Below are 72,089 nucleotides of genomic sequence, written 5' to 3'. Positions count from 1 at the left end.
TTAATTGTTTGAAATGGTTTTTAGTTAATTGTCTAGTGTTCTCTAAGTACACTATCATATCATCTGCAAAGAGCGATAGTTTTGCTTCCTTATTGTCATTTCTAATTTCTTCAATTTCTTTTTTCTCTTATTGCTAAAGCTAACATTTCTAATACTATATTTAATAGTATTGGATGCAATGGGAAACCTTGTTTCACCCCTAATCTTATGGGAAATGCTCCTAGTTTATCGCCTTTACATATAATGTTTGTTTATGATTTTATAAAGATACCACTCATAATGTTAAGAAAAACTCCATTCATTCCTATACTCTTTTTAATAGGAATGAGTGTTGCATTTTGTCAAAGGCTTTTTCTGCATCTTTGGAGATAATCATATGATTTTGGTTCATTTTGTTATTGATATGTTCAATTATGTTGTGTATTTCCCTAATATTGAACCATCTCTATCTTCCTGGTATTAATCCTGCCTTATCATGGTGTATTATCCTAGTAATAAATAGCTTTAATCTCTTTGCTAAAATTTTTTTTAAGATTTTTGAATCAATGTTCATCAGGGAGATTGGTTTATAATTTCCTTTATCTGTCTGGCTCTTCTTGGTTTAGGTATCAGCACCATATTGGTGTCATAAAAGGAATTTGGCAGAACTCCAATTTTTTTTAAAGTTTATATAGAACTGGGATAAATTGTTCCATAAATCTTTGGTAGAATTCACATGTAAATCCATGTGATTCTAAAACTTTTAATTCTTGGAGTTGATTGGTAGTTTCTCCAATTTTTTTTTCTGAAATAGATTTTTTTTTTGTAAATATTCATCCATTTCACTCAGGAAGGCAAATTTATTGGAACATAATTGGGAAAAATTGATCTGAATTATCTATTTATTTTTGTTTTTTCATGATTTATTTATTTTCACATTACTACAGTAATCTTGTTGTAAAAGTAAACATATTACCTCTTCCCCCAAAATGATAGAGAAACCTCAAGAAAAATAAAATAAGAGAAAAAAGTGTACTTCAGTTTGTGTTCAGTCACCATAAACTCTATCTCTGGGATGGGTTGCATTCTTTATCATAAGTCCATCAGAAAAGTTGCTTCAATATTTTTTTCCCACAGTAGTTATTGGCAACTGTATTTCCCTCCATTCTGTTCCTTCCCACTCCCATTTATTCTATTCTCTCTTTTCACTCTGGCCCTCTTTTAAAAGTGTGTTGTATCTCTTAACCCTCTCCCACAATCTTCCCTCTCTTCTTTCATCTACATGCCCACCCTGTGTCCCCTTTCTCCTATCCCTTTCCTCTCCTTTTACTCCATGGTAGGATAGATTTCTATACCCTATTGCATGTTATTTCCTTTCTGAACCACTTCCAATAAGAATGAAGGCTCAATCATTCCCTTCCTCCTTCTGCTCCATTACAGACACTTTTTCTTGCCTCTTTTATTTCAAATGTCTTAGTCTATTCTACTTTTCCTTTCCCTTTCTCCCAGTACATTCCTTTTTTCACTCATTGACTCCCTCTTTATAATATACATATTATATAAATATATTATTATATATTCAATTCCTTCCTGTGCCTTGTCTATAAAAGTCCCTTCAAATGCTCTAATAAATCCGAAGGTGCATATGTGACATTGGTATCTTCTTCATATGCAGGACTATACATAGTTCAACATCATCAAATCCCTCATAATTTGCCTTTCCTGTCCACCCTCTCTAAAATTCATCTGAGTCCTGTATTTGAAGATCAAACTTTCTATTCAGCTCTCCTCGTTTCAACAGGAAAGTTTGAAATTTCCCTATGTCACTGAATTTCAGTTTTAATTCTCAGTTGTAATCCAAGCTCTTTTGCCTTTCAGAAGAGCATGTTCCAAGCCCTATGATGCTTAATACCATATTCTGTGTAATTCTGATTGTAGCACCATGGTAATTGAATTGTTTATTTCTAGTTGCTTGTTATATTTTCTCTTTGACTTGGGAATTCTGGAATATGGCTATAATATTCCTGAGAATTTTTATTTTGGTATCTTTTTCAGGAGGTGATTGGTAGATCCCCTCAATTTCTTTTTTTTCCCTCTGCTTCTGTGATATCAGGGCAATTTTGCTGGGTTATTTCTTGGAAATGAAGTCTAGGCTCTTTTTGAGTAGCCCAATAATTTTTAAATTGTCTCTTTGGCTCTGTTTTCCAGGTGAGTTTTTTTTCCAATGAAATAGTTCACATTTTCTTCTAGTTTTTCACTCTTTTTGTTTTTTTTGTTTCTTTATTTCTCATAAAATCATCAGCTTCCCACAGCTCCATTCCATATCTAAAGGAGTTATTTTCTTCAGAGTTATTTTCTTCTTTCTTTTTTATCTCCTTTTTGATCTGGCCTATTCTGCTTTTTAAAGCATTCTTCTCCTCAGTGATCTTTCGGACTGCTTTTTCCATTTGACCCAAACTGTTTTTAACACATTATTTTCTTCTGTATTTTTTTGTATTTCCTTCACCAAGATGCTGACTTGGTTTTCATGATTTTTCTACACCACTCTCATTTATTTTCCCAATTTTTCCTCTGCCTCCCTTACTTGCTTTTCAGAGTTATCTTTGGAGATCCTTAGCCTGAGAGATCTGGAAACTGCTTTTGCTGACATGGACCCAGATGCCCCCAGAGAATCAGGCACCCTGTGGACTATTCCTAGAACACTGGAGCTAGTTTGCTCTAGTGCAGCATGGCTGCAGCTGGGCTACATTGTGGCTCTTTCCAACCCCTGGTGGAATCAACCTTTCCTGTGGATCTTCCAATTTGTCTTGGACTGGAGAATTGTTTCAGTTTTTCTTAGGTTCTGGCACTCTAGTATTTGGTTAGTCATAATTTTACAGTATTTGAAGTGATCTGAGGAAGAGCTTCTGGAAATTTCTGTCTCTAAAATGCCATCTTGGCTCCACCCCCTTGAATTATCTCTTTTATTTCTTCCTCATTGTTGATGAGTTCAACCTTTTCATTTTTGATACTGGTATTTTTGTATTCTTCTTTCTTTTGTTTAATCAGATTAACCAAAAGTTTATCTATTTTTTTTATAAAACAAAGTTTTTTTAGTTTTATTTTTTAGATCAATGCTTTTCTTACTATCAATTTTTTTAACCTCTCCTTTGATTTTCAGAATTTCTTATTTAGTATTTAATTGGGAATTTTTACTTTTTTCTTTTTCTAACTTTTTCAGTTGCATGCTCAATTCGTTGATCTCCTTGTTCTCTATTTTATTCACATAAGCATTTGGAGATATAAAATTCCCCCTAAAATTGCCTTGGCCACATCCCACAGATTTTGGTATGATGTCTCATTATTGTTGCTTTTTTGGATGACATTGTTGATTATTTCTATGATTTGTTGCTTGTTTCACTCATTTTTAAAAATTAGGTTATTTAATTACCAATTACTTTTGGTTTATTTTTTCATGGCCTATTTTTACATGTAATTTTTATTGCATCATGATACATAAAGCATGCATTTAGTATTTATACCTTTCTGCATTTGATTGTAAGGTTTTTATGTCCTAGTAGATGGTCAGTTTTGGTATAGGTGCCATGTACGGCTGATAAAAAGGTATATTCTTTTCTATTGCCTTTCAGTTTTCTCCAGAGGTCTATTAAATCTAAATTTTTTTACATTTTTATTTACCATCTAAACTATAGTTTTGTTGTCTATGTCTCTTTATAGTTTGTTTAGTTTCTCTTCTAACAATTTGAATTCTATACTACTTGGTGTATATATGTTTAATAATGATAATATTTCATTGCCTATAGTGTCTTTTATGAAGATATGGTATTCTTTCTTATCCTTTTAAATGAGATCTGTTTTTGCTTTTGCTTTGTCTGAGATGAGGATTGCTACCTCTGATTTTTTTTTAACTTCCATTGAAGCCTAATACATTTTGCTTCAGGCTTTTACCTTTACCCTGTCTCTGTCTCTCTGCTTCACATGTGTTACTTGTAAACAACATATTGTAGGAGTCTGGTTCTTAATCTATTCTTCTATCTGCTTCCATTTTACATTTCATTCACATTTACAATTAAGATGATTAATTCTGTATTTCCCTTCAAGCTATCTTTCCCCATTTATACTTTTGTCTTGTCTTTCATCTTATCCCTTCTCACCTGTATTTTGTTCTATTTTCCCCCTTAACTTTTCTTTTAATTTTAACTTAAACTTTACTTCTACTTTTACCTTTGCCTTCCCTTCTTCCCCTTTTCCTCCTCACCCCCCCTCAACTTCCCTGCAGAGTAAGATAGATTTTTAATCCCAATTGGGAATCTATGTTATTCCTTCTTTGGGCCAAATTGGTTGAGAGTAGGATTTACTCAGTGTTCACACTCTCCCTTCTTTCCGCTTTACTATAATAGGTCTTTGTGAAGAGGCACAATTAAGTCTTTGTTTTAATTCTGTCTTGTACCTACAACCCCTTTTACAAATATAGACCTTTCACAAATGTTGATTGATTGATAATTGTTTGCTCCATAAGCAGCATTGCCTTATAGTCACTAAATACATTCCCCTGTTCTGTTCCACTAATAATATACTTCTCAAGAGTCATAAATCATATCAAGTTATAATCTATTTATATTACCTTCTCTTTTCAAGTGTCTTCCAATTGTAGCCAAATCATCAAGCAAAACAAAATCACTTCATGATCTTTTCATGTACAGGTATTCTAAGTACACTATCATCCTCTCTCTCTATAATACTTCAGTCCTATCCCTACAACCCTCTCCAACCAAAGTATCATATACATACACACTCTCTCTCTGCATCCCTTTAGCACTCTAAGCATAACACTGCAATCTGCCTTAACTAAAATATTAGGCACACTCTCTTCCTCTCACCCCATAGTACTCCAACTATAGCACTATAACCCTTGGTAAGTAAAATATAGAATAAGGCAAGATCACTTTCTGATCTATTTATGTTTAAAGTATCCCACACTCTGTCCCTATTGTACTACAATACTCATCAACTAAATTATCTAGTAAAGTAATTATGTTTAGATACTCTAAGCATTCTTCCTCTGTTTATCTCAATAGGAAATATCACCCTCCTGTAATCAGCATCACATCATGTCTCATTTATGCCCATATCTTCTAAGTACAATTCCTTCAAGTATGTTCAACCCCTTATCTGTCCTAAGAGAAATACAATTCTTAAGAGCTACAAGTGTTACCTTCCCTTGTAGGGATATATATACAGTTCAATATTCTTGGCTAACCTCCCCCCCGCCTGCTTATTTTTACTTTTTTGGTTTACCTTATTTGCTTCTTTTTTACTTTTTTTCTCTGTCTCTTGAGTCTTGTACTTGAAGATTTTTTGTTCAGGTCTGTTTTTTTTTTATAAGAACATTTTGGAAGTCCTTTATTTCATTGAAAAATCCAACTTTTCCCTTGACAAAATATGCTGAATTTTGCAGAGTAGTTAATTTTTGGAATCCAAGGTCCTTTGCCCTCCAGAATATCAGATTGTGGAACTCTGATTCTTTAATCTTTGTTTTATAGTTTAATTGTTTTGATTTTTTTTTGCAAGGAAATGGGGTTAAGTGACTTGCTCAAGGTCACACAGCTAGGTAGTTCTTAAGTGTATGAAGCCTTATCAGTCCTCCTGCTTCCAGGGCCAATTACCTACTGCACCTAGCTGTCCCCAGATCCTTTAATGCTGAAGCTGATAAGTCCTATGCAATTCTGATTTTATTTAAATTTTGTATTTAAATTGCATCTTTTTGGCTGCTTGCCATATCTTTTCCTTTAGTTGAGAATTCTAGAATTTGACTAGAATACTCCTTGGAATTTTTATTATGGGGGGTCTTTTTCTGGAGGTGTTCTGTGAATTCTTCCAAGGACTATTTTGTCTTCTTGATCTAGTATAATAGTCCTGTTTTCCATGGTAATTTCCTGAAATATAGCTTCCAGGCTCTTTTTTTTTTATCTAGAATTTTGGGTAGACCAATAATATGCAAATTGTCTCTCCTGAATTTATTTTCTAGGCCATTTGTTTCTCCTAAAATGTACTTTACATTATCTTCATTTTCTTTTCAGTCTTTTGATTTTATATGATGGAATCTTGGTGCCTCATAGAGTCATTAGTTTGTATTTAGAGTAATATATAGAGAATTCTATTCAAAGTAGTATTCTATTTATATTCTAAAAATTCTATTTAGAGTAATAAAATAAATTCTAATTAGAGTTTCATTTTCTTCAGTTAGCTTTTGTGTTTCCTTTTCCACTTGGTTAATTTTATTTTTAAATGAGCTATTTTCCATTTTCAGTTCATTAATTTGATGAGTTGCAGTTGGTCATTTTTAAAAGGAATTGATTTCATCAATTTTTCTTAATTCTCCTGCATGGCTCTCATTTCTTTTTCCCAGTTTACTTCTTCCTCTCTTCTTTGTTTTTTAAAATCTTTTTAAAGCCCTTTCATGAGGTTTTACAAACTCCTTTGAGGCTTCCCTTGTAGGAAATTTATCAATGCTTCCTTCTTCTGGGTTGGCATTTTTATTATCTCTATAGGAATAGTAGATTTCTTTGGTTAGTGCTGTTTTGTTTTGGTTTGTTTGTTTGTTTGTTTGCTCATCTTGAGAGTTGAGCTCTGCTTCCGTGGTATAGGAAGTATAGTCCCAAACTTTTTGTGCTGGGACTGGGGTTTTAGTCCCTGGCTTATCACTTGCCAAGCTGTTGTCTTTGTAACCCAGGCATTACCTACACAGAAGTTTTTTTCCTCCTATATGCCCTGGCTCTGCCTATACAGTAGTTTCTTCCCAATTCAGTTCTGTCTGTTGCTACAGAGTTCTCAGTCCTTGGGCTTTTCCTGGGGTTGGGGACCCTAGGCTTGCTATCTAACTGCTGGGACATATGCTTTGTCAGGCTGCTGGGACCTGGGCTGCACTGTGGATAGAAACCTCCTGCCACTTTTCCCACTATCTTGCCAATTGGGCTATATTTCCTCTTTACTCTCAAAGAGAGACAGACCTCTGAAGATCCTCCATGATGTCCAGAGCTGAAAACTTGTTTTGTTCTTTTCTGTTTTTTGTGGGATCAATAACATTAATATCTGTGTAGAGGCTTCATTTAGAGTTGTGTTGGAACAAGCTTGGAGAGTGTGCCGCCATCTTGGTTCTGCCCCAGAAGTCCCATGTTTGCCTTTTTGAGACATTTTCACTTCTATTCTTTTTATTGACTTAAGCTGGACTTATGAGTTATGATCCATATTTAAGAAATACTAGAGATAGCTATGCTTTTCTATCTCCCACTCAATCCATTACTTTGTTCATTCCTATCTCAAATTCTAAGGTAATTGGGATAGATGTTATAGTTCCTCATAAACTATTAAAATTTTAAAGTCTGTCTTTAATTCATCATTTAGTAACAAATCCTTTCACCATTTATCGTAAAACATTTATTCTATAACCTAGAAAAAATCTCTTTCCTTCAAAAGCTTTCATTCATTTCCATCTCTATAAATATCAATCCCTCAATCTTCTTAACATACAAACACCAAGGTATCTGAATTTTAAACAAAAATACAAATAATTATTTGTAATGTATTGGCTGTGAAAATGCTCTCAGCATCACTTCTAACTATAATTGCTTCTGCTAACTTAATTTTGTAAACACAATCTAACAATCAACTCTCTCTGGAACAGCAAAATCCTCTCAAGAATTCTTTTTGTAATGGTTATTTGCATAACAAATTATAGTCAGGATCTCTGGAAAGAAGTTCTTTATGTCACTTTGTCTCTTTCCAGACTTGATAGGAAACTCCTGAATAATGATTAAACTCTTAAAATCTTAAGATTCCATTTCGTTTTAAAGCTACATTCACAGTATCCTTAGCTGCTCCTGGAGGAGTTGCTGGGAGTACCTTGACATCATTATTTAGGACAATATTATCTGGAGTTTGGTTTTTTGAATATCTATCTCATCCCTGGAGTTTATGCTGCTTTTAAAAATCTTGGGAAATGGAATTTTGCCTATTTTCTTCCCCTGCATTATTTGGATTCTGCTCTCAAGGCTTAAGACTATAATTTTAGATTCTGACATTTCCCTTCTTATCTATTAAAAATTCTTAAAAGACTTGGCTGATTTTACCCAAGGTTCTCATCAAAGTGTAATGGGTAGAGTATTACATTAGAACCTCTAAAATTCTAGATTTGAATTCAGTCTCAAATACTTACTAGGTATGTGACTCTTATAATTTCTACTTTACATGATTGTTGTGAGAAAATATAGGTTAAGGGGCAGCTAGGTGGCGCAGTGAATAGAGCACCAGCCTTGGAGTCAGGAGTACCCAAGTTCAAATCTGGGCTCAGACACTTAATAATTACCTAGCTGTGTGGCCTTGGGCAAGCCATTTAACCCCACTGCCTTGCAAAAAAAAAAAAAAAAGAAAACCTACAAAAAAAAAGAAAATACAGGTTAAAATGCATTGCAAACCTTCAAGCACTATATAAATGTAAGCTATTTATTATTTCATCTTCTGAATGAGAAAACTATCAGCAAATCAAATAAAGAACCAGCAATTTTACTTTAGCAGAGAGAGACTTTGTTGCATGGGAACATTATATAGAAGGGGTTGGCTGAGATCATATTATAAAGGACTTTAATTCCATAATAAGATATTTTGCACATCATCACATAAGTGCTAGGGAACCACTGAATGCTTGACAGAGAAATACTCTGATTAAAACGTAGTTTTTTAAATGACTAATAATATGGGATAAATTATAAGAGGAGAGAAACTGGAGGTAAGAGATAATGAGAACAGTTCAAAAATGAGGTTTCCAAATTTGTGTGTTTTTAATGAGGATGGAAAGAAAGGCATGTAGAGAATGAAGAATTGAGAGACACCATGGAATAGCAGTGAGACTGGGAGTCAAGAGGCATAATTTTGGGTACCAGTCTTGTCTATAGTTAAATGAATAATTTTAATCAAGTCACTCAAACACTGTGGGTTTCAATTTTCTAAACTATAAAATGAGAGCAGTGGATGTACCTTCTAGTTTTCAAATTGAATGATTTTAAGACTTATTCGAAGATTGAATATAGACTGTATAAAGATGAGGAAATGAAGGAATACATTATTATAGTTCTTTCCCCTCCTTGGTCATATTGTTGGAAGAGGAATCAAATGAGATAAAGGCCTGAATCTCAGCAAAGCTATCCTTATCTTCTCAAAAGATAAAAAAAAAAAGTGGTGGTCAAAAGAAATAATAACAATTAATCTTCTGCTATCAAAAATTAGAAATGTTAGGATAATAGGTTTTATAATCCAAGGAGAAGTTCCCATTCTGAGATTTGGGATTGCAAAAGTCTATACATAGACCTATTAGCAATTTCAGATGTTTTCAATTGCCACTCATCTCTCAACTATTTGCATTCAACAATAGAAGAACCAGGCCCATTAATTGGTTAAAAATTATAATTTTACTTTGAAATGAAATTTTTTCTTCCTGCAATCCTAATTCCCTTTGTCTTGTAGTTATTTGAAAGAGCTTAATCTATAAAATTAGTCCTAAATTCCAGTCCTTTTAGACAGCATCCTGTCAATAATATGTAATTCAACCAATGAAGTCCAGTGTAATCATATTAACAAAAGTTTAGCAATATATTAAAATGTGAAAAACACAACATGAATAATGTGGAAATACGCTTAAAATGATTGTACAGTTACAGCCTTTATAAGATTACTTTTTGGGAAGGGCAAAAGGAAGGGAGAGAAAGAGAAAGAGAGATAGAGAGAGAGAGAGAGAGAGAGAGAGAGAGAGAGAACGAGAGAGAGATGTATAACTCAAAATCATAGAAAAATGAATGTATCTTTACATGTATTGGGGAAAAATAAAATAAAAAATGAAAAAATGTGAAAAACACCTCATTGTGAAAAATGTTAGATTTACTATTGAGTTTCACAATAAATCTGTGAGATAGGTACTATTGGTATTTTTATTCCCATTTGGTGTGTCCTATTTTTCAAATGAGGAAGCTCATGTACTTGGTACCATAATCAGTCATTACTACCTAACTCCAAATTCAGGACTCTACTAAGTTTTTTTTTATTTGTTTTGGTTTTTTTAGGTTTTTTTTTCAAGGCAATGGGATTAAGTGGATTGCCCAAGGCCACACAGCTAGATAATTATTAAGTGTCTGAGACCAGATTTGAACTCAGGTAGTCCTGACTCCAGGCCCAGTGCTCTATCCATTTCACACCTAGCTGCCCTCCACTAAGTTTTTTGAGTTACATGTTTTTTGCATTACCACAGTATACCTTGGAGCTTGGGCAAAAGTCAGTTTGAGATCTCTCCTTCTCTCTCTGATCTTTATAAAGTAACAAATTATAAAAAAAGGAGTCTAAAATGACTTTTGAGACTGCAATTTGTTATCTGAGACAATGGTGGCATTAATGGTAGCAGTAGCAAAGTTCTATATGTGCAAATATTTACTTAGATTTTTTTTGGAAGAACTTAAACTGATAAGTGATAGACTCAAGTCACTGGAGCTAGGTGGAATCCATTTGGAAAGACTTCCTGAAAAAAATATTGAACTGAAAGGACATAGAATGGTAGTTATGGAGGTAGAAGGGACATTAACTGCCTAGTAAATTTTAATGTTTAATTCCAAATTACTTTCCAAAATAATTATACCCATTCACAGGTCCACCAGTAGAGCATTGATGTGCCGTTTTCTGTAGCTCTTCCAATATATATCATTTTCCTTTTTTATTTTTTACTATGGTTCTAGATTGTTTGGGTTTATTCTCTTGAGAACTAAATGTTCATATGCTTACTTCATTTATCAACTGCAGGATGGCTCTTATAAATGAATCAATCCCTTATGCATATTGGATATGAAACTTTTATGATTTTTTTTATTAAAAATAATACAATGGATTGTCCACTAGTTAATCTGATTAAAAAGCACAATGAATAAAACTAAATTGCCAGTATAACAAATAAAAACAGAATTTAGAACAAAGGAAGAAGAAATGTGTAAATTATTAGAAATTATTTTACTTATCTATATTTCAGTCAATATTTTATTAAAACTAACAACTTAAATGAAATAAATGAATATTTACAAAAATATAAAATGTTCAAATTAACATAAACAACATGGTTTAGGAAGTAGAAATTTAACAAACCACAAATGAACTCCTAAAGAAAAAAAACACAAAGCAAAAGAATTCATTTGTGAACGTTATCAAAGAAATAAAAATTAATTCTAATTTTATATATTTTCAAAAATAGTAAAAGCAGTATCCTACCAAGTTCCTTCTCTGACTAAATTATAATCTTGATACAAATCAGGAAGAGTCAAAACAGAAAAAAAAAACTATGAACACAGATGCAAAAATTTTGCATAAAATTTTAGCATAGAGGTTAAAACAAAATATCACTGTATACCACCAGTAATATAGAATTGTTTTAATTTTTAGGAAAACTATAAATAAAATTATCCTATAATTAACCCACCAAAACATATATGATTAAATCAAAAGATACAGAAAAAGCTTTTGGTAAAATAGAGTACTGACTTCTCTCATCAGAAATAGGTGGTGGTATAGTGGCTAGAGTATTGGGCCTGGAGTCAGGAAGATGAATTCAAATATAACCTCAGATGCTTACTAAGTTGTGAACTTGGGCAAGTCACTTTACTTCAGTTTGCTCCAATTTTCCCAACTGCAAAATGAATCTAATAATAACACCTACCTCCAGGTGGTTGTGAAGATCAAATAAAAAAATTTAAAAAAAGTATTTAGTATTGTACCTGGAAGAAATTAGGATCCATAAAAAAAGTTTATTGCTTTATTTTTCTGTTAAAAAAATTAGAGGGGAAGCTAGGTGATGTAGTGGATAGAGCACTGGCCCTGGATACAAGAGGACTTGAGTTCAAATCTAATCTCAGACACCAATAAATTGCCTGTGTGTTCTTGAGTAAGTCACTTAACCCCACTGCCTTGCAAAGAACCGTACTAGAAAACATATGAATAAATAGACTTTTCCAATGCTATTTCCATGATGCCACATGATACCATGATAGCATACAATGCTTTTGATATGTGATTGCAGGTATCTTGTACACCATAAGGCATTTAAAAAAGTTTTGAGTTGAATCAAATTGGTAAAAAAGAGACAGATTGTATTTCTAGGTAAGAGATGATTTTTGGTTTACTTGTTTGTTTTTCAGTTTTATTGATGTTTTTTCACAATTCCAGTTACTTATTCTGCCTTTTTCTTTTTAAAAAATCACTGCACTTTCATGATACAATCTCATATTTGTCATTTCTTAAACCCCAATAAAGTTCCATTACATTTTTTACCACATTTTTAAAAATTCATTCTTCTTTTAATAGACACTCACTTTGATGGAAATAAAATGGGAACTTATTTTTATCTCTTTATTTGTTATAACAAAAGAGTTACTATGAGTATTTTTTTATATGACACCATTTTATCTTTGAAGGAAAGAGAATATATATATAATACCAACTATGTGCCAGACACTACATTAAACTTTTTTGACAAATATAATTTTATTTAATCCTTATGAAAACTCCAAGACATAAGTGCTATCATTATTCTCATTTTACAGTTACAAAATTGAGGCAAACAGATTTTAAGTGACTTGCCCAGGGTCACACAGCTAGTAAGTTTGAGTTTGAATTCATGCTTTTCTGACTCCAGGCCTTGAACTCACTATTCCATATACCACATGTTTGATTCCTTTTTTTGCTATAAACAATAATATGGATTATTAATAAACACTAATATAAGTAATAATATAGATGAATCCCAGAGTTTGAATGGTATTGGAGCTTTTCTTATATAATCGCATATTATTTCCCAGAATAGATGGACAAATTTACAACACCAAACATTTTTCCACAGTTCCTCCAATGTTAACAACATTTTTTTGGTGATCTTTATTTCCTCATTTTTCTTTTTTTTTTGTTTTCTTTCTTTCTTTCTTTCTTTCTTTCTTTCTTTCTTTCTTTCTTTCTTTCTTTCTTTCTTTCTTTCTTTCCTAGTGGGAATTATTGAGAGGGGTATGGGCCTCAGAGGAGAAAACTAAGCATTTTTCCTGAGAATGTATTGGCTGTTAGATGATGAGGTTATGATGAGGTTAGTTTCTAGTTTGGGGATATGGCTATAGAAATTGAGAAAAAGCAGCAGATCTAAGAAACAAGAAACAAAAGCATTTATTTCTCCATCTGCTGCTATTAAATCTGGACCAGATTTGGAGCCTTTGTCCCACAAGCCCTAGTTCAGTACTCTGTGCACAGTGGGGATTCAATAAAAGTTGATGATGTTGGGAAGTCATAAAATTTTAGGCCCTTCATTTTCCTCTGTTGTGCAATTAGAGTAATAACTAATGCTATAAAAAATGCTTAGAGGCTGTAAGGATGATTTCTGTATAAATAATGGAGTGTCATCCATTTAAGTTTCACCCTACATAATGCATCTTATAAATGGTGATCTCACTAGGATTCCCTGGTCTCAGTGGACCCCATTCATAATTCATAGGATACTTGAAGGCTTGGGTTTCTTTTGCTTGGGACTTTTGCCCAGATCACCCTAACTAGTTCACTGTTTTTAGAAAAGAAAAGAAAAATGTCTGTTATTTGACTCTATGGGTGGGGTTGAGATAGATTATGAAATAGGCCTTTTGTTTTCACCTACATAAGTCCAGTGACCCCATGTAGCTTTCAAAGTACTCACTATGTGGTAAGCCTGAAATCCTAAAAAAAATGATCATTCAAATTTAAATTGTTCAAAGATCTGTAGGCACTTTACTCACATTAGCTAATTAATCTACCTTATAAACCAGAGAGAAATAGAGCAAGGCTATTGCAATCTTTCCTGGAGTGAAAAGTGCCAGTCATTTTGTGCTAGACTACAGCAAATTCCAAAACAGAAATAGGAGAAAGCTATAGGTATTTGAAATCATAGGTATGAAATAGCCAAAAAAGTCTTTATTTTAAAATATGACAAATCTAAAAGATGAGTTCTCTGTTTCTAAAAACAGAAAATAATAGAATCATAGAGTTAGAAAGTAGAAAAGATCATTGGGTTATCTATCAAAAGCATGACAAATGGACATTCATTATTTACTTGAAGACCTCTAGGATCAGGGTACTTGATAATTGCTGTGATTTAGAATTCCATTTCTGGATGACTCTAATTGTTAGGTTTATCGTACTGACTTAAAATCTGCCTTTGTGATTTCTACCAATTCACATTACTTCTGCTTTTTGGAGCAAAGTAGAACAAGTTTCATTCTGACAAACCCTTTAGACAGAGGGACTAAACCAAGAGAACCATGTACATGTCACAAACAACACTGTAAGATGAACAACCTTGATGGAAGCAGCTCTAGGTAGTTCAAAAAGCTAGGAGAACTGTATTAGATGACTACGGACCATATTATCCCCATCCAGAGGAAGAAAAACAAAACAAAATCAAACACAAAAAACACAAAAAAACAACCCTTCAGAATCTTATGGACACTTTACAAAAATTATCCCTTATAATATCTCTTTCTCTTAATCCCAGTCCCTCATGCCAAAAATTGCTAATCTGTAAACATGTTTAACAAAGTATGCATGTAGAATGCTAACCTGACTGTTCATCACTGAGGGGTGGGGTGTGGGAAAGGAAGGTGGAAGGAAATTTTGTAACTTAAAAATATACATGTGCATATGTATGAAAATATGGATGAAAATAAATGCATTAAAAAAGACAGTGGACTAGTTTATGTAGTTCACTCGGTCTGCATTCTGACTCATTTTCTTGAGTTCAAATTTGACTTCAGACACTTAAAAGTTGTGTGACTCTAAATAAGTCATTTAACTCTGTTTGTCTCAATTTCCTCATCTGTAAAATGAGCTGAAGGATGAAATGGCAAACCACTTTAGTATCTCTGCCAAGAAAGCCCCAAATGGGGTCATGACTAGTCAGACACAACTGAAATGTTGGTCAGCAATAACAACAGTAACAAAACTGGTCTTCTCTCTCTCTAGTCTAAGTAAGTCAACAGTTTCTTCAAATGATCCTTTTATGGCATGGACAAGCTTCTTATTATCTTGGTCATCCCTCTTCTACATCCATGTAAGCTTCTCAATATCTTTTTAAAAATGTGGTAGTTAGAACTGAACATACAACTCCATGTGTGGTCCAAACAGGGTATATAGTATACCTATCAATCACCTCACTATGGACACTATTTCTGTGAATGTAGTATGAGTTTACAATAGATTATTGTTTCCTTCTGCCATGAACATGAGCTTAAATTAAGCTTGTAGTCCATTAAAATCTTCTTATTTTTTTGACTTGAATTACTTTGAAAGAAATTTTATTTACTTAAGACAATGGGATAAAGTGACTTGCCCAAGTTCATAAGCTAGGCAATTATTAAGTGTCTGAGTTCAGATTTGAACTCAGGTCCTCTTGACTCCAGGACCTGTGCTCTATATACACTCTACCACCTAGCTGCCCCCATGAATTACTTTTTGTACATATCTAATTCATTTTGCTTTTATTTAGAATCTAAATTTAGAACCTTAAAGCCGCTTTATTAAATTTCATCTTATTTACCCTATTTCACTGTTTCATCTTCTCTAAATTCTTTTTCATTCATAAGTTGCTATCCAATTTAGTCCTACTGGTTTCATATCACTGACAAGCTTGATAAGCACGTCATCTAGACCTTTATTCATATTTTTTATTTCAAAGCAAAACAAGGTCCAAGGTCAGACAGTTGGGGAATTTCCTCTCTCCTGAAAGACTGAAAGACTTTAATCAGTATTCTTTGAATATGGTTCTTTAACCCATTTTAAACTCACTTAACTGTCTCATTTCATATTTATCTACCTTATCCACAAGGATATCAGGAAGATGCTGGCATAGTATGTCCATAGCATTCCAATGATCATGTTATTCTAGTAACCCTGTATAAAAGGAAGTATAAATAGTCTGGCATGATTTCTTGTTATTGAACCCATATTGGCTTACTAATTACTTCTCCCTTTTCTATGATTTTATAACTCATCTTCTCAATTATGTATTTTACAGTGATTATTTAAAACCACAAATGAAAACCTAGTTTTAAAAATCTGTTTATTTCCCCTGTATTGATAACTGGTTCAATATTTTCTCACCTATGATCTTGCAGCACATCTTTTGTTTTCTGCTATATCACCCTCAGTGGACAGCTAGGAGGTGCAATGGATAGCACACTAGATAAGGAATCAGGAAGACTCTTTATGAGTTCAAATTTTATCTGTCATTTACTATCTGTGTGACCTTGGCCTAGTTACTTGGCCCTAACTGCCTCAGTTCTTCATCTGTAGATTGAGTTTGAGAAGGAAAGGGGAAACTACTCCACCATTTTTGCCAAGTCCAATTGGGGTCACAAAGAGTCAGAGATGATTGAAATAACTCAACTATGAATCTCTTCTTCTCCAACCACAGATACTCGATTCCACTCATTTCACAAAGAATAGCATTTTCACCCCTTTATTCTCTTCCCAATTTAGTGATTCTGAATGTCTGTCTATTGATATCCAAATTCCAGTCCTCATTTCCCACTGCCAAATTCCTTACTTTCATTCACATCAATTTAATCCTACTAATGTCTCATTCCACATCTGTTTACTTCTTCTTTTGTGTCCTCAGGATGCCTGCTCCAAATTTAAGAAATTTACTTTAGTCTTAAACATCTTCCTTCTCACTTCTTCCATTTTGGTTAACTCCCTGAAACCTAATTCTCTACTGATCATTTCCAGTTTATCCCATATAAGGCATGGTTGCACGTAATTATTTACATATTTTCTCTCTCATTTAGATTGTGACCTCAAGGTCAGGAACTATCTTTTATCTTTCTTTGTATCCTTAATAATTAGAATAATGTCTGACACAGGAGGCACATACTTAATAAATGCATATTGCCTGACTGACCCCTGTAAAAGGAGAACTATATTGTTATCTTTCTACTTTGGGGATAAAAGTCACTATAATTGAATAGAATTTTTTTAGATTACATTGTAGTCCATGTATTTGAAATTCTGTTAATTTCCCTTTGCATCAGCTCATATGCATTTCCCAGTATTTCTCTGTATTCATCCTATTAATCAATTCTTATTGCCCAATAATATTTCATATTTTAGAATTTATTTCTTTGTTCTCCAATTGATGATCATCTACTTTGTATTCAATTTCTGGTGATTACTAAACTTGCTGCTGTTTATAAGGACTTTAAAAATCATTGACCTTTTTATTTTTTGCAATGGCATCTTTTTAGAATTTCAAGGGGTGGCTAGGTGGTACAGTGGATAGAGCACCGGCCCTGAAGTCAGAAGTACCTAAGGTCAAATCTGGCCTCAGACACTTACTAATTACCTACCTGTGTGGCCTTGGACAAGTCACTTAACCTCATTGCCTTGAAAAAAAAACCCTAAAAAAAGAATTTCATAGAATTCTAGCTCCTAGGAAATAAAGAGTATAGTTAAACATAGCACAGCAAAGATCCAAGTAATTCCTATGTACCTTAATTATGCAGGGACAATTTTAAAATACTGAGGGAAGAGGGGTTCATAAGGTTTACACCTTTCTCTTTCATTCAAAAGTCCTGTTTCAGTTTTCTTTTCTGGTAGATGTCCTTATTCTTTTTGTTTTCTGATGGGAACAGATTGTTGTTTGTCCTTCCTTCCTGAAGAAGACCATGATATTAGGGAGGTGATATCATGACATGCACATGAACTGGGTTTGAGTGAGGGGTGCTGTGTTAAGTCACCAGTTTCACTTTCTCCTCCAGAGTCATCTGGTTCAATGGTCAGATATGGACCAGAATGACTGGAGATGGAATTGGATGAGAAGCAATCAGGGTTAAGTGACTTGCCTGAGGTCACACAGCTAGTAAATGTCAAGTTTCTGAGGCCGGATTTGAACTCAGGTACTCCTGATTCCAGGGCTGGTGCTCCACTGCACCACCAAGATGGGGAACTGTGACAGATGCAGGAGTTCAAAATTCCAAATCGCTTTAATTTAACAATCTAACCCACTCACTTACTTATGTCTGGAGGAGCCCCAGTAAGAAAAGGAACTTTCAGATCATAGTATGCCTTTACCAAAAACAAATAAACAAAGAAAAGCTTCTGAATATTAAGATATATTGAAAACTGGAGGAATATCTTAGATCCAAGGAAACCATTTGTTCATACTCAATGGGTCTGTTTGCTCCAATTCAACTGACAACACCTTTGTGGAAAACAATCAATTAGATGTTTATATTCTACACATCTCTGTTTTTAATTTTTATTTTTTTTTAGGATTTTGCAAGGCAATGGGGTTAAGTGGCTTGCCCAAGACCACACAGCTAGGTAATTATTAAGTGTCTGAGGCCATATTTGAACTCAGGTACTCCTGACTCCAGGGCCAGTGTTCTATCCACTGTACCACCTAGCCGCCCCCCCCCATCTCTTAATTTTCTCCTAACTCAAATTTACACATGAAAATTTAGAAACAATAGGGTCAATTGGTTATCTACTCAACTTGTTTTCTATATTTACTTTATCACTTTTTATCATTGGCAGCAAAAAAAAAAAAGAGGCCGTAGCTAGCCATAATACAGCTCTTAAATTATACTATTAGGACTATTAGGACTTTTCTTTCCCAATTACTTAAAAATCCATTGCTGGTAAATACAGTTAAACTGGAAAAATGCTATATGCTTCTCTGTGAAAAAATCTTTTGTACCAAAACAAGTTAGTACCATGTGTCTCTGGAGACAATACAGTACAGACTGCCCTGTAAACAGAGTCTATATTTATTTTATGCACAGGTCGATACTTATATGATGCACAACCTAATATGGGCATCTCCTAGCTATAGGAGCAGCTGGAGGCCTTCTGTTTGAAATCCTTGTAAAGTGTTGCTGATGTCAGGTTGAATGATAGCACCTCTAACTGTTTCTAACAGGTGTTTGTAAGTCTGTGTTGATTCACAGTGAGACATGGTTCCTGGAGACTGTGCAGGAAAAATCACTATCTCAAAGCAAGGAATTGCTGCCTATTTTCTTGTTTCCACAAAGACAAATGTGACTCAGTGGAATTCTGGGACCCATTTATGTAAAGTGAGGGTATCTCTTTTATCTGTTATAGAAGGGAAGGTATATATATATATATATATATATATATATATATATGCACATGAATTGCTTTTGATGAGAAGACATGATCTCTGGGTCTCAGTTTACACATTTGTAAAGTGGAGGGGGATTAGAGTAGATGGCTTTATGGGGACCCTTCTAGATTTAAACTTATAATCCTAGAGTCTGAAGAATTGCGTTGTGGAGTATGAAGAACAAAAGATTTGGAATCAGCAGATTTGGTTTAGATTCTGAGTGAATTCTTTTACTTACTATCTATGTGATTTTTGGATTACCTATGTGATCTGGAGGACATTATTTCACTTTACAGAACCTCAGATTCCTGCTCTCTAAAATGAGCAGGTCTTATCCTTGATCCAGAGGTCTGCTTCAGACAGGATGCGCTTTTTTATCTTTCTAAATATTTCTCTTGCAAATTTGCTGAACCACCCCTTGAAAGTAGAGGTTTGCCAGCTGTAATACAAACTGGTGGCAGGAGAGCATGGCTTGATTTTGAGAGCAAAAGAGTTCAAACCTCTACTCTTTCAGCTTCTCATTGACAATTTTGCTGACTTTGACTCTATACCAGCTGTCTGTTGAATGATACAGGAACAGCTAAAGATGATTTACTTTATTATCTCTATTAGACATGAGATACTGACCAAAGATGTGTGACTTTCAATCCTGGAATATTTTCGGTGATCCATGATCAACAAGTACTAAGCCCTGTTGCAAGATCTCACCATCAGGCTTCTGCTCAGTTTTATGCAGGATTTCTAATTCTGTTTGTTGAGGGTTTGGTGCAAGGGACCTTTGCAAGTGAAAAGTCCGCAGACTTCCTGAGGATGTTTTGACAACTGAATTTCAAATCTCTTGAGAAGAAGATTCTTGCTAAGTTCTAGGCAGTTCTGATATCTGTATAAAGTGAAAGCCTCACTCTTCTCTACCAACAGCAAGTCACAGAGTAACTAACCTTCAATAAAATCAATCATATTTTAATAAACATTTATTAAGTGTGTATTACATGCCAGATAGTTTGTTAAGCACTGGAAATACAAAAAAAAAAAAAGCAAAATTTAGTCCTTGCCCTCAAGGAGCTTACAATCTAGTGATAAGTTTATGGGTCTCATAATTTCTCAGGTTTCTGCATCAGTACATCACATATCCCTGGTGTATTGCCATTTAAGAATTACTGAGGAATGGGATGCTGATGTTACAATTTCAGGCATCAGTGCAAATGATGTTATTGTCCAGAAGATTGTCCTGATATCAGTTGAATTGCATTAATAATACAACATACATGATAACTGACTCTGATCATACACAGGATTGGCTACACTTTTGGTGGCTTCAATTCTTTTTGTTGTTATTTTTCTCCTTCTTGTCCTTTGTTTATTCCTCCTCTTATTCCTCTTGTTCTTGTTCTTTTTCTTCTTCCTGTTCCTGTTCATTTTCTTATTTGTTCTGGTTCTTTTTCTTCTTGTTGTTCCTTTTCTTCTTCTTCTTGTTCTTTTTCTTATTATCTTTTTTCTTTTTCTTGTTCTTTTTCTTCTTATAGTTCTTTATTCTTCTTCTTGTTCTTGTTCCTCTTGTTCTTCTTGTTCTTGTTTTTTTCTTTATTCTCCTGTTCCTTCTCTACCTCCTCCTCCAATTGATATCCCTGTGATTCTTATCTTACTCCAAATGCCTAGATTGAGTCAGTCAATGAGTCATATAGACTAGGTTAAACATTAATCAGTTAGGGAAGAGTTAAATGCTTTGGTCACTGACCACACAGAGAATATCTTTGATTGACTCAAATCAAGAATTGCAGTAATAGATCAGTTGACACTTGGTATCATATCCAGTGGTGAAAGACTCCTGAGAAGGGCATAGGAGGAATACAGTTTCTCTGTTCTCTCTTCACTGCCTGACAAACTTGTGAACTTCAAAAATCAGTAGGTTCCATCAGTTGAGGTAATATTGTCTACTTTATTAGTTTGCAGTGGACCTGGAACATAAGTAGCTAAGGGTACTGTCTCAGGGTTAAGAGCTGAGAGACATCTGCTTCAAGACAAGTACATCAGGAGACTGAAGACAAATGGCCTATTAAGGAAATACAGTTTTAGGATTAAATGAAGGACTGATTCTCAAAGTCCAGTATGTGTCGAAACCTGAAGAGAACTTCATGAATACTCTACAAAGGAAGGAATTATGCTTGTACTTATGAGATACTTCTTAACCACACCTATTTCCTACACATTTGCTTCACTACTTTTTAATTATATGGATACAGCTCACTCTTCAATGGATGTGTGTGTGTGTGTGTGTGTGTGTGTGTATTTGCAGAAATGCATGCAGGACCTTTTTTAGTGGGTGGGGCTTTTGGACCAACTGTTCATTCTAAACAAAAATAAATATCTTTTTATTTTAAAGTGAATTTAAGTTTATTTTCTGTCAAATTAACAAGCATTTGTTTTTCTTCCTCTCCATTTTATTATTTAATCAATAAAAAAACTAAACCCATCACAACAAATATGTATAGAAGCAAATTTCTTTATTGACCATGTCCCCAAGAATGTATATCTCACTTCGCATTTACTGTCCAACAACTCTGTCAATAGGTAGATAGCTTATTTCAATTTCGTTCTTAGAGTTTTCATAGCATTAATCAATTATTTTTTTCAAAAGAAAGGAATTTATTTTTGTTCAAATTACTAAAAATAATAAAGGGCCAGAGTGGATGGCCCTTAACAATCTAAGACTATTCCTTCCCTAGCCTTCACTGAACCTCTTTCTCTTAATCTTACCTACTTGAAAATTACCAAAGGAGGAGGTGATGGGTATAAGGGGGTGGATAACCTCCCTGTGGTTTCTACCTCCTGAATAAAATAATAAGTTTATAAACTAGATATAGTTACCATTATCCTCCCATGTCCTTCTTATAAAAATCTGAGGAGGAGAATGAGCAAGATAGAAGGAGGAAGATCAGAAGACAGGTGAACATGGGAACCAAGAAATCTGCATGAATAAGTGTCTGGCAATTGCAGATTGTAAGAACAAATCATTTTAAAACAAATACAACAAAATACATTTTGAAGTTAGTTGTAGTTTATAAGAACTCAAGGTCATTGCCTTAGAAATCATGAAGTACTGAAAAATGATATTAGCAAAGGGATTAGTGAAGGGATCATAGATTCTAGAATAATTTAATGAGTAGAAAGCAAACTAACCCACAAAATTCTCAGCATATTTTGACAAGACAACTTTTGAATAGCACATCCATTAAACAAAATGGCAGCATAAAAATAATTAAAAAAAAAAAAAACCTGGGGGCAGCTAGGTGCCACAGTGGATAGAGCCCTGGAGTTAGGAGTACTTGAGTTCAAATCAGGTCTCAAACACTTAATAATTACCTAGCTGTGTGGCCTTGGGCAAGCCACTTAACCCCATTTGCCTTGCAAAAACCTAAAACAAAACAAAACAAAACAAAACAAAACAAAACAAAAAAACCCTGAAATTAGTCCCTAATTTCCTTAAGCATATATAGTTGTTTATGGATATCAAATCCTAGTGTTCAAAGGGATCTCAAAGGTCATTTTGTAAAATCACAACCCCAAAGCAAGAATACCATCTTAAAACTCAGCAAGTGGTCATACAGCTTCTGTCTCAAGACCTCTACTTATAGAATGTACCACATCCCAGATCCACTTCTTCTATTTTGGGAAAGTTGTAATTATTAGGAATTTTTTCCCTTTTATTGAGCCAGAATCTCCCTTCCTCAAATGATGGTATTAGTTTTGTACTTTGAGATCAATAGATCAGAGGTTTAGAGACAGAGGATGGGAGATCATTAAGTACAATCACACTAGTAGATCATGGAAGAGCCACCATAAAACTTAATTAGTCTAGCTCCCAATGCAGCATGCTTTCCAATAAAATAATGTATTAAAATTATGCAGTTTAAAAGTATTTAATGTTTTTAATGAACAAAAATTTTATTTGCTCAAATCATCTCTCCACTCAAGTGGGAAAACAGCAACAACAACAACTACAATAACAACAAACCCAAACAAAGCCCTCTAACAAATATTCTTATTCAAGAAAATCAAATTACTTTTGTGACCAGATTCAAATAATATATCCATATTTATATATTATTACTTGCATATAGAGTTCATAACATCTCTGTCAAGAAGTTATTAAAATGCTGCAAAATTTGGAACTGTGGAAGGTCATTGCATTGATCAGAGTTTTGAAGTCTTTCAAATTGCTTGTTTTTATAACCTTATTATATACATTTTTCCCCCATTTCTGCTCTTTATTCTTGGTCAATACAACAGTATTTTATTGCATAGATTATAATTTTTCAGCTATTTCCAATTGATGTGGTCCCACTTAGTTTCCATTTCTTTTCCACTACAAAACAGTTACAATAGATATTTCTGTTTATATTGGTCCTTTCCCTCTTTCTTTTCTCTCTTTGGGAGTATAGGTTTGGTAGTGGTATTGAAGGGTCAAAAGATATGCACAGTTCAGTAACTTTTTGAGAATTGTTCCACATTGTTTTCCAGAACAGCAGAACTAATTCAGAGCTCCATCAACAAAGCATCCTTATGTTTGTTTTCCCAAAGGTATCATTTTCCCAACAGTTGTCATTTTCCATTTTCCCCTCGACTTTGCAAATCTGATTGGTGTGAGTAGAACCTCAGAGTTATAATTTGCGTTTCTCTGGTTATCAATAATTTGTAGCAAGTTTTTTTTTTCACTTTGCTATTGATAGTTGGAATTTTTGAAAATTGCCTATTCCTATCTTTTAACCTACATCTGTTAGGGAATGATTCTTAGGCTTATGTATAGATCATCTACATAGATAGATATAAAAAAAGCGATTGACAGAGAAAATTGCTGTTATAATTCTCCCCTCGCCAAATTATCTGTTTTCCTTTTAACTTGAGATTCATTGATTTTGCTTGTTTAAACGTTTTTTTAATTTTATGTAGTCAAAAGTTGGCCATTTTATCTTCATTTGCTTCTGTCTATACGTTGTATGGTCATGAATTCTTCCTACTTAACAATCTGAAAGATAATTTCTTCTTTTTTCTAATTTGTTTATGCTATAACTTTTTTTTTTTTCGCAAGGCAACCGGGGGTTTAAGTAGCTTGCCCAAAGCCACACAGCTAGGTAATTATTAAGTGTCTGAGACCAGATTTTACTGCAGGTACTCCTGACTCCAGGGCCAGTGCTTTATACACTTTGCCACCTAGCCGCCCCTATGCTATAACTCTTTATATTTGTCATGTATCCCCATGAAGATTATCTTGGTATATTTTGGTTAATACTTAGTTTCTGTTAAACTATTTTCCAATTTTACTCATAGATTTTGAGCCATGATCAATTCTTAACCCATTAATGGTCTTTGAGTTTATTAATCAATATTTGTCATTTTCCTCAGATCCTTGTAGTATAGAGAAAAAAAAAAAAAACATAGATGAACAGAGGACCAGAGATTTAAGCTGGAAGCAATTTAGAAGTTGCCAAGTCCAACTTCCTTATTTTACAGATGAAGAAATTTAAGCTTAGGAAGTTTCAATGATTTGCCCAAGGTTATATAATCAATATATGTCTAAGGGAGAAGTTAAATATCAGTGTTCCTGTCTCCAAGGTTGGTATTCTTCCCACTGTACCATACTATCTCAATTACTCATGCTTGATTCTAAACTGATCAGCTACTGATCTTAGAAGCAGATTGCTATGCTATCAAGGGAAAAATTGGAGACTTCCTAATTTGCTTCCCTAATGACCTTGGTATGGAGGTTGGGCCTAAGACATTTATAACTGAGACTATTTCTTTTTGGGCAGTCTTTTGTGAAAACTTAATAAAGTATAATATATAAGAATTAGATATGACTGCTCACTTACATTCAAAAAGCAATTAAAATTCTTATTGTAAAATGTAAAATTCTTATTGTAAAATGTTTACAAATATAAAAGCTGAAGTACAGAAAAGTTATGTGATTTGTCCACAGCTTCACAGGTGATAAGAACCTAAGTCTTTCTGATTCCAAGTTCAGTATTTAAATCACTCTTCCATACTGCCTCAATCTCTTGGTGTGAATTAATTTCTGAGTAAATATTTTAGAGTCATAGAATGTTAGACTTGAAAGAAACAAAATTGTTGTTAGTTCTAATCCATTTCTCAATGCATGAATTCTCTCTACTACATCTCTCATAAATGACCATGAAGCTACAGAGTAAACCCCTCCACTGATGTGAAATTTAATCCTTCATGAAACAACCTATGTCATTTTCAGCCAGCTCTCCTTGTACTCTTGATATAAAGTTTTCCTTTAGACTGAGCCCATTTCTTTTTCCCTGAAATGTTGACTCATTGATCTTCCTTTTGCCCTCTGGCACTACACAGAATAAGTGAAATTCCTCTTCCACATGACAACCTTTCAAATATTTGAAGACAGCTATCATTCCCTCCCTTCCCCAACCCCCCTTTTTTTCTTCTGCAGGTTATATATATATATATATATATATATATATACATATATATATATATATATATATATATCCTAGATTCCTTCAAGAAAGTTTCATATGGCATTGTTTTGAGATCCCTCATCATCCTCACAGTTTTGTCAATGTTCCTCTTAAAATGTGATACCCTTATATGAACCATTGATATCAGGTGTCTTGCCAAACATGCAAAGTCTGAGCTTCCACAAATCACTTTAATGTGGTTATAAATAACTATGGTAAGAAGGTAGAAAGTCATATAGTTATTTAAGGACAATAATTCAGCCATTATCTTTTGCATATTCTATGCTAGTTTTTACTTTGAATTAATAGTTTTCCCAAGATTAGATATTGCAAAATTTCTACTCTTATAAGTAGTCAACTAGATAACATTATTAATATTAAACCCCTCTCACTGAAAGATGTTTAGATAAAGTTTGCTTCATTATTTTATCTATACTGAGCACAAGTTATCTCTTTGAAAGAACCATCCCTTCACTTAGCTTCTTTCTCCAGTTTAGGTGAGAGAATTCTCACTTTAAATACTATTGTGAACTAGAGAAATTAATGAAAAATATATTTAAAACAAATACACATCATCAGATGAATTATTATTTTGTTGATCTAAGCAATGACACTTGTCAAGTGCGTTAATAAAAATAATAAAACCATGAATTCCCAGCAGAATAGATGGGCATAAGAGAGTATATGTCAGGAAGGAGGAAAACTCCTCTCTTTTAGTTAAATTTAAGACATTAAGCCAGATTCTCATTTCTTTCTGATTCTTATGACACAGAAATTTCACATTGCTTTGGTTGCATATATTGTCTTTTAAAAAATTTTGTTAAACTATAACCTACAGTCAATCACCTGCTAGTGAATATAAAAAAGACACGTGATAACAGATTTTAGAGGCAGAATATATTTCAGAAGCCACTTAATGCTAAATTTACATTTTATTGATAAGGAATCAGGACACAAAGTCATACAAGTTGCAAGTGTCAGAGGTGGAATTTTAAACCAGATACTCAAGTTTAAAATCAGTATGCTTTTCACTTTTTATTTGTGTACATGTATGAGTCCTTGGAAATAAAGTAAATTTGTGTCTCCTAAAACAGGATCCATACTGATTTTTTAAAAGTGCCTTTGTGAGAATATTATTCTTGTAGAATGAATAATATCTCCTAAAATATTCTTTTAGAAATGAGATCCAGTTATATTAAAGGTGTAGTCCCAGTTTTCACTCTCATGTCACAACACTTGTAGGTTCCCAAGCAATAACTATATGAGTGTGATGTTACTATTCTTTTGATGGATGAAAGCAATAAATCAAGGTAGTTACAGCATTCTTAAGGGGCAGTGGTAAAAGGGGTTAGAAAAGACATTTTGGAATAATTGAGTGCTTTTCAAAAGCAAAAGATTAATAGCCCTGGCTACCCCACAAATAATGCCAGCAAGCTTTTTAAAAATCTCTTGGCAAGCATATCCTTCTTCTGATTAGCATGTCCCCTGCTATGTCAGTTTTAGCTCTTTATTGAATTGAGCTTATTTATTGCTTCCTTAATCCCCTGGCAGAGGGGCTGGCAGTCCTACTTAGTACTAAGATGTACTGAAGTTCAATAGCCTCAATAAAAAATAGAAATATTTTATTCAGAAATATCTATAAGACTGATCATCCATACCTAGAACTGTCCATATTATGTTAAGGAGAGCTGAAAGATTCTCAATGTTCTTGGAAGCTCTGAAACCCTAGTATTATCCAGGATGAAGATGGCTGAAAAAAGAATTTCACAGAATCGTGTTCTCACTGATTTAGGAAAAGCAGCATATTGTGAAAAGAGCAATGGATTTGGAAGCAGAGGAACTGGATTCAAAGCATACCTTTTTTTTTTTTTTACTATCTATGCGAACTTGGTAGATCACTTAAACATTTCTCAATTCTTTGTTCATAAAATATGGAGGGTGGAGTACATGAACTCTGAGCGTCTTCCAGCTCAAAGTTGGGTTCTAGTCCAATATGTACCTGAAACACATATCCCTGAGAAATGATCATAGAGATTTTGCTAGAAGAACTCTTTGGATGTGGATGTCAGGCTGTCCATTCATCTTTTAGGACAGTAGCAATTATTAAGGTTAGGGAGTTTTTCTTATGTTTTAGAGGTTTTCTAGAGTTTTTCTTATGTTTTCGAAAATAGGTTTCTTGACTTCTATTCATTAGTCTTGGGGGTTTTTTTAGGTTTTTTTGCAAGGCAATTGGGGTTAAGTGGCTTGCCCAAGGCCACACAGCTAGGCACTCCTGACTTCAGGGCCGATGCTCTATCCACTGTACCACCTAGCTGCCCCTAGTCTTGTTTTTTTAAGACCAAACAATGCAAGTCCTCTTTTTCTTCCAGCCTTCAAACATTTTAAGATGACAATTGTAAATCTCCCCATCCCAAAAATCTTCTCTATGAAATTTAAACTTTTTAATTTCCTCATTATTGTTGTTCTTGGTGGTGTTGTCATTCTTCAGCTCATTTTATAGATGAGGAACTGAGGCAAACAGGGTTAAATGACTTGCTTAGGGTCATACAACTAGTGTCTAAACTCGGATTTAAACTCAAGAAGATGAGCTTTATTCTAAGCCCAGTGCTCTATTCACTGCACCACTTAGAAAAAATTACCATCACCCTGAACTTTAGTATATAGTTTGTCCATTGTCCTGTCAGTGATCAAATACTTTTCTTATAAGACTTGTAATAATTGTAGTAACTCAGACCTTTCAATGACTTCAAGAGGTAATTTCAACCAGATTTCTAACCATTGTAAGAACTGGTGCTAGGGAAAAAATGCAAAATAGAAGAGGCATCCAGGACCTTGAGGTCTGTTCTCCTTCTCACCTATATGAACACTGAAATGTGATGGCTATTACAGTAACTGAGAGAGGCAAAGTGAAAGAAGTTCTAGAGATTCTCCATGCTAAGCATATAGGAAGAGAGAGGAAACAGAGGAAAGAATAATGCCTTTTAAGGTCTACTGAGTACTCTTTGATGCAGGCCCCTCTCGAACACTGCACAGAGAAAGAGATAATTCTGTGTTATCCCAAACTACCACTTTTCTTCATGGGGCTCTGAGAGTGGACAGCTTAGTTCCACACATACTCTAAGGAGTATTTTCCAGTTAATATAGATAGGTGATGGGGAGGATTCCCCTTACCATTCCATTATGATTAAAGAGGAAACTTCAAAGTTTCAAGAATAAGACAGTGTCAATTTGCCTTCAAACTTATGTCACTTTGAAATTTATTCTGTTATCATTCTTTTTCACTCATTTATGAAGAAGTCCCAAATAGGGTAGCAGTTGGAAATATTCTTGGGGAGAATGTACTACATTCTTAGGTACAGGCATATAAAAATGGAACTATTTGGGTGTAAGGGAGCTTTATATTATAGATCTGGATAGCTTAAAATGGAGGAATGATCTCTGGATGCCTCAAGCTAGTTGGATCTGCTCTAGGTTCAAGAAGTCATACAACTTTTAGATATGTTTAATCTTATGGACAACTTTCCACTAGAAGATCTAAAATCTTGTTGGGAAATCTTATCTTGTCTGTTTTAAGTTGCTCAATATTGCCACTACAGTTACTCTCAGGTAGAAGAAAACAACTTTACAAGAAACCAAAGGGAACCAGGGGAAAGGAACCAGAACTGCCTTTCCCCTAAATTTTCAAGCTGAAAAGAAGGATTGAAATGGGGATGGGAAAAGAGAATACAGAGAACAAGGAGTTTTATATAAAAAAAAGTTTTTCTAACACAAAGTCTCATTAGTTTAAATTTTCTCACTAGTAAAAATCTTCAGAAGCAACTCTGATACTGAATCAGGATATCAATAACAAAGTGAAGATAAAGCACAATAGCATAACAATGAGAATGATTGGCTTGTAACTATTTGATCTATGGTGCTTAAAGACAGACTGAAAGACAAAACTCTCATGAGGGTACAAAGAAATTTCCAATTATACAATTTGAAGGATGGGTTACATTAACCTAGGTATACTTTATCTTGTTGAGACTTCAACTCTTTAGTTCCCTTTGAGAGGTCAAGGACAGTGTACCATTTTTCAATATTTTTGGAAACCCATCTCCATGTTTTAGCAGCAAAAATTTCCCTCAATCAGCCATGATGGATTCCAGGAACAACTTGGTTGATTTGGTAAAATGCATTTTTATTATGCATCATTAACTGAGCTTGCAAAAGATTCTAGTGTAATGTGACCTTTTGAGGTAATCATTTTAAACACACACATACATACATACATACATACATACACAAAAACTAAGAACAATTACATGTATTTCAGGCATAGAACTAAGGAGTAAATCTGTCTGAAATTCCATGAGTAATAAACTCTAGGTAAAGAATATGTTTTCAAAATAGAGTGATTAGAAGAACAAAATGTTACAGTATAATGTAACTCTGGTCATTTTTTTTCATTGGAACTTTCCACCCACTACTCCTGAAAGAAAAAAAAAAAGTGCTCTTGAGTTCCGAACAACCATTATGTACTTATTTTTTCCTTAATAGTTGCTGGCATATTAGCTGTTGAGTAGGTTGTTCTGGGACTTCTCACTATGCCTTCATTATTCCTTTTCTATTCAATGAAGTGACATTCCTGGTTAGTTATGAAGTGGAAAATGCAGGTCTTGTAACTTACCATGCTTGCTCATATTCAAAAAAAAGCAAAAAAAAATAGTTCTTTGTTTTGTTTTGGTAGCAGAAAGGCATTTTTCTTTCTTTCAATTTTTATTATCAATTTGACAAACACTAACAAACATGAACATTTGCAGAAAAAAATATGGAACAATGCTTGATAAATTTACATGTCATTCTTCAAAGGATCCATGCTAAGTTTCTCTGTATTGTTCTAATTTTTGTATATATGTTGACAAAACCAAAAAACGTTTTAAAAGGTAATTAAAATTATTCAGATTCTAATTTCCCTACCATATCTAATTAAGATATTTTAAAAACAAATTACTTAGTTAATATAATAGAACAAAGTACAGAGAAGTTGGAATTTCATATGTTGCAATGCTAGGAGTTTTATTAGAAGTTTATATTATGATATGATTTGTTATGATCTGATATATTATATGAGATTATATGAGAAGTGTTACCTGTGTGCTGGTCAATTCCTATGGTGGGCAAATAGGGAGTATTTCTCTACTCTTGACTCAGAGTAAGCACTCTGAAAGCAGGGAAATAAAATTACCCACAGTGTATGAGGCATTTTTATTGAACAGACAACATGGAAAGGGAAAACAACTATCACCACCTTCAAATGGCTTACCCTGATGCTCTTCCAGCCAAGTGATCCTCAGAGGAGTGCTTCTGAAAGTTGCAATCTCAGTGCTATGATTTTACTTCCTGCTAAGGACAGTCATATATGTTTAATATTCATAATATCTTTTTCTCTGTTAAGAACTTTTTACTGGGATCCACTTTTTGTAAGTCTTATGAGTTCCTCAAGACACTCCAGCAACCATCATCAACCAGTGACAATTAGTATTCTACTGGTTGTCTCTTCCCTGACTTCAAGGAAGCCCAGTGTTCTCCTCCAGGCCCTGATATCTGAGTTTTCTTTCCTTCCAAACCTAAATCTTACTTTCTCCAATTTTTCTTTTTAGGAGATTCTCACTAATTTCAGTCTTCTTCAGGAAAGCCTCACTTCAAGTTAAATCATAGCTCCTCTTTCTTTTCTTTGGAAGCACACCAGTTCTTTGGGTCTCTACCTCTCTTAATTTTTGTTGTTACTGTTTCTGGTGCTAGCTAACATCTCTTTATTTTCCACTTCTAGTCTTTGTGGCCTTGTTCAGTCTTGGTTGATACTCTATCATAATAGGGCTCGATTTCTAATGGGTCAGATTCCATTCTCAGAATACCCTAAAAAGTTGATGTGTGAATACCTCTCCCAATTCCACTGCTGAACCTACAGGGAGAAAGTTTATATAGCATTGAAAGAATCACAAAATTCTGACCATCATTTTAAGTCCTATTTATTCTATGATTTTGAAGAAAGCTACATTAGTCTGAGAGCTAAAAGGACATAGAAATCAATTACATGAGAAATCACCAGATTTCAAAACCTAGATTATATTTTCTTATTTCTTTTTATTCTGGTGAACTAAGAGAAAAGAGGCATGATATAGCACTGAGTTGACAGAAGACGTGTCTTCTTTTAAAGTTCTGGCACAGTGGTACAATGGGCAGGGACCACTGTCCCTGGAGTACAAGGCCTTAGGGTTTAAATACTACCTCTTATCCTCACCGTCTTGAGCGTATTATTCAATCCTTCAGGGCCTCAGTTTTCTCTTATGGAATTGACCAAATGATCTTTGAGGTTCCTACGAAGTCTACATATATGAAGACATGAATTTGTGTATGTGTATGTGTATGTATATGTGTTTGTGTGTAAGAATTAAAGGGTCTTGACTATCAAGCATTCAAGTCCCATTGACTACCTTCTATCTTTTTGCCTTTTGTTCAATTATACTTTCATGGGAGATGAACAGAAAAATAACAGGGACTAGTTTCACCATCATTTTGTTAATGAGGTTTTGTTCAAGACAAAGATGAAATCTTAATGAAACTGTAGATGAATTTTTTTTTTGCAAATTCAATTTTTTAAATTCTTCCTGTGTCTAGCTAAATGGCTAAATTTGACATGATTATGGCAAAAATGACAGCATTTTATTGTTGATAGAGTGCAAGATTTTTCATCAGGAAGTACTGAGTTCAAGTACTGCCTCTAAAACTTAACTGCCATGAGAAAATGGGCCAGTCATTTAGACTTCAACTTCTTCATCTGTACAATGTGGATAAAAATACCTGTAGAGTTTATTTCATAGGGTTGTTGTGAGGCTCAAAAGAGATCCATCTGTCCTCTTTCGTTATTTCATTGTTTCAACCATATCTGACTCTTTGTGACTTCATTTGGGAAATATGAGAGTGGTTTGCCATTTTCTTTCTTCAGCTCAAACAGAGGAAAACAGGATTAAGTGACTTGCTCAGGGTCACACAGTGAATATCTGAGGTTGGAGGTGAACTTAAGATCTATCCACTTAAATGTCTTGTCTTATATAAATATTAATTATTGTCATCAGCTTTGGCATCATAACCATCACCATCACCATCACCATCATCATCAGTAGGCACTAACATACCTTCAGTGAATAGTACTGAATCTGGTTCATTTTGAGCATACAGTAAATATTTCTTTTTTTAATAGATTGATCATTGGTAGCAAGTGGCACCTAATATAACATTGCTAAAAGTGTAATGGTAAACCAAATTATGCCTTGTAGGATACTACAACAAATAATTATCCAACCTCAGCTTGATAATCTCACCACCATGTCCTGTTGAGAAATGGAGATCTTCACTTTGAGGGTACAGTATGGTTTCACAATGAGGAGGAAATGGGGTCTGAGTCAAAGACCTTCTTTTCAAATCTGTCCCCTGACTTTGAGGACAGATTTGACTCTTCAGTACTGGATGATGTTTGAGAGTAAAATGAGGGAGATATTTTTGAGGCTGTTGAGGAGTAAGAATGAGGGATCATTGCTATAGTTTTAGTTGATGTAGGAGAAAGATCATGGAAATAAAAGCGTAGACTATTTTCAGTTTCTGGTCTCCTGAGTATGAACATAAGCCATAAGGAACTCCAGGCTCCCTTTCTGATACATGGCTAATGATGGGTAGCTCAGGCAAGATAGCATTGCTCAACTGAATCAGTTTGAGCCTCAGTGGCTATCCTTGTTGAATATCATTCTCTTACTATGGCTAACTAAATTTCCTTCTGTTAACTGCTGAATCATCTAAAAAGATCTCATTTTATTCTAATATTGAGCATAAACAATGAGAGAAATGTGAGTCAAGCTTAACTTATATATGAGTAGTTGATTACTGTAGCTTCAGATGTAAATAGAAGCAGAATATATTATAGGACTATCACATCTGAGCATGCATGAGTTTCCATCCTTTTGTTAGGAAATTGGAAGAGTTTTTGATCATTCTCCCCTCTCTGGTTCTGTCTCTCTCTCTCTGTCTCTCTCTGTCTCTCTCTGTCTCTCTCTGTCTCTCTCTGTCTCTCTCTGTCTCTCTCTGTCTCTCTCTGTCTCTCTCTCTCTCTCTCTCTCTCTCTCTCTCTCTCTCTCTCTCTCTCTCTCTCTCTCTCTCTCCCGCCCTCCCTCCCTCCCTCTCTCCCATTCTCTTTTGATGGGACAGATCAGTGTTTCCTTTCTAATTTATAAACCCATTTTCTAAATAGGAAATATTCCAACTGATATACCTTCTCTAGATGATTCAGTGAATACAGAGCCGAACCTGGAATCAGGAAAATTTGGGTTCAAATCTGGCCTCAGACATTGCTATGTAACTTGGAGCAAGTCACTTAACCTATCAGCCTCTCTTTCTCCATCTATAAAATGGGGCTAATAAATGGCATCTACATCTACAGGGTTGTTCTGAGAATCAAATCAAATCGAATCAAATAAAAATGAAATAAAATAAAAGTATTTGTAAACTTTCAAGTTCTAGATAAATGCTAGTTATTTGTTTTCATTTTAAAGCATAATATTTATTAGTATATAATGCCAATAAATAGGTCAGAATAAATAGGTCAAATATATATAGTCCTAATACTTATTTTTAATTTTAATTTATTTGTTTTTTTCATCCATATGCACATGTATATTTTTAAGTTACAAAAATTTCTTTCACCCTCCCTTCCTGTCCTCCTTCTCTCCACGGTGAACAGTCAGGTTAACATTGTAAATACATATTTTTTCATAAATATGTTTACAGATTAGTTGTTTTTAGTATGAGGAATTAATATTAAGGGAAAGAGACACATAAGAGATAATTTTTATAAAGTGCTCATCAGATTCTGAAGGGTTGTTTCTTGTTTTGTTTTGTTTTTCTTCCTCTGCATAGGGATAACATTGTCCATAGCCAGTTTAATTCTAATTGCTGAGAGAAGCTGCTTCCATCAAGACTGATCATCTCACAATGTTATTGTTAATGTGTACAGTGTTCTCTTGGTTCTGTTCCTTTCGCTCAGCATCAGATCCTATAACACATTCCATGCTTTTCTAGGTCTGATCATTTATAGTTTTTTTTATAGAACAATAATATTCCATAGTACTCATGTACCACAACTTATTTAGTCATTCCACAGATGATGGGCGTTCCCTCAATTTTCAATTCTTTGCAACTTCAAAAAAGAGCTGCTATGAATATTTTGGAACGTGTAGAACTTTTCCCATTTTTTTTATGATTTCTTCTGACTATAGGCCTCTAGTTGGAATTGCTGGGTCAGAGGGGATGAATATTTTTATTGCCCTTTGGGTATTGTTCCATATTGTTCCATAGAATGGTTGAATCAGTTCACCACTCCACCAGCAATGCATCAATGTCCCAATCCTGCCACAACTTCTCTAACATTGATCATTTCCCTTTTTTCTCATCTTGGCCAATCCAATAAAGGTATAAGGTAATACCCATTGTTATTTTAATTTGAATTTCTCTAATCAATAATGATTTGGAGTTTTTTCAAATTTTATATATATATATATATATATATATATATATATATACATATAGCTTTAATTTCTTCATTTGAAAAAACTGTTCATATCCTTTGACCATTTATTAGTTGGGTAACTTTACAACTATTTGAAAATCATTTTTATACTATTTGGAACATATTTCTCAGTATATTCCTCATCTTGTTTTGAAATTCAATTGTAAATAAATTAAAACTTTAAAAAGTCATAAAAACTTGTGAAAATGCTTGAGCTTAATTCTCCATAAAATGGAGAATTATAAAACAGAGTTTAGTTCATTCTGGTTCAATGCATTTAAAAATTATTCCCAATCTAGAGTCAGTGAACTTAAAAGACTGAAATAATAAAAATACACAACTGTATTTTTAAATTTTTTTATTTATTTAAGGAAATGGAATTAAATGTCTTGCTGAAGGTCACACAGCTAGGCAATTATTAAGTATTTGATGTCAGATTTGAACTCAGGTCCTCCTGACTCCAGGACTGCTGGTCTATCTACTAAGCACCTGGCATCCCAAAAACCTAGTTGCCCCTACAAATGTATATTAATGTAATTGGTTTCCTTTTTAGTCCCAAATAATTTCTTTGATTCATTTTTGAGGAGCCTTATAGCCTTCACCAGATTGATCAAGGGATCCATGACACAAGAAGAATTAAGAATGATAAAACAAACATTTATTGAATATATTTAGTTCACAGAATACTATGCTAGGACTTGTGGCAGATCAAAAGTTTACAAAGGCCAAAGTCCTTTCCTTTATATAGAGGGTCTTCCCTGACAACTTTTAAACTATAATCCTTTTTGGTGACAAGATTTTATTTAATTAAAAAGATGGCTCCCATTGTGATTTGAATTCTTTTAGTATCTTCCTATGACATTTCTCATCCTTGCTGGTTAGCTTCATTTTGAGGTCACTTAAACCGACCATGAAGCCCTCATGCCAGAAGGGTTAGTCCTCCTTGAACACCCATTCACCTTTTTTCAGGGCTGCCCATCCACTTTTGGTATCTTCTTGGCACTCAACTTCCATCTGTGGCTCCAAGAAACTGTCCCATGATTGATCAAACCTAAGTAAATAGTATTGGCAGTTGGACTAAGTAAAGTTGAGAGCTTTCTGACAGGTCTCAAACTGTGAATTAGGGAGATGTCTACCTCAACCATGAAGAGACTTCCTCCAACAGAATGGTCAGATGAAAATATAAGAGACAGCAAAATTACATAATAAGATAACAGTTTTTTAAAACTTAAAGTAACAATCTTTGGTCTTGTTCAAACTCCACAAAAATTATATTTTTTAATGATAAAAATCACTATTTTCACTATAAAACAACCTTCATGTACATATGTGTGATGTAATAATGTCTGTCTGTGTGTGTGTTTGTGTGTGTGTGTGTGTGTGTGTGTGTATGTGTGTGTGTGTGTATGTGTGTGTGTAGTATGTGTTAGGGAATAAATGCTGGAACTAAGTGCAATTGACCTTCAAAAATATTTGACATAGTTGGGTGCACATAAACTCCATGTTTTGAAGATAGGGATAGTAGCAGCATTTGGTTTTATTTCTTTTGCATTAGGGAATTTGAGTTGATATACAGATTATACTTACCTGTTAGGTGGCACAGAAGATTCCTCTTACTGAGTTCAAGCCTCACTTCAGACACTTACTAGCTGTGTGACCTTGGACAAGTCACCTATCCCTGTTTGCCTCAGTGGCCTCATCTGTAAAAATAACTGAAGAAGGAAATAGCAAAACATTCCAGTATATTTGCCAAGAAAACCTCAATGGGTGGATCATAAAAAATCAGCCATCACTGAAAATGAGTGAACAATATCAGTGGAGACAAATGAGTCAGATAAAGTAATCTAGGAAAATTTTAGAATATTTTCAGATTAGTGAAAGAATCAGGAAAGACTATAGGAAGCATTGTCTCCTAAACTGGGTCTTGAAGGAAGGATTTTCAAAGGCAGACATGAGTATGGAACACATAGCTATGTCACTTAACCCCATTGCCTTGCCAAAAAAAAAAAAAAAAAACTAAACTAAAAAAAATAACAGTTTAGATTTATGTAGCCTTTTACATATATTATTTCATTTGCTATTTATAATAATCCTGAGGGGGTAGACTTAATTCTGATTATCCACTTTTTTCTAGATGAGGAAACTAAGTTTCAAATAATTTAAATGACTAGACCAGGGTCAAACAGCAAATATGCTTTTGAGGCAAAATTCAAACTCAGAATGTCCTGACTCTAAATTTAAATTCTATCTACAGTAGTTACCTGTCTGCCTGGACATTTTACTTAAGAAAAAAAAATGCAGAACTAGTGAGGATACCATTGAGACTGAATGGATCTCTGAGGCAACAATAGTGGGACCCTTGATATGGAGAGAACATGGCTTTCAGGTTTCTGTACAGGAAGATGGATGTGTGGTCTTGAGGACGTGATCACCCACCACTGGCCTCCCTTAGACTATGAGGGGTAACACTGTGGGAGCCAGGCAGAGAATGTTTTTCTCCAAAAGGGAGGAAAGCTATGTCACACCCTTGGCTAGACTAACATGTAACATTTAATCCTCAGTCTTCCTGGCAGAGAAAGAACGTCCTTCAGGTACTGCCAACATGGAGCTGCTGAGGCATTCAGTCCCTGTTAGGGAGCTTGCCCAGGATGATTACAATTGAAAACATTATGGTCATGGCTGGCAAGGTTGGGATCATTTAAGGGTCTATTAGTAGTTCCATTATACACCCGAGTGTAACTCAGATGCTTTAGCCCCCGCTGACTGGAGCTTTGTACTCTTTCCGTTGATGCTGAAAACTATCTGGTGTTTTAAAATTGTGGAGTGTGAGGAGAGATGGGTGGAGAAAGTGTGAAACAATGTGAACAAGAGACATTTGACTTTAGGGGAAGGTCTTTTTGGTAATATTTAATTCTGACAGATGGATTTTATTTACTCTTTATCTCCAAACACTGACTCTACTAACCAGTTTGCAAACATTTTTGCCATTATCCTTCTTTAGATGATTTTTTAAGGTAGTTTGAGTAAGATCAATATCATTTCTATTAGAGGGGAACATGTGGGCTTATAGCAGAGCTCTTAGGGATAATTTCATATTCTCTCTGAGATGCCATTCCTATTAATATAAATTAACTAATCTTAGGGAAGATCTATGAGGTCTTTGTAATTGAGAAATTAAATTAGATCAGCTTAGAAAACTTTTAGACCAAGAGCTTAGAAAGGGGCCTTCATTTGAAAGATGAGGAAATGATGCTAAGTGGGGCAAATTAATATTCTCCAGTTCTAGACAATAGCATTAGAGGTAGAATTTGAATCTAGGTTTTATAACACTAGAGACTGTGCTCTTTCTACCATACCACATACAGGTTCTGCTTATAATTGATCATTTTGACCTAAAATTAATTTGAGTGGGGAAATATCTCTTCTGGCCATATAGGCCAGTTAACTTCCATATTTCAATCTATTTATGATCTCATCAATTTGGTGGTGCTGGAGGTGTAACTCTACTTGGGGTTTTCTTGGAAAATATACTGGGGATGGTTTTCCATTTCCAGCTCATTTGACAGATGAGAAAACTGAGGCAAATAAAATTAAGTGACACACCCAGGGTGACAAAGCCAGTAAATGTCTGAGGCCAGATTTGAATTCAGGGAGAAGAGACTTCCTAACTCCAGGCTGAAACTTTTTCCACTGTGCTTCCTTACTAAGCCATCCATGTGATACTTGTCCCACTAATCTCCCACAGTGGGTCCACTCAATATGCTGGGGACATTGTACATTATCTCAGGAACACATAGGTTGTTCTGTACTATTATTGTAGAAAGAGGTGGTCTATTCTCTGGTCACCTATCTCCTTAATGTTGCAACTGGTGTTAAGTTCTTATATGTAATATGATGCAGACTATTCGAGCCTATCATGGGTGTTGTCCTTGAAGTAACAGTCTTATTCTTCAAAGACTTATTATTCTTGTGTGTTTGTGTGTGTGTGTGTGTGTATGTGTGTGTGTGTATGTGTGTGTGTGTGTGTGTGTGTGTGTGTGTGTGTGTATGTAATCAGAATGTTACTCAGAAAAAGATGGGTCACTTGGAGTCACTAAATGTACCATACAATTCTCCAAATGAAATCTATCCTGGATTCTTTTAGTTAGTGTTGGCCCCAATGCATTGTCCAGGGATAGTTTAGATTTAAGATATATGTGCTGATGGACCTTTTTAGGCTGACAATATGATTATATCTCATAGTGCCTTATTATATATTAGTTACCTGCTGAATTTTTCCTCCATGGATAATTAGGCCAACTGATGATTACAGCTCTTGTTTCAGAATCTGTATAATGTTTTTTTGTTGTTGCTGTTGTTTTTACTTTTATTTTTGCAAGGCAATGGGGTTAAGTGACTTGCCCAAGGCCACACAGCTAGGCAATTATTACATGGCTGAGGTCAGATTTAAACTCAGGTACTCCTGGTTGGTGCTCTATCTACAGCACCACCTAGCCACCCTTCTCTGCAATGTTTTGAAGCATGATATAAGTTAGTTATGTCTCCCATAAATAGAAGAATTTTCTCATCTATAGGAAATCCCTCTTCCTTTTTGACCCTGCTCTGAACACCAGCTGATAAAACCAAACACTTTTGGTGAGAATGCATATCACTGTTTAATGCCTCTTAATTGATATTAATAAGCAGGTGTTTATAATACAAAGTTATTTCTGCTAAAGCCTTTGAAGACTTTTCATTTAAAAGTACAAGAGAAATGTCTTTTCAGAAGAGATCCTCCAAAATGGGATTTGCTTTCCTGAATCACTGTCACTTTTAGAGTCAGAAAAAAATAATCACAGTGGAAACTTGTATTCTATAAACAATTCAGCCAATTGTGTCACTATAAAACTGCCTTCTATAAAATATTATTGGGAAAACCTGACTATTTCTTTCTGATACCTTCATCAAAGATACCCTTGATATATTTGTAGATCAACCTTAAAAAGAGCTTGTGGATTTCATTGTCAGTAATTATTGATATTTTGAAAGTATCTATTTTAGTAAGTAATAATAGTGGCAATTATTTTCATATTATATTTATACATATATTTTTTCACATATCTTGAGAATCAACCCTAAATGACCTGAAAATTTTGTCATGGATCTCCATTGTCTATGCTTAGTTTTTGTTCTTGTGAGTGCCATTTCTGCATCTTCATGTAAGACATCAGGAGCTGTGATATTGGGATCGAAGACTGGCAGCTCTGCTTTGATGGGGAGAATCATAATCTTCATAGCACTTTTCAATTTTTATTTATTTGTTTTAATCTTTCAAGTTTGTTTTTACATTTTCTGGAAATCTCTGGCTTAACTGAGTCTCTCATTAAGCTTTATGTAATTTTTTCTTTCTACATTTTCTCAGTTTTATAGCAGTAGTTCATCATTTCCCAACATTTTTCTTTGAGTATATACCTAAAACTATTATTGCCCTTGGCTACTAGATATGTCTTTTTGGCAAGCAGAACAAGTGTTTGTAGGATTAGATGGTTTCTAGGTTCTTTAGGTCTTCTAGTTATGGCAATTACTTTATTTGTATTAAACTTTCTTAAGAAATGTGCTATTCTCTGTTTATATCGACTCTTCAATGTATATTTTTTTTAAATAGGTCAAGCTGAAATTGTTTTAGTTACGTACCATATGGCCTCATTTTTATTCTTTTTCTTCCTTTGGCATTGATATTGATCTTTTCTCTAACAAGGCAATAAACTAACTATAGTTAGACAGAATCAGACAGCTGATTCTGAATTGACTCCTACATTGGTAGACTGCTGTTTCCTGTCTGTTAAGATATGATCTATTTCATTGTTATTATACTATTAGGTTTTTTTCTATATCTAGCATCTTCTAATTTTTACCTTCTTGAAAAAATATCCATGATATTTAGGAATAAAAGTTCTGTATTATTAAAATGTTTTCTTTCTTTGTTTCAAAATCTTGCATCACATTTTTCTTCACTCCCCTATGCCAACTTTTTATTTAAAGCCATCATTTATTAAAATAAAAAATTGATTTAAGTTGAAAAATTGTTTTAAAATCTAATTTCTCTACTTTTCCATACCTTGCAACAGATGTTGGTGTATTAAGAAACAAAAATCTCCACTGTTGTTCTTTTTTTTAAACAAAAAATCATCAACAATACAAAGGGCAATGACCTAGTATCTCATGAAATGCTGTCTTTGTTTGCTCTATGAAGTTGTTTGAAGCTATTTGCCTCTCCAAATGGAACCTGTCAGCCATCATTTCATTTAGCATCTCATCCTTTTGGCTCATTCCTTCAATGTTAGCAAGAATATCAATATTGATATTTTTTGATACATTAATATAAATTTTCCAATGGCATGTGTCACTGGATGAGATTCTTTTATTTAGAGTAGCAACAGTGTCTAACATGTAGCTAAGTTTATATTTATAGACAGTCTAAAATGGAGAGGGGCACCTAGGTTCAAATCCCATTTCTGACACATATGAGATGTGTGACCTAAATTTCCTGGAAGATGCCCACTCACATTGGGAGAGAGCACCATTCAACTCAGAGTTCTCTATACTAATGTGATGTGGTGTGTGAGTTGTTTAGAGAGCACTAGCATTTTTGATATGAGGACTTGCTGAGCTCTTTTTAATGTTGCCCATCTATCTTTGGTGCCCACCTTCACTCAATTCTCAATGAGTGTAAGAAACTATAGCATACAGTGGCCACATCCTGGCCTGGTTATCTTGGCAGACAGTCTAACCTGGGTTAAAGTTATCTGACAGGCCTCAAACCTATCAAATATTAGAAGACATCCTCTTGCAGAATGGGTAGATGAGAACAATTATTTCCAAATGTCATGAAGGTGACTGAAGCCTGTTCTGTGGAGTGCTTAGATCTTGATTAGTCATAGAAAAGTCATGTACTGTATCCTGAGCTGTTACCAGTCATCCTGAATTTTGTCCTGCCACTGGACTTTGATGACTCTGGAAGAGAGAATAAGATTCATGACTTTGTGCAACTCTATCTCATTTAAATACAATTTATATGCAGGTCTAGATATCACCCCACAATGTCATTGATTTTCTTCTAAATCAAGAATAAACAATACTTAATTTCTTTCCCTAAAATCTATGTGATTCTTTTAATCACATTCCCTTTTTCACTCCAAGCTCAGATGAGAAAACAGTGCATCATAAGATAGAGGCCCATTTCACATCACTTTCTGTTTCATAGATTTTCATGGCCAAAGAATTCACTACTAGGTGGTCTATCAGTGATAGGGTCCTCCAGATCATTAACCAGTTAAAATTACCAAGTAATTATTTAAATCTTCACTTTGAATTAATCATGTCCTGCCCTCAGGTCAGAAAGATAAATGATTAAACAGGATATAAAAATGGGAAGTGTCTGAGAGGACAACATGGAATTCGTAGAAGATTCATTATACAACATGAGAGTGTTCAGCTACTTGTTGTTCAGTGGTTTTAGTTGTGTCCATTTCTCCAAGATCCCATTTGGGTGTTTCTTGGGAAAGATATTAGAATATTTTCCATTTTCTTCTTCAGTTCATTTTACAAATGAAACTGAGTCAAATAGTTTAAATGGCTTGCCCAGTGTCACAAAGTTATTAAGTGTCTGAGACCAGGTTTGAATTTGTTTAGATGAGTTTTCCTGAGACCAGGCCCAGCCCTCCATCTACTATACCATATGGTGGTCCAATCAGATACTTGCTGAACACACTACACTATAGTTTTATTATAACTTCAGTCATCTGGCCAACAAATATTTATTAAGTTCTTGCTATGTGTTAGACACTGTGCTAAGTACTTTATGTTCATATAATTGTGAGTGACTCTGGCTTACTTTTTTATTCTGAGGGTTGAAAAAGAGAAATGTAAATAGCAATAAAACGACCTTGTGTACCCCCTAGCAGTAATGGAAGGCAAAAGGTTTTGGTGTGTTACCCCAGTGACCTTCCAGGGAAATCATTTACGTAATACATAACAAGTTGTGATCACTTTTGATCTGGCCCCATATTTATTGTATATTTAATTGTTTTCCATGATTTATGTTCTCATTTTCTTAGTTACTAATTCATCTAGTATTCAAATTCAGATTTCATACCTTTCCCTTCACATTGATGAAACTTCCATTAAGATTTGAAGACTTGGAATTTTAATAAAAATGTTCTAACCCTGTAGGCTAATTCTGGGAGAGTTCTATTCCACACATAGGTAACTCCTGGATACTTGGCAGACTTTGATATGCAATGCTTTCTTTGTCTCTATGACCCCTTGGAAGACTTATCAAAGAGCTAGCTCATCCAATAGAAAGGTTGTTTGTAATGTTTGAAGAAATAACAAGTTCTAATTGAGAGATTAGCCCGCACTCAATGTCTGGGGTGTTGGCCATGTAAATTATATCAATGGGAAACCACAGTGTTTAAGTGCTAACCCGTGAAACCTCATTTTACTGTAACTGGAGGCTCAGTCTCAGACCTTTAAAGAAAAGGAAGTCTGTCTTTGCTCATTCCCTAGATGAGGAATTATGAAAGAAAAATAGTTCATTTGTGCTGGGACTGGGGCTGAGGTTGGGTTGGAGAGCTGGCATCACTGAGATGAGCTCCACATTTTCAAAAAGCATCAGAGTTTTAATAATATAATGAATTATTATGACAGAAAAGAACATTTTGGTGATAATAATATACTTCTGGGATTTTATGGATGCTCTGAGGAACAAGAATATGATCCCTTAATGCTCCCGTTTGTACATGCAGTACCCCCAGTACTTGTTTGGAAATTGCTCTGAAACATTGTCAGAGGAATGATATATAGGAAGAATACTGTTATGTGTGTGTGTGTGTGTGTGTGTGTGTGTGTGTGTGTCCAAAAGGGAGTAAAACTGTAAAGACAAGTGAGATTATCATGCGTTCCAAGCAATAATGGCACTGGAAATTGTGGGTCAATATGTAAGTCTTAGTTATTCTTGTGTGACTCTTTCAGTTATGTGCCAACAATGGAAATGAAAGCCCCATTGGAGATCTTATAAGATTGTATTTGATTCCATGGAATGTGCTGAAAGATAAATTTAGATTCCACTTTTCATGTTGTAGATACTAAAAAGTACTTACAGTTAATATTTATGATTAAATACTTGAAAATTAACTCCTTATTCAGGTCAGGTTTATCAAATATTAGGCACAGAATATTGTTGGTCCTAGGATTACGATCATAGGATTTATGGGAGAAAACAACCATAGAAATTACCTAGATTAAATCCTTTGTTTTACAAAAGAAGAAACTGAGTCTTAGAGAAACTAAGGGATTTGTCTAAGGTCAGTCAATAAGTAATTTATGAGAGTCAGGATTTGAACTCAAGTGTTCTAACTCAAAATACAGTGTTCTTTTCAAGCTACCTGGCAATGTCTTTTCTCTGGAGGAAATTTATCTTTCTATGATTCTTGAAGTTTGAGCTTGAATTGCCAAGAAAAAGTTGGCATTATAAAGTAATGTGATGGGTAAAACTATTTTCAGAAATAGCATTGGGCCTTTTTTGTCTTAGGATAATAGACTTTGAACTGGAAAGGACCTGAGAAGATATTTAGCCAGACAGTTAGTCAATAAGTATTTCTTAAGTGCCTACTATGTACCAGATACTGTGCTAAGCAATGAGATTTCAAAGAAATGTAAAAGATAGATCTTGCCCCTGATGAACTCACAGGCTAATGGCAGAGAGAGGAAATGAATAGTCCTAAAACATTTTTAAATGATCACTTCCGCCATATCAGTGGCAAGTCCTAGTGTATCTTAAAAATGGACACTTCACTTAGATATATCACTTATAGTTTCTTATTTTGTAGGATTAATATTTTATAATAATCTACTATTTGACTCTCTCAAAAGATATGCTTCTCTTTTCTCTTGATTTCTTTTTCTATTACAATCCGCTCATTTTCTAGATAAGGAATATAGATAAATTTTGTAGGTAAAAGAATAAGTGACTCAATGTCACAAAGGTTATAAATGACAGAATCAGAATTCAAACTAAGATTCTCTCATCCTAAGTCTAGTATTCTATCCATTATTGCAAGAGGTTTATACCTTTTAAATAATTTTGAGCAAATTAAAATGGATCAAAAGATTATGACCATAGACTTGGAAAGGACTTGGAGAATATCTAGCCTGATGTCCTCATTTTATACTTGAGGAAATTGAGACCTAGAGCATTTAAGCAAGTTGATGAAGAGTTAGCTTTTGAAATCTATCTAAATCTATTGCTGGTCTTATGATTCCTCAGTAAAAGGAATGAGTGGCTTAATGGTGTAAACACTAGATTTGAGACAAAGGGCACATGGATCTTAATCTTATCTGTTTTTACCAACTGTAAACATGGAGAAAGTGCTTAACATTCTTGTGACTGGATGAAAAAGGTATAATGATACCTGAACAAGCAAAATTAAAAAGATATTATGAGCCTCAATTGCAATAATAAAGGACCATAGATATAATTGGAAAGGACATTGAAGGCCATCCAGTTGGACCTCTTTCTTTTAAAAACATCTGAGGAGCAGAAAGATTCATGAAGGTTATATGCAGAAGTGGCAGTAATGGGATTTGACCTAAAGTCTTCTGATACCAAATCTAGAAGTCATTTGCACTGTTTTTCACATGTCAATATGCTTTGAAAAGGATAATATATTATATAACTACTTTAAAATTCTAACAGAAATAAAAGAATGTCATTCCTTTTGCTAAATCAAAATTTATATTAAAAAATAAAACAGTAAATCCTAAGTGACAACAGTTGAGGTTCATCTTTGATAGTTCACTACTTTAGTCTCCACACACTATTTATTTTAGAATTCCTGCTAAGAGCCAGTGATATACAGTTGAAGATAGGGATAGGGACTGACCAAGAGATTTCATTGGTTTATGGAATCCCTGGTGGAAAAGATTCCACCTATCAAGGCAGAGTAGCATTTTTTTTGCAGCTTATAATTTTATAGAGTTCCCTAGAGTGCTGAGAAGTCTCTCAAAAGATATGCTTATCTTTTCTTTTGATTTCCATTTCTATTCCAATACTCTCACTTTATAGATAAGGAATATAGATAAATAGGAATATAGGTAAATTTTCTAGATAAAAGAATAAATCAAACTTATAGTCACAGTATATTTCTGTGGTGAGACTTGAACTTCTGGTTTTGAGTCTGGCTCTCTCTCCATTGACTCAACCCTCTCAATACACAATTTAACATTTAATTTTTTCTCTATTTGTTTCATCTTGTCAGGTGTACCTCCCCAACTGCAGGAGTAAACACTTTGTGGGACAGGGCCATGAAAAATATTTATTGTGTCCCCACAGGGCTGAACAATAACAGACACAGAATAGATGTCGACAAATAATTGGTGGTTGTCAGCAAAATAGATAAGAAAAGAGGAGAGATGAACAAAACTGAATCTTTTTTTAATTCTTAGGAAGGTGAATTTTTTCCCCCTCCTGGTAGCCTACAGCTGAGAATGGATCCTTCTCTTGCATGAGTATGTGCCCAGATACCAATGAAAGTGAGTCTGGTGTACTCTCAGAAATTCCATGCCCCTCCTCTTTTCCTTTTCTTCTAAAATATCCTCTCCTTGCTTGGCATTTCAAAACGCAGTGGCTCCAGCTGCTTTCCTGCTCTGGTGACAAGTTTCAGAAAACTTTGCCAAATTGTGTACATGTCCTTCCTTCACACCATTTGGAGCTATGGCAACAACCCAGCCGCTCCAGATACAGTCTAGCAGCCCTATGTGCAAAAGACTTCTCCCAGATTCCTCATGAAGTTTGAACTCCATGTTGCCCTTCCTCTCACCTGCTACAGCACAATCACTGAAAAATGGTTGCTGTCTTCTCTTCCCTGCCGTTACTGTTGCAGCTTTGCTTTGTTGTCAAGTGAAATCCTGCCAACCTTACCTGGCAGGTGAGAGGAGAATCAGGAACCATGGCATTGAGGCCTGTTCTTCTGTACCCTTTGGAGGGATTTTTGGGGGAAAAACATCCACAGCTGTTCACCCGACTATCAATTTTACATCAAAACTGTATTGAAAACACGTCTCGGTGAGGTATGTCTGTAACATACTTTCAGTGCTCCATATTATGAAAGTTTTTGAAATATTCGTCTAACTACTCATTCATTGTCTTCTGGGGATGTTTGACAGGATTTCTTTATCTGATTGACATTGGCACACTAGAGGCTGACAAGGTATGAAAAGTGACAGGACCCAACTTATTCCAAGGCTCTGTTGACATGCTTTTGCAAAAAGGTGTTGATTCTGTACTTATTTAGTCACCCAGAATTAGTATAATTGTACTCAAATATTTGCAGGCTTGACACTCATTTTCCAGTTTATATCATGAGGGTTACCTCCTGATTATTTTTCTTCCTTTTAAATTATGTTTGGGAGTGAGGAAAAGGGTCAGTGTGATTGAAAGTTGTTTAGGAGAGCAGTTAACATGTAGGTTTACTCAATCATTCAAAAATGGCATGATTCAATAAGCACTTCTTTCAGTTGTAGGAAGTCTACATTCACTTGCTAGTTTTGCAATAAAGAACAATTTTACCTTTTTTTTTCTTTTGAAAAGTGAGAACAGTGAAGCTTTTATCTTCTTTTTTTTAAGGCTTTCTATTTTCCTTATATACTTGCCAGCAATCAGAAACTAGATCCAGAAAAGCTACATGGAGTCATTTCATTTTTAAAGTATGAGAACTCATCCTAGGAATTAATTAGCAATGACTATTGTCTATGTCAAATACTGTGACTATAACTATGACCAGTACAGGAATTTCCCATAGGATATACCTGGTCAGTGATGGAATCATTGACAGGAAGAAATAGAATAGAAGACATGATTGGGTTGATTCATCATAGGAGTCTTGTTCCTTAGGCATCTAAAATCGGAAGGCCCCTCAGAAGAATGATGCCTGGATGAGAAAAGCATTATATTATGTGATTTGGTCCATTTTATTAACCAAAATGATGCCTAGAAGAAATACCTTTTATTGAAACAAGCAATGAGGAAATGAACTTTAACTGATAAACCCAAGAGCAAGTTATCCTATCCTATTTTCCCTGAGAAAGAAAATCTTGATCAGTTTGTTTACCTGATTGTATCTCAATTTTTCAATAAAAGAAGACAGAAAAATTACATTTCAGAATGAGAAATCAGGAACAAGAGAATAAAGTCCATTTCTCCATTAATAAAATAGAAAAGAAAGAGGGGGAAAGGACAAACAATGGGAGAAAGGAAAAAAAAGAAAGTCCTATGATCTATAGGTCATACATTTTGGATATTACTTTCTTGAAGACTATGTCTTCTTTTTCATTTTCTTTAACAGTTGAACGACGAATTTGTATTGTAGTCAGGTCTTGAGAATTTCTAAAGAATTTCAAATCTTAACACATTTGGTAACTCTAGGCTCACTTTATGAGTAATAAATACTATAATTTAATGTGCTGGGGTATATCTTTATGAATGTTTATACTTTCTTTCTGTAGCTTAATGAAGAAAGGATGGTCCATTTATTTTTTATCCTGAAGATTACTGTATGCACATATACTCAAAATATGCACACACACACACACACACACACACACACACATATATAGGTATAGATATAGGTTTCTTTGTGTATGTATATATTAGTATATATATATAATATACATTCATATAAATGTATATAGTATAAATATACACATATTTATATAAATATATATACACACATACACATGCACATATATGGAGAGAGGAGAGAGAGAGAGAGAGAGAGAAGCTAGATGGTACAATGAATAAAGTGCCAGGCTTGAAGTCAGAAAGATTCATCTTCCTGAGTTCAAATTTGACCTTAGACACTTACTAGCAGTGTGATCCTGGGAAAGTCACTTAAACCTCTTTGTCTCAGTTTCTTAACCTGTAAAATAAGCTGGAGAATGAAATGGCAAACCACTCCAGTTTCTTTTCCAAGAAAAGCCCAAATGAAGTCATGAAAAATTGATACAACTGAAAAACAACTGAAGAGCAGCAATGTATATTATGTATGTTTGTATATATACATCCACATATATACTCACATAAAATTATCTTGTTTGCCATCTGTGTTTTTAGGAATGAAAGAAATAAAACAAATTCTGGCAAGAGATTAAAAAGGCAAAACAAAACAAAACCCTTCTGGCCTATGGCGACAATAGAAAAAATGAAATGAAATGTTAGCATTGGGTATTTGACATTTACCCTCTGCTACTCCATGTGTTCCACTTGGATAAGCAGCATAAGATATTTGCCTGAGGTTCCAGAGTGTAATGAAATCTAACTTTGCTGTAGTGCCTTTTGGAATCTGGTGATTTAAAAGAAACATAAATTACCAGGTTTTTTTCCCTGCTAACCTCATTCATAGGGGATATGAAAATTTTGTAGAACGATTTCATATTTATAAACCAATGGGATTTTCTCCCAATGTACAAACTATGAAAGAAGAGGCTTAATGGCTAAAGTTAATCCTCTTGCTTCACTTTTAATCATTGATTGGACAATATTGAAGCCTTTCAAAATGTCTGAATTGCATGACTGACCAACTTAGAAGCAGATTGAAAACCTTCCTTTTTTACATAGTATAAAATAAATTTAAGAGACAGCAGCAGAAATCCCTGAAGGAGGCAGGGATTAACCAATTTGAATGATATGTCAAGGAAGAATGTAGAACTATCCTCAGGTCACTGATGTGGGGGAGGCTGGCTGAATGAATTGGCAATGTCAGAGGTGGGGGAGAAGGAAAAGGGAAGGGAAGAATGAGAGAGCAGGAAATATGAGTGAATGTCTTTATATACATATAGATATAGATATAGATATATAGATATATAATTGTGAAATTACTTTTATGAAAATCATTACTATTCTATACAACCAATTTTGGACTTTTAAAATTTGAGCTTCTTAAGATATTCTGGTAATTAAGACTTCCAAGAGGAACAAACCAAATATGCTTAGATTCAAGATTATTCAGGCAAGTAAGGTGATGTATGGATAGAAAAATATCCTTGAAGCCAAGACTTGAAATCCTGCTTATGTTATATACTGGCTGTGTGACCCTGGGGAAGCTATTTAAACTCTTCAAGTTCTAGTCAGCTCACTAAGAGTTTTCTCACGTGGGGTTCCCGTTTAGATGAATGAAATCACATGTCATGTTGCTTCTGTATCTGTCTAAATAAAGTCTTATATGCGTGTAATTAATTTTTATTTTTATATCCTTTTAGATATCATTCTTAATCATCATTCCTAGTAATGAGAAAGTTCTTGAGTTACAAATTTAAAAACTTTTCACAGTCTTCTTTAGCAATAGTTCAATATCTAAACATATCAGGATTTTTTCTCTTTCATTGAACCAAAATGTTTCTTGCATTCAGTTTCCTCTGATTTTTATCTTCAGAGGAAATGAAAAAAGATGGTTAATAGTTTCATTTCTTAGAAAACAGTTAATTCCTCTTTCAGTATTCTCTTTCTGGGACAGAAACATTTTCCCAATTCTTTTTTTAATTAATATTTTATTTTTCCCCTGTTAACATGTAAAAATATTTTTTTACTTTCATTTTTAAAACATTCCAAATTCTTTCCCTTCCTCCACCCACCTCCGCCCTCCATTCAGAAAGCTAGTAATTCAATATAGGTGATGAATGTGTAGTTAAACAAAATATTTCCAAAATAGTCATGTTGTGTAAGAAAATATAGATAAAAAAAGCTTAAAGAAAAATAAAAAAAAGTATGCTTTGATTTGCATCCAGACACTATCAATTCTTTTTCTGAGGATGGATAGCATCTTTTCCCCAAAACTTCTTCAAAGTTGACTTGCATCATTGTATTGTTGGGAATAGAAAAGTCGTACACATATGATTATCTTAAAATTTTGCTGTTACTTTGAACACAGTATATTTCAGTTTACATCAGCTCATGTAAATCTTCCCAGGTTTTCTGAGAGCATTCTGGTCATCATTTCCCACAGTAGAATAATATTCCATCATAATAACATGTGATAATTTATTAAACCATTCCTCAGTTGATGGATATTCTCTCAATTTCCAATTCTTAGCCACCAGGAAAGAGCTGCAATAAATACTTTTGTACATATAGGTCCTTTCCCTTTCTGTTACTTTTATCTCTTTTGCTAAACAGACCTAGTACTGGCGTTGCTGGGTCAAAGAGTATGCATGCTTTTACAGCCCTTTAGGCATAGTGGCAAACTGCTCTATTGAATGGTTGAATTAATGATTAATAAATTAATGATTCTTTTTCTCCATATTACTTCCAACATTTGGTCAATCTAATAGGTATGAGTATCTCAGAATTGCTTTAATTCACATTTCTCAGGGCAGCTAGGTGGCACAGTGTATAGAGCACTGGCCCTGGAGTCAGAAGGACCTAAGTTCAAATCCAGCCTCAGCCACTTAACAATTGCCCAGCTGTGTGACCTTTGACAAGTTACTTAATCACATTGCTTTGCAAAAACTAAAAATAATATTAATAATTTGCATTTTTCCCATCAAAGTCAGAAAATTTTTTTCATATGATGTTAGATAGTCTTGATTAATTCATTTGACAAATTTCTTGTCTTCTGCTCATTTATCAATTGGGGAATGACTCTAATTTTTATAAATTTGACTTGGTTCTCCATATATTTGAGAACTGAAGCCTTTATGAAAGAAACCTGCTTCAAATTTTTTCAGTTACTATTACTCTTTTTCTCTTCATCCTATTCTACATGCCCCACAGTTTATACTTTTCTCTTTCCTTTCACCCTGTCCCTCCTTAAAAGTGTTTTGCTTCTGACTACCCCCTCCCACAATCTATCCTCCCTTCTATCTTCCCCCTCTTTTCCCTATTCTTTTATCTCTTTCTTCTTTTGTAGGGTGAGATAGATTTCTATGCCAAATTGAGTGTGTATGTTATTCCTTCTTTGAGCCAATTCTAATGAGAGTAAGGTTCACTCATTTCACTCAACTCTCTCTTTTTCCCTCTCCTCTGTGAATTTTTTCATCTCTTTTATATACAATTATTTGTCCCATTCTTCTCTTCCTTTCCCTTTCTCCTAGAATATTCCTCCCCCAAACTTTAATTTTATTTTTTTAGATATCATTCTTACAAATTCAACTCACACCTGTGCTCTCTACCTATGTATGCTCCTTGTAACTGCCCTAATAATGAGAAAGTTCTTGAATTACAAGTATCACCTTTCCATGTACAAATGTAAAGAATTTAACTTTATTAAGTCCCCTTATTATTTCCTTTTCCTGTTTACCTTTTTATGCTTCTCTTGAGTCTTGTATTTGAAAGTCAAATTATCTGTTCAACTCTGGTCTTTTCATCAGGAAAGTTGGAAAGTCTTAGTTACTGAATGTCCATCTTTTCCACTGAAAGTTGACTCACTGAGAGTGTAAACCCAATTTTGCTGGGTAGTTGATTCTTCATTGTGATTCAACCTCTTTTGCTTCCTGTATATCATATTCCAAGTCCTCTGATCCTTCAGTTGCTTTGTGTTAATCTGATCATGGCTGCACAAAACTTGAATTGTTTCTTTCTGGCATCTTGCAATATTTTCTCTGATCTGGAATCTATGGAATTTGGTAGCTTTCATTTTGGGGATCCCTTGCAGGAGGTGATTGGTGACTTCTCTCAATTTCTATTTTCCCCTCTTGTTCTTGAATAGCAGGACAATTTTCCTTGACAATTTCTTGAAAGATTATGACTGGGCTTTTTTTGTGATCATGGTTTTCAAATAGACCAATTATTTTCAAATTTTCTCTCTTGGATCATTTTCCCAGATCAGTTGTTTTCTCAGTAAGATATTTCATATAGTTTTCTATCTTTTCATGTTTTCATTTTTATTTTATTGTTTCTTGAATTTTTTATAAAGTCATTAGCTTCCATTTACTCAATTCTAATTTTAAAGGAATTATTTTCTTCAATGAGCTTTAATACCTTCTTTTCCACTTGGTCAGTTCTGATTTGAAAATCATTCTTGTCCTCCCTGGTTTATTTTTTTTTTGTACCTCATTTATTATTTTCACTAGTCTGTTTTTTAAGTTGTTATCTTCTTTGGTGTTTTTTGTATCTTCTTTACCAGGCTGTTGACTCATTTTTCATGATTTTCTTGTATCATTTTAATTTTTCTTCCAATTTTTTCCTCTCCCTCTCTTACTAGGTTTTCAAAATCCTTTTTCTAACTTTTTTCTCATTTATTTATTTGTTTGTTTATTCTTATTTTGTACAAAAAATGCTTTTTTTAATACATTCCTAAAATATTCTTGTTTAAGAGTAACATAATACCTCCTACCCCCCCAAAAAATAGACCCGCATGGGAGATAAAGTAAAGGGGAGAGAAAAAAATTAAAATTAAAAGAAAAGAAAAATAATATTAATAATTAATTGTAGGTATGGCCATGTGGCGCAGTGGAAGGAGCACTGGACCTGGAACCAGGAGCACCCAACAATCACCAAGCTGTGTGACCCCATGCAAGCCACCCCAACCCCATTGCCCTGCAAAAACCAAAAAACAAAGACCCAAAATAAAATAAAATAGTAATAATAATAATAGTAGGGGTGGATGGGTGGCAGACAGAGCACTGGCCCATGGGCTAGGAGCACCCAGGTCCAAATCCAACCTCAGACACCCAACCTTCACCCAGCTGTGTGGCCCCAGGCAGGTCACCCAGTCCCATTTGCCATGCAACCTCCCCAAAAATAATAGTAATGAAATTTTGCTGCAGTCTGTGTTAAAACACCACCAGCTCTGTCACAGGTAGATCACATTTTTTTTATTTATTTTATTTATTTTTTATTTTATTTATTTTTATTTTTAATTCTCACTTTGTACAAATGTTTTTTACATTAATAAAATATTCTTGTTTAAGAGTAAATGAAATACCCCCTCCCCCGATAAATATAGACTTCCTTGAGCAATAAAGTAAAGCGGAGAGAAAAATTAAAATAAAAAAATAATAGTAATAATTGTAGGTATGGCCAGGTGGCGCAATGGATGAAGCACCAGCCCTGGAGCCACAAGCACCCGAGCCCACATCCAGCCCTGTAGATGCAACAATCACCCAGCCATGTAACATGCAAGCCACCCAATCCCCACTGCTTTGCAAAAACCAAAAAGAAGGGAAAAAAAAGACCCAAAATAAAATAAAATAGCAATAATAGTAGGGGTGTCTGGGTGGCAGACAGAGCATTGGCCCTTGAGCCAGGAGCACCCGGGTCCAAATCCGGCCTCAGAAAACCAACGATCACCCTGCCACGTGTCTCCAGGCAGGCCACCCAGCCCCATTTGCCCTGCACCCTCTCCCAAATAATAATAATAAAAAATATGCTTCAGTCTTTGTTCCAACCCCAACAACTCTGTCATGGGTGGATCACATTCTTTATGGTAAGTCAATCACGAATGTTACTTCAATATTTTTCTAACATTGCCATTGCTGATCACAACTCCCTCCTTTCTTATTTCTCCACTACCATGTACTATATTTTCTCTCTCCTTTCACTCTGACTCTGTTGTAGGGTAGCTGAGTGGCACAGCAGACAGATCCCTGGCTCTGGGGTCAAGAGGCCCTGAGCCCCCATACCACCCCTTAGGCCCAGCATCCACCTGGCCTTATGGTCCTGGACAGGCCTTCCAATCCCAGCCCCTTGCAAGAAGTAAAAAAGAAAATGTGTTATATCTGACCACTCTCCCCTCAAAGTCCATTCTGTCCTCCTTTATTCACATCCCCAACCCTTCCCCCTGCTCCCCCCTTCTTACTTCAGATGTCTATACCCCATTGAGTATATATGCTGTTTCCTCTCCTAGCCACCTCTGATGAGAGCAAAGGTTCCCTCATTCCCCCTTGCCTCCCCCCTTCCATATCATTGAAATAGCTCATTGTAATAAAGAAAAATCTTATCATATGAAATATCTTGGCCTATTCCCCCTTTCCTTTTTCTTTTTCCCATCACATTTCCCTTTTTTTCTATTGACTCCATTTTTACACCATATTTTATCTTCGAATTCAGCTTTCTCCTGTGCTTCAACTACAAAAGCTGGCTCTACCTGCTCTATTAACTGAGAAGGTTCATATGAGTATTATCAGTGTCATTTTTCTATGCAGGAATACATGCAGTTCATCATCATTAAGTCCCTCATATTTTCCCCTTTTCCTCCACTCTCTATGCTTCACCTGAGTCCCGCATCCGAAGATCAAACCTTCTGTTCAGCTCTGGCCATTCCAACAGGAACATTTGAAATTCCCCTGGTTCATTGAAAGTCCATCTTTTTCCCTGGAAGAGGACATTCAGCCTTGCTGGGTAGTTCATTCTTGGCTGCATTCTAAGCTCTTTTGTCTTCTGGTATATTATATTCCAAGCCCTACGAGCTTCCAATGTAGTTGCTGCTAAGTCCTGTGTGATCCTGACTGCAGCTCCACGATATTTGAACTGTCCTTCTGGCTGCTTGTAATATTTTCTCTTTGACTTGGGAGTTCTGGAACTTGGCTATAATATTCCTTGGGGTTGTTTTTTTGGGATCTCTTTCTCTGGGGGATCGGTGGATTCTCTCCATTTCTATTTTGCCCTCTGCTTCTAGAATATCAGGGCAATTTTCCTGTAGTAATTCTTTGAAAATAATGTCAAGGCTCTTGTCCTGATCATGACTTTCAGGTATTCCAATAATTTTCAAATTATCTTTCCTAAGTCTGTTTTCCATATCAGTTGTTTTTTCAATGAGATATTTCACATTTTCTTCTAATTTTTCATTTTTTTGGTTTGGAAGTATTGATTCCTGATTTCTGGTAAATTCATCAATCTCCCTGAATTCTATTCTTTGTCTGAAGGATTTGTTCTCCTCAGAGTTTTCTTCTCTTTTTTCATCTGGCCAATTTTGCTTTTTAAAGCATTCTTCTCCTCAATAACTTTTTGAACTGTTTTATCCATTTGACCTAAGCTGGTTTTTAGCATGCTATTTTCTTCAGCCTTTTTTTGGATTTCCTTGACTAAGCTTTTGACTTCATTTTCATGTTTTTCCTGCATCTCTCTCCTTTCTTTTCCCAGTTTTTCTTCTAACTCCCTCATTTGATTTTCAAAGTCTTTTTGGAGCTCTGTCATAGCCTGAGCCCAATTTCTGTTTTTCTTGGAGTCGTTAGATATAGGAGCTTGTGGTTCCTCATCTTCAGACTGAGTATTTTGATCTTTTTTGGGCTCATTTGCAAAATATTTCTCAATGGTCTTCCTCTTATTTCTCTGCTTGCTCATTTTCCCAGCCTGGACCTGGTTTTGGGGTGCTTCCTGAGCTTTTGGGACACTCCCACAAGGGTCTCAGTGTGTGAGGCTCTGTCCTCCCTCCTTGTCTGTAAATGACCATACGTGCCCCCCTCTGCCACCAGGCTGAGGTGGAGGGGGCCCTGCTGTTCTATGGGGGGGGCCTAGACTGCAATCAGGATCTGAATGTGTTCAGAGCCCCAGAGTCCTGTTCCAGGGGCAGAGGACAGAGCTCTGCAGTCTCTCTTCACTTCCCTCCCTCAGCTCAATGGGCTCATGCCCTGGGGGCTACTGCTTACTGGCTCCACCTGCTTCTGTTTCCTGGATCTGAGTTGAGGTGGCCACTCTGCTTGCTGTGTGAGCTGAGGGCTGGGCTCCACGTGCTCACTCTGGCAGAGGTCCTCCGCTGTTCCCCCACTTTGTGCTTGGTGCTCCCCGGGGTGTAGCTCTGGAGACTCCCCCACTGCTGTGAGCTGGGGCTTCCAGCACTCTGGGGTTGCCTCCGGGAGGCTGAAGTTCTTTCGCTCTGGTGGGCTGCCCCTCTGGTGGCTGCCCCTCCAACCCCGGGGCAGGGGGCAGAGTCTTTCTACTCTTTTCCAGGTCACCTTGAGTAGGAGAACTGCAGTACTGGGTCCCTCTGTGGGTTCTGTCTCTCTAAAGTTTAGTTAGAGTCCTTAGTTTATAAGTTTTATCAGAGAGCGCCTAAGACCCGATCCTTTCTTGGTGCCATCTTGGCTCTGCCCTGCCTCGGATCACATTCTTTGTGATAATTGCATCACAAAAGTTACTTCCATATTTTTCTACCATTGCTACTGCTGATCGCAAGTCTCTCCATTAATACTTCTCTACTACCATGTACTATATTTTCTCTCTTCTTTCACTCTGACTCTGTTGTAGGGTAGCTGAGTGGTGCAGCAGACAGGTCCCTGGCCCTGGGGCCAAGAGACCCCGAACCCACATACCACCCCTTGGGCCCAGCATCCACCTGGCCCTATGGTCCCGGCCAGGCCATCCAATCCCAGCCCATGCAGGAAGTAAAACAGAAAATGTGTTATATCTGACCACTCTCCCCCCATGTTCCATCTTCTCCTCCATCACTCACCTCCCCCCCTTCCTCCTGTCCCCCTTCTCTCCTTCTTACTCCAGATGTCTATACCCCATTGAGTATATATGCTGTTTCCTCTCCTAGCCACCTCTGATAAGAGTAAAGATTCCCTCATTCCCTCTTGCCTTTCCCCTTCCATGTCATTGCAATAGCTCATCGTAATAAAATAAAATCTTATTGTATGAAATATCTTAGCCTATTCCTCCTCTTCCTTTTCTTTCTCCCATTACATTTCCCTTTTATCTATTGACTCCATTTTTTTGCAAGGCAAAGGGGGTTAAGTGGCTTGCCCAAGGCTGCACAGCTCGGTAATTATTACTTGTCTGAGACCAGATTTGAACCCAGGTACTCCTGAATCCAGAGCCGGTGCTTTATCCACTATGCCACCTAGCCGCCCCTTGACTCCATTTTTTACACCACAATATATATTCAAATTCAGCTTTTTCCTGTGCTTCATCTATAAAAGTTCCTTCTACCTGCTCTATTATGAGTATTATCAGTAGTGTTTTTCTATGAAGGAATACATGTAGTTCATCATCATTAAGTCCTTCATATTTTCTCCTTTTCCTCCAATCTCTATGCTTCACCTGAGTCCTGTAGTTGAAGATCAAACCTTCTGTTCAGCTCTGGCCCTTCCAACAGGAACATTTAAAATTTCCCTGGTTCATTGAAAGTCCATCTTTTTCCCTACAAGAGGACGTTCAGTTTTGCTGGGTAGTTGATTCTCGGTTGCATTCTGAGCTCTTTTGCCTTCTGGAATATTATATTCCAAGCCCTACGAGCTTTTAATGTAGTTGCTGCTAAGTCCTATGTGATCCTGACTGCAGCTCTACAATATTTGAATTGTATCCTTCTGGCTGCTTGTAATATTTTCTTTTTGACTTGGGAGTTCTGGAACTTGGCTATAATATTCCTGGGGGTTGTTTTTAATTGGATCTCTTTCTTGGGGAGATTGGAGCATTCTCTCCATTTCTATTTTGCCATCTGCTTCTAGGATATCAGGACAATTTTCCTGTAGTAATTCTTTAAAAATGATGTTAAGGCTCTTTTCCTGGTCATGACTTTCAGGTATTCCAATAATTTTTAAATTATCTTTCCTAAATCTATTTTCCATATCAGTTGTTTTTCACATTTTCTTTTAACTTTTCATTTTTTTGGTTTTTAGGAATTGTGTCCTGATTTCGTAAAACCAGCAATCTCCCTCAGTTCCATTCTTTGTCTTAAGGATTTGTTTTCCTCAGAGATCTTTCTTATCTCTTTTTCCGTCTGGCCAATTCTGCTTTTTAAAGCATTCTTCTCCTTGATAACTTTTTGAACTGTTTTATCCATTTGACTTATGCTTGTTTTTTAGCATGTTATTTTCTTCAGTATTTTTTTGGATCTCCTTGACTAAGCTGCTGACTTCTTTTTCATGTTTTTCCTGCATCTCTCTCATTTCTTTTCCCAATTTTTCTTCTATCTCCCTCACTTGATTTTCAACTTTGACCTCATATTCCAGATGACTTTGGTCAAGTCATTTACTTCTTTGGTTCTTTTTTTCCTTAGTTTTTTTGCAAGGCAAATGGGGTTAAGTGGCTTGCTCAAGGCCACACACCTAGGTAATTATTAAATGTCTGAGCCCGGATTTGAACCCAGGTACTCTTGACTCCAGGGCCAGTGCTTTATCCACTGCGCCACCTAGCCACCCCCCTCACTTGATTTTCAAAGTATTTTTTGATTTCTGTCATAGCCTGAGCCCAATTTCTGTTTTTCTTTAGATGCAGGAGCTTGTGCTTCCTTATCTTCAGATTGACTGTTTTGGTCCTTCTTGGGATCATAGGCAAAGTATTTCTCAATTCTGTTCCTCTTTTTTCTCTGCTTACTCATTTCTCTAGCCTGTGCCTGGTTTTGGAGTGTTTCCTAAGCTTTTGAGTATGTGAGGCTCTGTCTTCCCTCCTGGTCTGTAAATGACCATAAGCGCACCCCTCCACCACAAGTTTAAGTGGGGCAGGCCTGCTGTTTTATGTGGGGCCTAAAGTGAGATCAGGATCTGCATGTGCTCAGAGCCCCAGAGTCCTCTTCCAGGGGCAGAGGACAGAGCTCTGTAGTCTCTGCTTCTGGTTCATGGATCTGGGCTACCCTGGCCATGCTGCTCACTGTGTGCCCTGAGGGCTGGGCTTCAAGTGCTCACTCTGGCAAGTGTACCCCCGCTGATCCCCCAAGTTATGCCTGGTGCTCCCTGGGTTGTAGGTCAGGAAACTTCCCTCACTGCTGTGAGCCGTGGTTCCCAGCTGCCTGGGGCTGCCTCTGGGAAGCTGAAGTTCCTTTGCTCTGGCAGGCCACCCCTCTAGGTGGGCCATCCCTGTGACCCCCTGGAGGTGAGCCTTTCTGCTCTTTTCCAAGTTACCTTGTATTGGGGAACTGCCTCACTGGATCCCTCTGTGGGTTCTTTCTGTCTCTCAAAAATTTAGTTAGAATCCTTAGTTTGTAAGTTTTGGGCGAGAGCACCTAAGAGACAAACCTCTCCTGTCGCCATCTTGGCTCCCCCCTCAAAATCCTTTTTGAGTTCTTCCATGACCTGAGACCAATTCATACTTTTCTTATTGACTTGGAATATAGGAGCTTTGACTTTGTTATCTTCTGAGTGTTTGTTTTGATCTTCCTTGTTACCCTTGGAATTTTCTCTGGTCAGAATAGTTTTTTCTGTTTGCTCATTTTTCCAACCTATTATGATTTTAAACTCTGATAAAGTAAGACTTTGCTTCCAGGGTGTTCCAAGCTTCAGAAGTTTTGTGCAACTGTTTCAGAGATGCTTATGGTAATCTGGAAGTTTTCAGTTCTTCCAAGGTATTTTGTTCTTGGCAAGAGAGATGTTTGCTAATCTCCTGGTTTGTGAGTTACTACAACTACTCTTTTCTGCCTTGAAATGTGAGGACAATCCCTGATCCCCTGGGTGTGCTAATGCTTCTCCTCTGGGGTGCTAATGCTTCCCCTCACCATGGCACTGTCACCCAGAACTATGACTCAGATCTGAGAATGGTTTAAGCAACAGATTCCTGTCTCAGGGATATCTGAGAGATCTCTTTTTGACCATTTGTTTGATCTCCATGTCATCCGTGGGTTGAGAGCTCCAAAAGGAACTGCTGTTGGCACAGATTCAGTGGTTCCCAAGGCTTGCTCCTCGTTTGCCCAGGCAGGGTCTGCACTCACACAGGCATGCTCCATTCTGATCTAATTGCAACAGATTTTAAGATCTTTTTTTTTACTTCTGTGACCTTAGAGGTATGGAAATTGCCATTGCTACCATTGATTGAATCACCCTGAAGTCTCCTTCTGGTTTGTGGGGAAGGTCTCATCTGTATATGGCCTGTGTTGGATGGACTGTGCTTCTCTCACCCTGATACAACAGACATTTCCTGCTGGCCTTCTAAGTTGTCTTTAGCTGGATAATTGCTTCATTCTGGCTTTTATTTTGTGGATTCTACCATGTCATTATGGAAATATAGTTGGAGGCATTGGGAGAGAACTCAGGTGAGTCCCTGCTTTTACTCCACCATCTTGGTTCTGACCTCTACCTTTCCCAATTCTTTTTATTTTTTAGGTTTTTTTGCAAGGCAGTGGGGTTAAATGGCTTGCCCAAAGCCACACATCTAGGTAATTTTAATTGTCTGAGGTCAGATTTGAACTCAGGTACTCCTGACTCTAGAACTGGTGCTCTATCCACTGTGCCACCTAGCAGCCCTGACTTTTCCCAATTTTTTTATTTAGAATCTGGATTTCTGGATCTTCATTCTCATTCTCTCAGAATCTTCCAGGCTCCTTGTTTATTTATGGAGCCCCCAGATAAGCATAAATCTGAAGACTCAATCACTTCTGAGGTCAATGGACATTTCATGATCCATTGTATTTGCTTCTATGATTTGTGGTAATGGGATTGCAGGTTGGAATTCACAAAACAAAACAAAATAAAAAATGAACCAAAAAAATCCTCCCTTCAAAAATCTTTCTTCAATTGTATTCACTCAAAGTTTCTTTATATTTTATTTTGAGCTGGAAAGGAACCCAAATAATGTCAAAATAAATAAAATATCAAACATATCTGAAATGTATATTAATGAATGCAATGCAGTGAATAGATTGCTGAAGCCAAAGTCAGGAAGACTTGAGTTCAAATCCTGTCTCATATACTGCCTTAGCTGTGTGACCCAATTTTCTCATCTTTTAAATGGTGATAATTAAAACACCTACCTTCAGGATTACTGTGAGAACCAAATGGCATAAATATTCTAAACCTTAAAGTACTATAAAAATGATGGTATCATTGACTATTTTTTTCAATTTCTCATTATTCATCAGAGATACAAGTATTTGTTTCTGCAACATTTCTTGCTTTACTGAATATTCCTTTATGACCACAAACCAATGCCATATCTTGTCTCTATTTGCAGTATGGTTCCTATATTCTTAAGGCAGCCAGGCAACCTTCCCTTGAAACCTTCTACCAGATATTACCATAAAGAGGACAGGGCATGCCCATATGTTTCCAGCTTAGGTTTTTAACAAAATCTTTTACCTAATTATTAATGATTTGTCGAATTTTTTTTGAATGTTTGTATTTGTCTTATATTTCTTCCATTGAAAATAGTGTGTTCATAGATTTAAACAATTTACATTTGGGAGACTGGTATAGAGTATATTAAGAGATCACAGACTAGTATGGTTTTGTAAGAGGAAATGTAGACATCCTTATACTTAAAGGTCTTTTTATCATTTGGAACTTTAGTGTCCTCATCTATGCAATTAGGGCAATTTTTGTACTATCTACTAAAGTATAGGTCTTTGGAAAAATTCAAAAATGCTTCATACCTATGACCAACCTAGACTTGTTGCTCTTTCTCCCTCATGATATTACATCTCCTATCTTTTTTTCTTTGCACATGTTATCTACCATGCTGAGATCCTCTCTCTCCTTGAAGGAAGAATATGGATTTCTCTTAGAATTTCTACTTGCTTCAAAGCTCAATTCAAGTTAACCCCCCCCCCCACAATTGCTCTAGTGTTTTCTTACCCCCAAAATTACTTTGCATTTTTAATGTTCATGTTTTGTATACACATGCATATGTACATACATGCATGGTTTTGAATGTAAGTTTTTGGCAGGTAAAGACTATTTCATCTTTCTCTTTGCATTTTTAGTGACTAACATAGTTACTGGCCCTCGGTGGAAGTTTAAGAAATTCTTATGATTAACCTATTATTTCTATTTTCTTTAATGCTTCAGTCATTTTTCAATTGTGCATGACTTCCTGACCCCATTTTGATGTTGTTGTTTGGGGTGGTTTGCCATTTTCTTCTCCAGGATAGAGAAAAAAAAAATGAGACAAGCAGTGGCTTACCCAGGGTCACACGACTAGTAAGTATCTGAGGTCAGATTTGAACTCAGAAAGATTGATCTGGAAAATTGCTGCCCCATAGGCAAGGATAATCTCATTCAGTTTTTCTTTCCCATTATAACACCTAGCACCGCAGCTTGTTCAGGACAAATAATCAGTAAATATTTGAGGAGAGACTGTATGAATGAATATAATCTAGTGTGTTGCTTTGCATTTTATAACTTGAAATATATATATAATTTAATATTAAAAGTTCCTTAATTAGGAGGCAAATTAAGCCTGAACAGAATTTCTATTTATATCTGTATAGATGAAAAATAATATTTGCAGAAAGAGGGGATTTTGCAACATAGTTATGTCTAAATTATTTTCGTATCTTTAATACTGTCACAGAACCTTACACATGGTTGGTGCTTAATAAATGCTTTTCTTAATAGAATTGAATTAAAATCTCTAAAGTAGAGCCTTATCCTTGTCATGTCCCTGTTATTATGAGATTGCTGCATACAACCAGTTATTGAATGTGACACAATAAAATCATTCCTAGAATGGTTTGTTTGGCATTTTCTACTAATTGATTAATTGTGACCAATCAATGTATGTAACTATTCATTTGAAATCCTGGTACTCTGACTGCCTATCTTTTTTGTTATTTAGTTTTTCCAATTACATGGAATGATAAATTTCAACATCCATCCTTTAGCAAGTATTTGCATTATGCATATTTTTATCACCCTCTGTTTCTTCCCACCTCTCCATGACAGCAAGCAATCTGATATAGCTAATATATGTACCAGTTGTGTTTTACATATTTCCATAATAGTCACTTTGTGAAAGAGGAATTAAAACTAAAGGGAAAAAAGCCATGAAAGGAAAAAAAAAATAAAAGTTTTAAAAAGTGAGCATGCTTTGGACATGTACAATTTTATTTAATATATTTCATATTAGTAATGTTGTGAAAGAGGAATTAGTTGTAAAGGGAAAAAAAAACATGAGAAAGAAAGAAAAAAACATAAAAGAAGTTTTTTTAAAGTGAACATAGAATGCTTTTCTCTGCATTTAGACTCCATAGTTTTTTCTCTGAATGTGGAAGGCATTTTCTATCACTGATAGACACTTGCATATCATATAAGAATTGTGTGATTCTCTTGTATCCTCTTAACTTCTCTCATACAAGCCTCCTTCTTTCTTCTGATACCACTACTACTCATGTATTGACCTGAACCTCATCATACCTGAACTATTGAAATAGCCTTCTGATTAGTCCCCTGCCTGTGTCTTCCTACTTCATTGTCTCTTCCACCTGTTGTTAATGTATTCTACCTAAAGCACAAAGTCTGCCCATATTGTGCCCTAATCAATAAAACCCAGGAATGCTTGTCATATCCAGGATAAGATATAAAATCTTCTATTTGACAACTAAAGGTCTTCATAACTTGCCTATTCTTTTTTTTAGGTTTTTTCAAGGCAAAATGGGGTTAAGTGACTTTCCCAAGGCCACACGGCTAGGTAATTATTAAGTGTCTGAGGCTGGATTTGAACTCAGGTACTCCTGAACTCCAGGGCTGGTGCTCTATCCACTGCGCCACCTAGCTGCCCCCTGCCTAATCTTTTTACATCTAACCATTGCCCTCTTCAGTCCATTGATACTGGTCTTCTTGCTATTCCTCACTCAAGAACACTCCTCCTAACATCTGAGTCCAAGTATTCCAGTGACTCTCCGTATACATGCAATTCTCTTTCTCCTGACTTCCCTGGCTTCTTCCAAGTCCTGGTGAAAATTCCACCTCCTACAAGAAACTTTTCTAATACTGATAATGCTAATAATAACTTCTCTCTGTTGTTTATCTCTAATTTATCCTGTAAAAGTCTTGGTCATAGTTCTTCACCTATTGGTACCATGGGAACCCCACTTCCAATAGACCATGAACTCCTGGAGAGCTAGAAGTTCATTTGTCTTTCTTTCTATTTCTAGTGCTTAATACAAAAGTTGGTATATACTGAAAGTTTTAAAAAAAGTTATTGATTGATTATTGACTGGCTAATTATTAAAAACTAGATCTAGATCCCTTTCCCTACAGTAGAGGTTCCCACCAATGATATTGACGGTATTTTGTTCTTTTTGTTCTTTTCATGAATTGCAGTGGCCAAAATACTTCATTGAGCAATGACTCTTTTTATGATGAATATTTTCCTGTTAGCTACATTGGTCCTAAGTCAACAGGTCTGTTATGAAACTTGTATTCAGCACTTTTGGTGGTAGTGATGGTTGTTGTCACTGTTGCCACTGTTGTTCTTCCTTTTCTTTTTCCTCTTCTTCTTTCATTTGAAGAGGACCAATGATATTTTGACTTGTGCATAAATTGTATGCAAGTGAGGCACATCTATGCAAAACTGTTAGCCTCACTTTCCCCCCTCTACAAATGAAGATCAGCAACTCTTCTGCAGGTAAGGATATTATAAACTGGCATCAAGAGGCACTAAGAGGTTAAGTTACTTGCCCAGAGTCAAATAGTATATTTTGGAGGTTGGACTTGAACTCAGCAGTTTTCTAACTCCAAAAACTGAATTAAATAGAAATATGTGATCCAAAAATCATCTATGAAACACTTAGGTAGATTACCTGTGCTAGACACTTTGGAAAAAATGGCAAAAGCAAATAAAATGAACAAAAGAACATATGGACGGATGAATGGATGAATAAATGAACAAATAAATAAATCCAAATTCTTACTGTATAGCACACAACTTGGACATTATTTGAAGTATTCTCTTCATCCCTAGGTGCCGCTTCTTAAGAAAGATTCCATAGGTATCACTTGGAACTGTGGAAATTGTCACATTAGAGGTTGTCCTAGTGCTGATGATGAAGCATAGAGTAGAAAGAGACACTGGAATAGGAATCAGAAGATCAGTACTCCAGTAGTAGCTCTGCCATTTAATAATCTGATCTTGAATAAGTACTCTAAACTCTTTAAACCTTTTTCATCTGCAAAATGGGAATATTTTCATAATCATGTTCCTAAATCTGCTTCTCCCCCTAAATTACCACAAAATAAAAACAAAATATTTTATACTCATGAGATTTCTTGCCTGTCATCACACTTCTTATTAATGTTTTCAAAGTTATCTCTGGTAATACCTGGTATTCTGTCAGTGTCCAACTAACAGTGTTTGCAACTGGATTCTTTTTATCACTCTTTCTTAGATCATGTCCAGTATTATCCACCATGTCAGTAATTGAAGTTAGTGAAATGGAAAAATGCTCAAATGGAAAAATAGAAATGCAACTAGGAGGCACAATGAATAGAGTTCCAGGCATGGAATCAGGAAGACTCTTAAGTTCAAAACTCACCTCAGCACTTATTTTCATGTAACCCTGGGCAAATCACTTAACTGTGTTTGCCTCAGTTTCCTCCTCTGTAAAATAACCTGGAGAGGGAAACAGCAAACCATTCCAATATCTCTGTCAAGAAAATCCCAAATGGCCTCATGAAGAATTGGACACTACCAAAAGGATTGAACAACAACAAAAATGCTCATTTACTTCTCTCTTATTTGACCTAGGAGAAATAAATTCTGTCCTTTAATCATAGGATCATAAGTATAGAGTTGGAAGGGATCTAGAGTTTAGCACCTCCATTTTGTAGCTGAAGAAACCAAGACCCTGAGAAGTTTATTGACTTTCAAAGCCACAGTGGTCAGGGTTGGGAGATGGAGGGGGAGGAGAGACAGGTTGAACTTGGGTCCTCTAACTCCAAATAAACTCTTCCTTCCACAACATAATTGTGAGTTCCCTTTCCTTCTGCCATAATCTTTCTATCTTTTTTTTTCTTTTTCTCTCTGAGGAATATTTTTAGTACTTGACAATGAAAAAGCAGATGGGAAGAAAGGCATTGGTCTAAAAACAACAACAATAATAAAACTATTGTAGAGTGGGCAGGACTGTGCACTAGTTAGGTGACAAGGTTAGTGAAAGATGGATGATAGCAAGGGAACTTGCATTCAGTTCCTTTTCTAATTGGTAATGATTAAGTGTGATGCCCAAGGATTGAACCAGCACATGACCCCAACATTTTTCTGCACCTCAGCTACTGTGTGAAATACCTTTGGTATATAGCTGAAGACCTCACAGTGCAGGCTAATAATGTTCACAGGGGGCAAGAATAAGTAACAAATTAATTGTGCTTTTGTGTAAAGTTCCTTGCTCAGGGCTAATTATTTGCTTAATTAAAGCCTAAAGCCATAATAAGAAGTATTACAACTGGAAAACATTTGGACTGGCTTTTCAGTGTGAAATTCAAATATGTTTTAGATATTAGTAACTTTCAATTTCTAAGAACATATAATTAGACTAAAATCTTTTCTTTAATACACAGTTATTGATGGTGTTGGGGTGGAGTAGAACTGTAAATTGATGACTATCTTTAGGATTATTTTTCAAATGTTGACTTGGTCTTGCCATATTCCCTAGTTATTATATGCATTTGACTTAATAAAATAATAATAAAAATTTATGTAAGTGATATAAACTTTTCAAATTTCATACATTTTGTTACTGCTCAAGACAACCCTGTGAAATGGATACTATTGTTATCCCTGTTTTATAGGGAGGAAACAAGCTGTGTGATTAATGCTTTTAGTTTGGATCTGCACCTACAGTAAGACACACTCCAAAAAGAGGAACAGTACAAAGTGGTTTATTATTATTATAATTTTTTTTAAGATTTTGCAAGGCAAACAGGGTTAGGTGGCTTGCCCAAGGCCACACAGCTAGGTAATTATTAAGTGTCTGAGACCAGATTTGAACCCAGGTACTCCTGACTCCAGGGCCGGTGCTTTATCCATTAGGCCACCTAGATGCCCCTGGTTTATTATTATTATAACAAAAGAAAAGTCAAAGGAAGCTTGCAATAACAATAACTAATGATTCCTAATAGTATTAGAAGTATATCAAATGCAATTAAGAAAATGAAGTGATAGGATATATTATCAAAGATAATCAAAGAGATAGAAAGTTTTATCAAAGATAATCAAGTTACTAATCAGACAACCAAACAAACAGGACTGGGGAACCCCGGTTTTCAACAGCCCCTTCCATAGTCTGAATCAGAAGGGTCCTAGGCAGAGCGAACTCTCCAGGGGTGAGATTCCAAAGGTATCTGAGCAAGGCTTGTGTAATCATAGGATTTTAAACAAAGAAGGCATGGTGCCAAGTATCTTTGTGACTTTGAACTCAGAAGATTCATCCTGAAACTGGCCAAGTTTCAGAAGGGATGCTTCTTCTACAGATAATTGGGGAAAGGGGTGCATTTATGGGACTGGCCAAGTTCCCAGTAAATTCTCCCCTTCTTATCAGGCACTGGCTAGGTTCCTAAACATACAAATGTTTTACTACAAGGTCCCTATGCCCCTGACTTGTTTTACTATTTTTGTTCAGGTTATACTAGGGACATGAAAGAGCTTCATTGATTAATCATTCACAGGTTGAGAGAGGATTTGATATAGGATTGAAGCTCAGGTCTTACTCATTCTGAGTCTGCAGTCTTTTTTTAAACTGGAAAATATACTACCAATGAAGTCACAAGTGAGGAGTTCAGGAGACATTAAGAAGGAGCAATTGACAGTAATTTTATTAATTTTCCTTTTCAATATAGTATCTGTGTTGAATAAAGTTAACTTCTACATTCATGCACATGTTTCTACTCTACTTGTTTCTACTCTAAAATAGACCTGAACTTGAAGTCAGGAGACCTGGGTGCCACTTATTAGATATATGACCCTGTGCAAATATCACAGTCTTTCTATTTATAAATTCCAATGAGAATAAAATATTTGTACTGAGTATTGTTCATAAAGAGAATACCTTGTAAAATTTAGCATGGTGGGTCAAAGAGAGGGAATATGATGACATTTATACTTGATAAAGTAAGAAAGACTGGCTCTAAGTAATATATGCAATTCTGGAAGGATTTCACATTTTCCTTCAGAGTGATATGGTGGGGGCAGCTGGGTGGTGCAGTAGAGAGAGCACTGGCTTTGTAGTCTGGAGTACTTGAGCTCAAATCTGGTATCAGAACTTAATAATTACCTAGCTGTGTAACCTTGGGCATATCACTTAACTCTGTTGCCTTGTAAAAATAAAAAATAAAAAAATGATATGGTTAATGTTTATGCAGGTTTATACTGGAACTTAATACAAGAGATTTGTAAGTCTTAGGACAAGGTTTGAAAGTTGACTTTCTTTTCCTTGATAAAAGTAGATATATTTATTAAAAGCAGAATTTTCAAAATCTCCTTTGCCACACTTGCTGTGTGTTACAGATGAGGCACCTATCTACCATCCCTGCCCCTAGTTCTGGCTCTAGGCAGAACTTGTGAGAAACAGTAGTTTGAGGGGCAAGACCAAATTTTTGTCAGGATTGAAATCTTTTTTGTCTTATCTGGTCTTGTTCATTTACATTCAGTTGAGACTGTCTACTTTTCAGTATCCAGTATTGTTCCTTACTGGAGATTAAGGGGGAAAAACTTTTGAAAAGTCTTCCAAAGTTCAGTATTTCATGAACTGTTGTTTACCCCACAATATGTTCCTTCTTGTAGGAATTTGCAGATGTTTATAGGTGTTTCTGAAAGAAGACATTGACTGACAGTGAAATTCAGGTTCTTTTACCCTAGGAGCTGAATTAAAATAATGAAAAAGCAAGCTTGAAATGAGCATTTTTGCTTTTAAATCAACCACTTGACACTTTTAATATAGAATTTAATTACTGCTTTACTATTTCACATTGTGGAATCATGATTATGTGCACAAAACTGATTCTCAAATTCTAAATTTTGAGAGTATCAACAAATAAATAAAACCATCCAGCAATATTTATCTTGAATATTTCAGAGTTCCTTGTTAAAACTAAAATAGATAGATCAGTATAATACTCTAAGAATGCCTGAATAATAGCTAGCATTTAATATAGTACTTTAAGTTTTCAATGCACTTTGCAAATATCTTTTTTTCATCTTTACAACCCTTGGAGTTAAATGCTATTATTATCACCATTTTACAGATGAGGAAACTGAAATAGAAAGCAGTTAAGAGATCTGTCAAGGGTAACAACACTTGTATTTGAGTTCAGATTTTCTTGTCTCTGGGGAGCTATGTGATGGGGATAGAAGTCCAGAAGATTCATCTTCTTGAGTTTAAATCTGGCTTAGACACTTACCAGTTGTGTCACCTTGGATAAAATATTTAACTTTGTTTACCTCAGTTTCCACATCTGTAAAGTGAGATAGCAAAGTAAGTGGAAAACCACTCCAATACCTTTATTTTTAATAGTATTTCATTTTTTCCTAATTACACAATAAGACAACTTTTAGCATTCATTTTTACAAGATTTTTGAGCTACAAAGTTTTCTCCTTTTCTTCTTCCCCTCTCCTCTTCTTAAAATGGTAGACAATTTGATGGGTCAGGCAGGTGGTGCAGTAGATAGTGGCCTTGGAGTCAGGGGGAAGGGAGTTTGAATCCCGACTCAGACACTTGCTACTAATTAGTTGTGTGACCTTAAGCAAGCCACTTAACCTTGATTACCTTGTGTCTAGGGTTATCTCCAATAGTCCTGATTCATGTCTGACCACTGAACCCAGAAGACCCTGGAGGAGAAAGTGAGGCTGGTGACTTAGCACAGCATCCTCCTCACTCAAATCCAATCCATGTCCTTGTCATGTCATTACCTCCCTGATGTCATGGTCTTTATCAAGAATGAAGGACAAACATCATCATCATCAGATGTAAGTTTTGTATGTGTTATCATGTAAGTTAGTTAGTCATGTTAGTCACAGTTTTGAAAGAAGAAACAGATTTTATTTGTTGTTTTTTAGATTTTTCAAGGCAATGGGGTTAAGTGGTTTGCCCAAGGCCACACGGCTAGGTAATTATTAAGTGTCTGAGGTCAGATTTGAACCCAGGTACTCTTGACTCCAAGGCCTGTGCTCTATACAGTGTGCCACCTAGCCTCCCCAAGAAACAGATTTTAAAAATGAAAAAGAATGAAGTGAAAAAAAGTAAACTGTGATTGACATTCAGGGTCCATCAGGTCTTTATCTGCATGTGGATAGCATTTTCCTTTTTGAGTCCTTTGTTCTTGGATCATTGTGTTATTGAGATTATCATTCATATTTGATCACACAATGTTACTGGCACACACATTGCTTTCCTGGTTCTGGTCATTTCATTTTGCATAAGTTCATACAAATCTTTTCAGGTGTTTCTGAAATGTGCTTGTTCATCATACCTTATTGGACAATGCTATCCATTATATTCATATACCTTGAACACCTTGTTCATCCACTTTCAATTGATGGACATCCCCTCATTTCCAATATCAATATTGGTTGATTCCAATACTGAAAAGGACTGCTATAATTTTTGTACATTTAGGTTCTTTCCAGCTTTTTAATGATCTCTTTGGGATGCAGACCTAATAGTAATGTTATTGGATCAAAGGCTATGCATAGTTAGGCCAACCTTCTGGCATATTACAAATTTCTCTCCAGAATGGTTGGATCAGTTCATATCTTTACCAACAGTGCATTAGTGTCCTGATTTTCCCACATCCTCTCCAACATTTATCATTTTTCATTTTTTATCATATTAGCCAAACTGATGAGTGTGGGAGTGATACTTCAGAGTTATTTTAATTTGTATTTCTCTAATCAAAAATCATTTGGATCATTTCTTCATATGCCTATTGCATAACTTTGATTTCTTCCTCTGAAAACTGACTGTTCATATGATTTGACCATTTATCAATTGGAGAATAGCTTGTATGCTTATACATTTTTCTTAGTTCTCCATAATTTGAGAAATAAGATTTTTATCAGAAACATTTGCTATAAAGATTTTTCCCAGATTTCTGATTTTTCTTACAATATTGGTTGTATGTTTTGTTTGTACAAAAGCTTTATAATTTCATATAATCAAAATTAATTATTTTACATTTCATAATGTTCTATAT

General features: G+C 35.3%; 1 non-coding gene across 1 annotated transcript; it reads right to left on the bottom strand.

The window, feature by feature from the left end:
* Positions 1-30,490: 30,490 nt before the first annotated feature.
* Positions 30,491-30,596, bottom strand: LOC141492391 (U6 spliceosomal RNA). Its single transcript, XR_012469874.1, has one exon. It is a non-coding gene; the product is annotated as a U6 spliceosomal RNA (small nuclear RNA).
* Between the last annotated feature and the right edge of the window lie 41,493 nt (positions 30,597-72,089).

The sequence above is a fragment of the Macrotis lagotis genome, chromosome 6 (assembly GCF_037893015.1).
Source record: "Macrotis lagotis isolate mMagLag1 chromosome 6, bilby.v1.9.chrom.fasta, whole genome shotgun sequence".
Taxonomy (NCBI): Eukaryota; Metazoa; Chordata; class Mammalia; order Peramelemorphia; family Peramelidae; genus Macrotis; species Macrotis lagotis.
This window is presented reverse-complemented; position numbering and strand designations above follow the sequence as displayed.